Source organism: Aedes albopictus, chromosome 2, assembly GCF_035046485.1.
Source record: "Aedes albopictus strain Foshan chromosome 2, AalbF5, whole genome shotgun sequence".
In the NCBI taxonomy this organism is placed as follows: Eukaryota; Metazoa; Arthropoda; class Insecta; order Diptera; family Culicidae; genus Aedes; species Aedes albopictus.
This window is the reverse complement of record NC_085137.1, coordinates 275,234,614-275,306,702: the sequence shown is the minus strand read 5'-3', so window position 1 is coordinate 275,306,702 and position 72,089 is coordinate 275,234,614. Positions and strand designations below refer to the sequence as shown.

Here is a 72,089-nt window from a genome sequence, read left to right as displayed (position 1 = left end):
CATCCGATCCACGCGTTCCTGACTTCAGATGACGGCAGATGAGAAAACTTGAACTGCGGTAAATTGTACGACGCAGGACTGAAAAACGAAACCGGCTGGACGATTTCCTGTTCAACGTCTACCATTTTGCGTGTGAACATTTTTTTTTCGTAATATTTCTTGTATTTTGCAAAATTCTAAACCAATCAGCATTTTTTTTCGAAGATCCATTACAGCATTATTAACATTTCACATTTCCTACATTTACATTACAATCCTTTCTCATTACCAGTGAATTTAATCACATTTCGCATTCGCAATCTCTTCCATAAACAGTGAATTTAATCACATTCCCTGCCGTGTGCACCCCAACAGTGAATTTAATCACAACACATTCAAATTACATACTTTCTCTATTACCAGTGAATTTAATCACATATCGCACTCGTGCTCTCATTCATAAACAGTGAATTCAATCACATCGTACAAGCACATATCAACAGTGAATTCAATCACATCACATATTCAAATTACAAGCTGTTCTCCTCATTAGTGAATTTAATCACATTTCGCACTCGCAATCTCTATCAAAAACAGTGAATTCAATCACAATACACAAGCGCGTTTCAACAGTGAATTTAATCACATCACATTTTCACATTGCAATCCTTTCCTATTTCCAGTGAATTTAATCACATTACGCAATTTCAGCAATACTGGGCGCACTGATCGAACGAACTTGTGTGTCGGTGAATTTGGTCACATCCATTCATGCCAAAATTTGCCGTTCATTGAGTTGAATCACACTTCTACCTAACGCATTCATTTTCCTCGGTTCCACCACTAAAACATACTAAAAACAGCTATTAAATTCGACAACACGCGTACGCAAATGTTTTAGTGGTTTCTAGCGAAAATCCCAATAACTGATCACTCATACACGCTCACGCAATGCTCTGCAGAGCGATATTGAACCGTCGGTTGCTGCATGTGGTGATTTTTGCTGCTTACTTCAGTTCAGCTGGTAAACGGAATGACAAAAAAACGATACTAACAATTTCGAAATTGTGCGCTAAAATCATGTTCTATGCACTCTTTTGCTTCCCTCTCGAGCACCCGTTTTATCTCTGGCAGCGCTAGAAAAAAATAAAACAATCGAGCATGTGACGAGGCGAAGCAATTGAACATTCAATGGGCACGGGGCCTATAGAGATAAGTGACATTTCAACACACGAACACTAGCGCAAATTTTTCCTCACACAAAAGTGCACGCCGATTGAAAGGCTATTCAGATTGCATATGCAAATATTACCCAATCGAATTGGGTAAAACGGGTAAATAATGATAAAACTAACGTCCGGGGCAAGAGTGCAAATATTTTCCTCGCAGTTTCACAACTACATCCACAAAAAAGGCACGCATACATTTGAACGTGATTACCTCTATTGCAAATGCTGGAAGTTTAGAGGTTAGCTTTCTGCTGTCTCATTTCCTCCATTCTACGGAGCTGCACATCTGTGTGCAAACACCATTCAATTTCGCTGCGATTCATTCATACCACAGAGAACAGACATCCAAGTCCAGTTCTGAAACTGTGTAAGGAATTTAACGGTCATTTGAAATCGGCAACACAAGTGGCAATAGCGTGGCGCTGCAATCGGTTAATTTCCCATACTAATTTTATTCACCACTTGAAATGTTTCAATTCACCACTGACTGTGGCAATATGGTGTTTGGTGGCGTTAGTGTTGTCGCCGTGTATTGGTTTGCAACCTTACTCAAGTGAAGATTCAAATCCTTACACAAATTTCTGAATGAAATTTGTTCTAGCCTTGATGTCTGTTCTCTGTGTTCATACTAATACACGAATCTCATCATACTAGGATTCATGCATGTGTTTGTTATAAATGTGAGTAATATATTTTCATATTAGAATGCATGAACCTTAGAAGGTATATGCTGATCAGCTCATGTTTAACCACACTAGAGCACAAAACTTTTGCTATTTTCAATTGACGAAATACATCGTAATTTTCTGAACGAATTAGGAATTTACCTGTTCAGCAGCAACATTTTTGTGAAATGGAAATTTTACGTACATACCTTAGTAACGGGGACGACAGAAGCATGCATGCATGCGCAGCGCATTTCATGTCAGGCGTCCGGCAGACGATCATTCACACTGCTAGGCTGCTAGAGTCGATCTTCGCGCCCATACTTACACATCACCCATTATTGTGCGTTTAGCACTAAATTGATTTCCGAAAAAACTTCATTGACTTCCGCTGCCTTTCCTATGCGTTAACCCGTATCGGCCTGAGTCAGCGCATATGAACAAAAAATGTCGCCGTTCAGCGAATACACAACGGATTTGAATAATTTTTTGACAGCACACTCGTACATATGTCTTGTTTGTAAAAGTGGACAGAGAACGTCGGAATGGTCCCTATGGCCGGAGTTATTCCGGTGGGTCACTGGGTCAGATTCGTATAAAAAGGGCTGTTTTTCGGTACACAGAGTGTTTTCCACTATGATTCGCTATAAAACTCACTCTATTTTCACTAAAACTTATACCTCTGCAACCAAACATTGTTTCCACACAGTTTTTGACCGTTTAGGAACTACCGGATGTGGCCACCGGACATAATCTCCGGAGGAACCTGCCACATACTGTATACTGGGGTACACAACCATAACCCATTTTTTGCAGCTCTATTTATTGACTTTAGCGGTATAGTGTCTTAGAAGAATTTGTTCTATATACTAAACTCTTTATTTTGGGTTTTCACTTTTGGGATTAATCCACCTAAAAGTGCGACAGAAATTCACTTTTTTTCAAAAATGAAGATAGAGTATTGGAGTCTTCTGCAAAGTTGTAGAAAAATGTATTGTTGGAAAGTTTGCCGAACAAACTATTACCATAATTGCTTAATTATAAGAGATATGTGACGTTTTTTGTGAACGACCCCTCAAAATAGTTTTTTCGTTATATCTTTTTCTGTGGATTTTTGGTAATTTTCGTGTGTTCTACAAAGTTGTTCTTTGTTATGAAATACACCTCCTTCTGCTTTTTTATCACTGGAATAACGCTCCAGGTGGAACAGAGCCTGCATCTCAACATTAAGATTTTCTGAATGAGTTCTTGGAGAAATCCCTGGTGGAATCATGGAACGAATATTATAGAAACACCTGGAATGATAATAGGTCTGCTCCAGAATTTATTGAAGGAATTCCCCTTGCAATAACAACCACTAGCGTAGACAGCCTTTTCTTTTATTTCATTAATTCTTTTTGATAAATACTAAGAAAAGCGGGTTGAAGGAGAGGGCAAGTCCCTTGTCTTGGATATTTACAACTGAGATTCCTACAAAAGTGCTGCTGTGAATCCTCCAGATATTTCTTTAAAATTTCTTGCTGTGATTCCTTCAGAGATTTCCAGTAGCGGAATTCCTAAAGAGAGAAATCTGGAAAAATCATTGGAAATATCTATAGAAATCCTTGGAGAAATCACCGAATTGATTTGTATATGATAACGTAGACATACTTCTGGAGCAATCTCAGCAAGAATTTCAGCAGGAATTCCTTGAGACGTTATCCAAAGATTTCTTCATTTTCCCAAGAGTTTCTCTTGATATTTTCGGCGGATTTCTGCAAGAGTTCCTTCAGGAATTCCTCTAGGAAATCTTCTAGGATACCTACCGTGATTTCTGCATTAATCCATTGTGTGTTGTTCTCAAAGTTCTGTGCCATAGAACTAAGCCACACCTCGAATTTTCAAAAGCACAAATCTGAGGAACTAAATGACGGATCACCCTGAAAACTTGATCGATTGGTCACCACCACCAGCTGCCCAATCTATCAACTTTTCAGCGCGATAGGATATTTGGTTCTTTAGATTTGTGCTTTTGAAAATTCAAGGTGAGGCTTCGTTCTATATTCACCTTATCCTGAATAGGATACAGGAGAAAAAAGACGCGGCTCTCCGGCGACAGCAAGAGGGTTCCGTGCCGGAAGATCTTGTGTTAACTATATTGTCACGCTCCGTAGTATACTGGAGCAGGTTAACGAATTCCAAGAGTCCTTTTTTTTTTGTGTTCTTTCAGTACAAAAAAAGCTTTCGATCGTCTGAGCCACGAAAATCTGTGGTGCGCCTTGAGACGCAAAGGAGTTTCGAATAAAATCGTCAACCTTATGGAAGAGCAGTACGAGGCTTTTACATGCAGAGTCCTGCATAACGGAGCTTTGTCGGACCCCATCCGGGTAGTTTGGTACTTTCACCGCTACTGTTTCTCATCGTAATCGACGAGATCATGGTGAGGGCGATTGACTGTGTACCAAATCGTAGGCTAGTTTGGCAGTCCATTGCAATGGAGCATACTAGACCAACGACGCTCTAACATGCAGAATAAGCTCGACGACCAGACCGAACGCTCCTCTACGGCGGGTCTACCATCAACGTCAGCAAGACCAAATCGTTGGCTATCAACACGGATCAAAACGGCTACGACTGCTTTTCCGAATCTACGAAATATATGGAGATCCAATCAGATCAGTCAACGCATCAAAACCCGAATTTTCAATTCCAACGTGAAATCTTTGTTGTTGTACGCCAGCGAAACGTGGTGCGTGTCAGCAGAGACCGTACAAAAGCTACAGATTTTCATCAACCGATGTCTGCGCTTTATAATTCAGGCCTGGTGGCCTCACAACTGGATTTCGAGTACTGACGATGTCGTTGGAAACCGATATCAACAGAAATTCGAGAACGTAGGATATCGCGCCACCTGGGCGGTGGCTTCTATATTCGTCTGTTTTCCAGTATAACTCAGTCAATTTTGAACCAATTGACTTGAAATGTTTTACACGGGTAGATACTATACCTATCTCACCACATTCCATAAGTTGTGTCAATTGGTTCAAATTTGACTGAGTTATAGTGGAAAACAGACGAATATAGAAGCCACCGCCCAAGTGGCGCGATTCCCTAAATGAAGGAAGTCGACCACACACCACGAAAGAACGGAGACGAAATCTGCAAGCAAGCGTTGGATTGGAATCCGGCAGGACATCGTAGCAGAAACAGACCCAGAGGCCCGTGGCGACGAAACCTCAACAAGGAAATCAAAGAAGGCGAACCTGACCTGGGTCCAGGTCAAGGCTGAAGCCAGCAGCAGCCCAGGATGGAGATCTTTTACGTTGGCTCTATGTACCCCTAGAGGTGCTCAGGATACATGAGTGAGTGAGTGATTCCTGCAGAAGTTCCTTCTGTGATTGCTACAGGAATGTTTAAAAGGTACCTCAAATAATTTCTTCACAAACTCACCCAGGGTTTTTTTTGCCGAATTCCTCTAGTGATTTTTCTCTGAATTTCTCTTCGTATTCTGGAAATCCTCTTCAAATTTCTTTGAGAATTCCTGTTGAAAGTGTTCCTGAAATGGTACTGTGGTTTTTCCAGGATTTCGTGGTGGCAATCCTACAGTGTTGCTGGAATTCTTCAAGCAATTCCTGCTTGAAATACTTCAGGAGGATTCCAAAGAGCAAAAACTGCAGAAAGTGCTTGAGAATTCTCAGCAAGAATACTTGAAGAAATCCTGGTAGAAGTTCATGAATGAATCCGTGCAGGAATTTCTAAGGTTATTCCGAGAGAAATTATTGGAGGAATCCTTGGGAAAATCCCTAAAAGGATGACCGGAGCAATTTGCGGAGGAATGCTAGGAGAAATCCATGGAGAAATTCCAGAAATTTCCAGAAGAACCCATCAGTCATTTCTAGAGGCATTCCAAGAGGATTTCTCAAATAATTTGGAAAGCCTGCTGGGGTGTCTCTGAGAACTCTTCCTGGGATTCCTCAAGGGAATCTCTGGTAATTCTTCCAGAAAATTCTGCTATGAATTCTTTAGAGAATTTGTGAAAGATAACTCTAGGAATTTCTTTTTGTATTCCAGTCATTTTTGCTGAGATTCCTTCAGGAACTCCTACTGATTTTATTTCGAATTCTTGATAAAATTCATGCATTTTCAGCATCTCCAATTATTACTGTCGAGAATCTTCCAGGAATTCCTGGACGATTTCCTGCAGGTGGGAAACTCAGAAAAAATCCTGGAGGATTCTAGTCTGAAATTTATAGAAGAATCCCAGCAGCAGTCCAGTAGCAATCCCAGCTGTAGTTCCCAAAATAACCTGGAAAAGATTCCTAGTAGGAGTACTTAGTTTCTAAAGAAATCAATACTGGTATCGCTGGAGGAATCCCAGCAAGAATTTTTAGTGAAAATGACAGAAGAGTTCTTGGAAGTATCCTTGCAAAAACTGCAGGAGCAATCTGAAGAATAAATTATAAAGGAATCATTGGAACTACAGGCGGAATTTATGAAGGAATTTCGAAAGCAATTTCTGAAAGTATCTATAGAGAAATCATTATAAGAACTGTTGTAGGATTTTTTAGAAAAAAAAAATTGTGGGGGAATTTATGGAAAAATACTTGGACAAACCACTTGACAAATCACAGGAAGAATTCCTGGAAGAACTTCAAGTGGACTCACCGGTGGGTCACTGTCATTTATCATCACCAGTAAAAATTTCTAAAAGAATGTCAAGGTGATTTCCAATAGGAATTACGGGGAACATTCTTAGAGCATTTTCATAGTAATCCTCGTAGAAAACCTTGAAGGAATCACAGCAGTAAATTTCGAAGGAATCTCAGCTGTAAATAATAGCGTTGGCATGCTTCTCACTTTCCCATATAAGCACAAGACAGAGACAGATGGAAGATGGGGATTAGCCCTCTCCTTCATCCCGCTTTTCTTAGTATTTATCAAAAAGAATAAATGAAAAAAATAAAAGGCGACGCTAGTGGTTGTTATTGCAAGGAGAATTTCTTCAATAAATTCTGGAGGAGACCTCTTATCATCCCAGGTATTTCTATAATATTCGTTCCATGATTCCACCAGAAATTTCTCCAAGAACTCATTAAGAAAATCTGAGATGCAGGCTCTGTTCCACCTGGAGCGTTATTCCAGTGATAAAAAAAGCAGAAGGAGGTGTATTTCATAACAAAGAACAACTTTGTAGAACACACGAAAATTACCAAAAATCCACAGGAAAAGATATAACGAAAAAACTATTTTGAGGGGTCGTTCACAAAAAACGTCACATATCTCTTATAATTAAGCAATTATGGTAATAGTTTGTTCGGCAAACTTTCCAACAATACATTTTTCTACAACTTTGCAGAAGACTTCAATACTCTATCTTCATTTTTGAAAAAAAGTGAATTTCTGTCGCACTTTTAGGTGGATTAATCCCAAAAGTGAAAACCCAAAATAAAGAGTTTAGTATATAGAACAAATTCTTCTAAGACACTATACCGCTAAAGTCAATACATAGAGCTGCAAAAAATGGGTTATGGTTGTGTACCCCAGTATACAGTATGTGGCAGGTTCCTCCGGAGATTATGTCCGGTGGCCACATCCGGTAGTTCCTAAACGGTCAAAAACTGTGTGGAAACAATGTTTGGTAGCAGAGGTATAAGTTTTAGTGAAAATAGAGTGAGTTTTATAGCGAATCATAGTGGAAAACACTCTGTGTACCGAAAAACAGCCCTTTTTATACGAATCTGACCCAGTGACCCACCGGAATAACTCCGGCCATAGGGACCATTCCGACGTTCTCTGTCCACTTTTACAAACAAGACATATGTACGAGTGTGCTGTCAAAAAATTATTCAAATCCGTTGTGTATTCGCTGAACGGCGACATTTTTTGTTCATATGCGCTGACTCAGGCCGATACGGGTTAAGAAAATCAGCTTAGATTACGTTCCACAACCGGTTTCAGGTGTCCCGCCGGAATTGGTCATATGTAAAAATGAACCATGTAAATTTTCCGGAACCGGTTAAGAGTGTACCACTGGAAATGGACATGTATAAAAGTGGATCAAACCCATGCTTGCGGTATCAAATCGCTTTTTTGTCAGTAACCTGATGCGTGGATAATATGAAAACAGGCACAGTCCACAGAAGTTACCACCGGTAGTGTTTTTAAATTCGGGTAACCTAATTGACAGTTTTCATAAACTAGTGAACATAAGGTAGTGTTCCGGAATCATTTCCGGGGGTCTCATTAGCAATACAAAATAGACTGAGACTACATAAGAGGCTACCGGTGGTGTTGCAGAAGCAGCGTTGGGTGCTTCAGCGGAATTACGAAAGTGAACTAAATCAATGCAAGCGATGGATATCTGTAAGAGAACCAAAAACCTAAAACGATCTCATTAAATCACACAATTTTAGATTCCTGAGACGTAAATTTACAGTAGGATGGGTCAACGTTATATGGAAAAATTAAAATTTAAGCGCATCAGCCCGAACATTCTTTGAAATCTTTATTTGCGTCTAAAATTACTGCGCAAAATTTTGATGCGACTGGAGAGCGAGCTCTGTAATGTGGTTGATATTTGAATGTGATATAGCATTGGCAATTCAAATAACTACATTACAAATTCTACGTGAATTTTGTTACCAATGATAATAAAATATAGCATAAAGTGTGCAGATAAAACTTTGTCAAAGTGATCTGTGAAAAAATTTTAACCCTATTGTCATCTTGGTATGAATCAGCCTCCAGTGAAGGTGGTCAAGCAGTCAACTGAAAGTACTGATACTTTCAGCTCTGCCCATACGTTGAACATAATGTAGGAATAAGTGCCTCAATTCGATGATTAACTTGATAAAATTCTTGATTTTCTAAATAAAGCATTCTCATGATTCAGAATTACTTAGGTGGTACAGTCCCAGATCGCTGTTATGAGCATTTCCTCCATCTCGTCCGTTACCAAAGCTCAGAGATTTAGGGCTGATCACTGACTCTAATGCAAGATTGATTGCGTCGACGGAAAGATCATGAGTACATATTCGACGAGAAAGGCACTTTCACCACTAGGTGGATAAATCTGGGTTTTTACGATTCAGTATCCATGCTACCCGTCGGATGATAGCTCAGAGTGTCTTCTTTCAACTAGGGACGGTTTGGTGAAACTGTTATTTCGTTAAAAATTTATTTTATTCGTCAAATATTTTCTATGGTGAAATTCCTTGAAACCACTAAAATACAAAAATTCCTCAAAGTGCATATTTTTTACGATTCAGTATCCATGCTACCCGTCGGATGATAGCTCAGAGTGTCTTCTTTCAACTAGGGACGGTTTGGTGAAACTGCTATTTCGTTAAAAATTTATTTTATTCGTCAAATATTTTCTATGGTGAAATTCCTTGAAACCTCCAAAATGCAAAAATTCCTCAAAGTGCATATTTTTTACGATTCAGTATCCATGCTACCCGTCGGATGATAGCTCAGAGTGTCTTCTTTCAACTAGGGACGGTTTGGTGAAACTGTTATTTCGTTAAAAAATTATTTTATTCGTTAAATATTTTCTATGGTGAAATTCCTTGAAACCACTTAAATACAAAAATTCCTCAAAGTGCATATTTTTTACGATTCAGTATCCATGCTACCCGTCGGGTGATAGCTCAGAGTGTCTTCTTTCAACTAGGGACGGTTTGGTGAAACCACAAACTGTTATTTCGTTAAAAAAATATTTTATTCGTCAAATATTTTCTATGGTGAAATTCCTTTAAACCTCCAAAATGCAAAAATTCCTCAAAGTGCATATTTTTTACGATTCAGTATCCATGCTACCCGTTGTATGATAGCTTAGAGTGTCTTCTTTCAACTAGGGATGGTTTGGTGAAACTGTTATTTCGTTAAAAAATTATTTTATTCGTCAAATATTTTCTACGGTGAAATTCCTTGAAACCTCCAAAATGCAAAAATTCTTCAAAGTGCATATTTTTACGATTCAGTATCCTTGCTACCCGTCGGATGATAGCTTAGAGTGTCTTCTTTCAACAAGGGACGGTTTGGTGAAACTGTTATTTCGTTAAAAATTTATTTTATTCGTCAAATATTTTCTATGGTGAAATTCCTTGAAACCTCCAAAATACAAAAATTCTTCAAAGTGCATATTTTTTACAATTCAGTATCCTTGCTACCCGTCGGATGATAGCTCAGAGTGTCTTCTTTCAACTAGAGACGGTTTGGTGAAACTGTTATTAGGGGCTGTCCAGAAACCACGTGGTCATTTTTTTGGGACTTTACAACCCCCCCCCCCCCCGCGTGGTCATTTGTCCATACAAAATTTTTTATTGGTCCATACAAAATGGTCATTAGCCGAACCCCCCCCCCCCCTCATGACCACGTGGTTTATGGACAGCCCCTTATGCTTTTGGTTGAAATCCGAAGCAAACTGCGGAGCGAAAATTGATTTTTAACCTACTTAGAAATGTCTAACTCAACTTGGATTAGTGCATATTGTAGCTCTTAACACAGAGAACAGACATCCAAGTCCAGTTCTGAAACTGTGTAAGGAATTTAACGGTCATTTGAAATCGGCAACACAAGTGGCAATAGCGTGGCGCTGCAATCGGTTAATTTCCCATACTAATTTTATTCACCACTTGAAATGTTTCAATTCACCACTGACTGTGGCAATATGGTGTTTGGTGGCGTTAGTGTTGTCGCCGTGTATTGGTTTGCAACCTTACTCAAGTGAAGATTCAAATCCTTACACAAATTTCTGAATGAAATTTGTTCTAGCCTTGATGTCTGTTCTCTGTGCTCTTAATTAGTTTAATGATGCGCAACACAAAAAATAGATTCAAATTTACTTCGCAGCTGAAACTTCGCATGTGCTTCAAGCGACGACTTCGATTTGGTGCTGCGACGATAATATTTCGTTAAAAATTTATTTTATTCGTCAAATATTTTCTCTAGTGAAATTCCTTGAAACCTCAAAATCGCAAAATTTTCTCAAAATGCCTAAGCTGAGAAGCAGGGTTTGTCCCAGTTGGGATGTTACGCCAAGAAAAAGAATATGCAATCGTAACGGCGACTACTTGAGCGACTTGAGCAGCCCGCACAGCGCTATCAGTTTGACTTTCAGGACCCAGGAGGTGCTCTAAGTGAAGGTGAAAAAATAAAGGCTCAAATTTACCACTTTTCGTCACCTCAATTTTAGTGCCTAACTTCACAATTGCCGTTTTCGTAACGTTGTTTTCGATTAACCACCCGAGGCACAAAAAAATTGAAATATTTCACACATATTTTTAGTGCTTGGGCGAATTTCTTCTTGGATCCGCACGTAGATGTCGCTAAGGTAGAAAAAAATTTTAGTGCTTGGATTTTTTAGTGCCTGTCTTAACACAAGTTAGCTCTCGAACCGACAAATTAATTTGATATATCGATCGATATATCGATCTGTCAAAAACAAGTCTCCTCTGCACGGAGAGACGAAACTACCCAAAAGTGAGTTCTTTCCACCCAACTTCGGGGTTGCGTGCGTCAAGCCAATTTTGAGTTGATGGAATCAATGTTTTTGTTGGGTTGTTCCCGCTTGCTTCCATGTGAAAAAAAATACCTAATTTTAAGTTTTTTCCACTCAACCGAAATTTTGACTAGGTTGTATTCACTCAAATTTGAGTACTGTGCTAGAAACTCAATTTTGGCTTGACGCACGGAACTGCAAAAGTTGGGCTGTTTCTCTCTTCACTCTCTGACAACAGAAAGAGCGCATGAAAAGGGAGATGAAAAAGAACTCAAAATTGAGTTTAAAAGTACCTAATTTTGAGTTTTTCATGTCGTTTTCGTTTTTGTGGCGGTTCTACACCGCTTCGTGCTACACTTTTCACTACAAAAACGAACATTTTCGGTGCAGTTGCATTGGTGTGCGTGAATAAAAACCAAAATATTTACAACTTTGCAAACGTTGATTGGTGGACACGGTGTACACCTGCTACACTCTCGAATTTTTTAGTGCTGCACTATCTTGAGCGGTGCAGAAAAAGTGCTACACCGGTGCAGCACGAAAATCAAAAACGAACACTTTCGGTGCAAAAGTGCTACACCGGTGTAGCTCCACCGCAAAAACAAAAACGACATCAGTTTCTCCGTGTGGAGCAAACTTATTTCTGGAGCAACATTTGAAAAGGGCATACAAGCATTGGTAAACAATGACTTCACACGTCGCTCCTCAGCTTATTCACAAAAACTAAGACCGTTATCAGATAGAGCAAACATCGATCTTTCGGATAACGGTGTTCATTTGCGTGGGCGGGCTGCTGTTATGCCCTACGGAGCGTTTTAGAAAAAAGACACAAGACCTCTTGGGCCCTTTTCAAATGTTGCTCCAGATTATATGTCGAATTCGTTTATTTGCACCGCCTGCACCGCTTTGCCACCGGGTGTAGCAAACTTGCACCAAAACCGTTCGTTTATTCGCATGCAGGTACTGTTCTGTTTTGGCACCCGATTGGCACCGGTGAAAGAAAATGCTACACCAGTATGAGCGCGGTGTATCAGGTACAAAGCTAGTTTTATTAATACATGCATGCATATCGCTGAACTTGTATCGTGATTATGTTTTCGTACACTCAGAAATAAAAGTATACACGGAATTACTATTATTTATGCATTTTGTATCCGCATCTCTCTCACTCTCTTTTTGTTTTCATGCTATCTGCCGTTTGGCCTGGGTTGAAGAGAAGTGTTTCGTCAACCCAGGCGAAGCACCAGATAGCATTAAAACAGAAAGAGAGTGAGAGAGATGCGGATACAAAATGCATAAATAATAGTAATTCCGTGTATACTTTTATTTCTGAGTGTAGGAATGATGATTTTCTCTTCTTCTTCTTCTTCTTCTTCTTATTTCTGGCGAGCCGACACCGTTCGGCATCAGCTCTAGTTTAACGTCCGCCTATTTCTGGTACTAAGCCTAAACACGGACGGTCAGGGAGACATCCACACACACCTGACACCCTACATATCGAACCCATCAACACATGGGCCGGGACCTACGGCTTTACTTCCTATCCGAGGGAAGGCGTGATCAGATATTTTTGTCTCAGAAATACCGACGGCGTCGACTAGGATTGAACCTAGACCGACTGGGGTGAGAGGCAACCACGCTTACCACTACACCACCGACGCCGCTGATTTTCTCATCGGAATTTAGGTATTGTCGTCGCGGTTGAAACCCGAAGTTTCCCCACACCCGACAATCGAATTTTCTCAAAATCTATACGTGAAACCTAACGTCGGACGTAGTGCGCTGGACAGCGGACCTGGCCCTCTATCCAGCGCTCTGTGCCCGACGTACGTCCGACACACGGTTTAGGAGAAACATCGATTTCCGCGTGTCAAAAATTCCGATTTTCAACTGCACGAACAATCCAGTTATCCGCGAGCGGTTATGGCGGCGGCGGGCACAAATAACCGATTCGAATTTTGACGTTTCTTGGGGATCGCAAACGGTTGGCGCCACCAAACGGTGGGTGAAGGGGTGAGGAGGAGAATGAAACTGTTTTGACTTTCCCCCAAGAAACGTCAAAATCCGAACCGGTTTGATTTGCCCGCCGCCGCCATTACCGCTCGCGGATAAGTGGATACCCAGTGCCGAATATATCGACGAAAAATCAAACCGTCAAGCTTCGATCGTTTTGACGTGTGCCTTTGCGCCGTGTGAGAGAAAGAGACTGAATGTTGAAATTCATCATCCTCTCACTCATTTGAAGTTCGAACTCAGATTCGAAGAACGGCAACAAACGTCAAAACGACCCGAACTTCTCAGTGCAACAGGGATGCCAGGTGTGAAGACATATCTTCCAAATGAAGACATTTGAAGTTCTGTGAAGACATTTATTTTTGTGAAGACATATGGAAGACATTTCAAATTTTGTGAAGACTTTTGAAGACTTTTGTTAATCTAAACCATAATTTCAAATCTTGGAACAATTTCAGTTGAAATGCGTTTCAATTTTTGTAGATAAAATTTTAAACTTTTAAAACCTTAAACTTACAGACTCCTAATTTTTCGGTCTTCATATTGGCGGAAGTTTTAAAGCAGTTTTTAGTTAAAATCAAATTAGATGACCACCACTTCCTGGGAATTTTAGGAAATAGGTATGCTGAAATATTGAATAAATTTTTCATCAGCAATTGTTTATAGAAAATAAATTTTTCATCAACAAAATTCCTCTGGGAATTCAACTGGGTATCCTTTAATTTTTCAAAAATCTGCAAAAACAGAGGTTGCTTCTAGAATACTACCAAGGTTTTTTTTCGGAAATTCTGTCCAGAAGGATTTTTTCAGGATTCCATCAGGAACACCTTCTAAAGTTTCTCAGAAATTCTTCTAGGTGCTCCTCGGATATTTCACCTGGAGTACCTTAGGAATTCTTTCAGTTCCTTGGGAAATCTTCCAGGACGTAAAAACTTGAAGTATTTTAGGCAAAGTACGTTTAATTGGCAAATTGAGAGATAAATTTGTGAAAAAATTACCACTTGTTTTGGTGGGATTCGAACCCACGACTCCGTTATCGCTAGTCCGGCGCTTTAACCAACTAAGCTACAGAACAAGTTACAACTCTGTAGAATAGAAAGTCAAACTGGATTCGAAGCACCACCCTAAACCGGGTCCGTCTTTCACAACTTTATCTCTCTTTCGGCTCTTAGATGCCAATCTCCCGCACTCTCGCGGCCTACCAACAACAAGTGTGCGCGTATTGTTTTTTTAGAATGTTGATATTGAAGCTCGACTGACACATACTTCGTCACCAACCATATGATCGGTGTAAACTCAGTATGCGTTGAGCGCTCAACGCGGACGGACGCACGGCCGTCCAACTGCGCTAGAGAGAACGCAACTCATGTATGACAATGATTTTATTGCCCTTTTCCTTCGGTGCTTCGAATCCAGTTTGACTTTCTATTCTACAGAGTTGTAACTTGTTCTGTAGCTTAGTTGGTTAAAGCGCCGGACTAGCGATAACGGAGTCGTGGGTTCGAATCCCACCAAAACAAGTGGTAATTTTTTCACAAATTTATCTCTCAATTTGCCAATTAAACGTACTTTGCCTAAAATACTTCAAGTTTTTACGTCTATTTCAGACATACTAGCCGACTGGTATAGCCGGAAAAGGGCAATAAAATCATTGTCAATCTTCCAGGAGTTTGCCGATTTTTTTTTTTCAGGAGAGCCTTGGCAATTCTTGCAGGAGTTCCTCGGGAATTCATCCTGAAGTTCTTCGAGAATAAGGTGTTCTTCGGGAATTCCTCCAGCAGTTCCTCAGAAATTCCTCCAGGAGTTGCTCGGGAATTCATCCTGGAGTTCCAAGGGAATTTCTCCGAGAGTTGCTCGAGAATTCTTTCAGAAGTTCCTTGAGAATTCCTTTAGGTGTTCCTCGAGAATTATTTTAGGAGCTCCTCGGTAATACTTCCAGGAGTTCCTCGGGAATTCCTCCAGAAGTTCCTATAGAATGCCATTAGGTCTCCTCGAGAATTTCTTCAAGGAGTTCCTTGGGAATTCCTCTGGAGCTCCTTGGGAATACCTCTACATGTTCCTCGGGAATTCCTTTAAGGGTTCCTCAGTTAATTTCCAAGAGTTCCTCTGAAACTCTCCCAGAAGTTTCTCAGGAATTTTACCAGGAGTTTCTCAGGAATTCATCTAGGAATTACTCGAGAATTCCTCCAGGAGTACCTCGGGAATTTATTTTGGAGTTCCAAGGGAATTTCTCCGGAAGTTCCTCGAGAATTTCTTCAGAAGTTCCTCGAGAAATATTTGTTAGTTCTTCGGAAATTCCTCAGGCAGTTCCTCGGTAATTCCTCCAGGAGTTCCCCAAAAATTCTTCCACGAGTTTCTCGAGAAATCCTACATAAATTCCTCAGAAACTTCTCCAACTGTTCATCGGGAATCCTTCCAGGAGTTCCCAGAAAATTTCTCATGAGCGAATTTCCGTCAAACTCCTGGAAGATTTTTCGATGATCATCCGAAGGAGTTCTCGAGGATCTACCGGAGAAATTCTCGTGGAACTCCTGGAACTCCTGGAAAAAATACCGAGGAGCACCGGGAGAAATTTCCGATGAACTCCTAGAGTAATACCCCAGCAACTCCTGGAGGAATTTACGCGAATCTCCTAGAAGAACTCCCGATTGACTCCCGAGGTTCTGCTGCAGGAATTCCCGAAACTCCTGGAAGAATTCTCGATTCGATTCGATTTCGATTCGACTCGATCTCCTAAAGAAATTCCCGATGAAATCCAAGAGGAATTCCCGAGAAACTTCCGAGAAACTCCTGGAAGAATTGCCAAGAAATTCCTGGAGGAATTTCCGGGGAACTTCTGGAAAAAATGCCGAGGAGCTCTTGGAGAATTCTCGGGAAACTTCTGAAGGAATTCTTGAAATTCTTAAATAGAGGAAATCCCGAGGAACTTTTGGAGGAATTTCCAAGGATCTTCAGAAGGAATTCCGTAAGAATTCCCGAAGATTACCTGGACGAATTTCTGATGAATTCAGGAGGAATTCCCTACAAACTTTTCAAGGAATTCATGAAAGAACTGCCAATGAGATTCTGGAGGAATTCTCGATAAACTTCTGAAAAAAAATCTCGAGGGACTCTGACAGAAATTTCCAAGGAACTTCTGTAACAATTGCCGAGGATCTCCTGGATGAATTCTCGAGAAACTCCTGAAGGGTTTTTCGAAGATGTTATGGAGGAGTTCCCGAGGATCTCCTGGTAGAATTCCTTAAGAGCTCCTAGAGGAATACCCAATGAACTCCTCGAGAAGTTCCCAAACATCTCGTGGAGGAATTTCCTAAAAGCTCCTTGAGTAAGAACTCCCGAAGAACTCCTGGAGGAATTCCCGAGGAAGTCCTGGAGCAGGGTTGTTAACGTTGATCAACGATTAACGCCGTTTCGTTAATTCGTTAACGTTAATTGTAACGATTAACGAATTTTGCGTTGATTTTTCAAGCGCGTTGATCAACGTTAACGTTAACGCAGAGCGTTGATTTAACGTTATCGATTCCGTTACTTTTGCGTTAATTATGTAAATGAGTATTAGTGATAGATTTCCTTATAAAGGTTCTCTAATTCCTAAACTGCCGTCAGTCGAGCTGAAAAGGAAAAATCATGGGGATATTGCAAGATTATTTTCATAATTTCTTTCATTCTAAATTGACTTGATAGGATTAGTCAAATAATGCATTTATTTTGACCAAACCACATCTCCCGTGTTCCATTAGCTAACCCAAAATTATATGTGGCAACTCCTTAAGCGACTATTGGAACCTTGCCTAGTGCGCGAGGAGTTATTAGTCCACTAATATGGGCGCCTTTTGATGGATAACGAGTCGTTTCATGAACTTATAGCGCGCTTGGTCATTTATAAAGCATGTAAGACACCCTATGGGCCAATTTGAATGAGCTCAAAAATAAAATCAAATCGTGAATTCAATAGTTGAGGTCTAATTCTGCGTAAAATGTACAATGCACATGTACATCGTTCCGTGGAAAAAGCACTCGCGATTAAAGTCACCCCTAGAATAAAACAAATCTTGCAGAAAATTATTTCCCCTGATTTTCTCTAACGGATTAATAATGTAGAGGTTTTTCTATGGCAATTTTCGTTGAATGTACCTTGGAGGTTCAGCTGGAGATAAATTAAGCTTCGGATCTTGCATTTTGGTTTCGTTTGATGTCCTGAACCTTGAATACTTTTAAGCTACTTTTGTCTTGAGCTCTGGAAAATCTGGAAAATGGCTTGTAAGAAAAGCTTTCTTACCTGCTATAGCCCGGCAGGGCGGCTCGGAGCAGGGTACTTCCAATAAACTTTGGATTTCGGATGGGTGATAATAGGAAAAAGGAAGAAATATTTCAATTTTAAACTTCTATTCTACTTCTGACCTTATTTTCTCCTCCTCGCTACGTCACTGGTCACTGGCTCGTCGACACTCGTTGGGGCCCTTTCAGCACGGTGGTGGCGTTCGCTCCCGCACGGGATATGCGGAGCTTCCTCGTCCTTCTTCTTCTTCCACTTCTGCTTCTTCACCTTCCTCTTCTTCGGGTTGGGCTAATTCTCCGCCGAAGCGACGGTCCTTGGCTTTTAGCTAGGGGGAGGAGATAAACTCCTTTGTCGGACCCCCCCTAGCGACGCTGGTGGTATTCACCGTACTACCCACTCGCCGTGAATAGTACCGGCAGAAACCGCAGTTTCTTACCTTGGTTGGTACGCCCCTTTGTACCAACCAACTTCGTCCTTCTTGACTGTTAACTGTGGAGGCGAGATACTCAATTGGCTGAGCCTCCACAGTAAGGACGGTGGGTATTTTCTGGGTCCTTGGTGGTTAGCCGCGGGAAGCGAAAAGATCCTTGTTGATTAGCTTCCCAATAGCGGCGGCCCAATACCCGTTCACTGCACTGTTTTCGACCGCGGGACGGCGCTTTCCGGGGAACTTTCTGGCACCAGTCACTCCCGGCGACCTGGGGACAACCTTCCAGGTATCACTCACTCGAATTCCACGCCAACGGTGCTCACTGAATAGCGGAGTCGAAATTCGCGCCCGGGCTCTTTCACAGTACAAAACGATCTCCGTTTTTCAAAATGTCATCCTCCGTCCAGAATATCGCACACCACCTACCACCGTGATCGACTTGTTATGCTGTTATGTTGCGCCGCTTTCTTTGCAACGGGAGGAGAATGGGGCCTAACTTCATTTAAAAACCTATCTAAATCTAAACTATAATTTACTACCTAACATATTAAAATGGAAAAACCTAACACCAAATAAAATCAAACATGAAATAAACAAATTAAAATAAATTGCTCATCACGTCAGTGGTGGTGTATGTTGCCAATTCAAAACAAAAACATTACTCTGAGTATCAACATCGGACTATATACAAACTACTCAGAGTACACGCAGTGACGAAACTAGACAAACTGGGTTAATTGTAACACGCAGGTTACAGGCTTCAAATGAGACTGGCGTTTAGCATATACATACATGCCTGCTGGGATTGACAGTAACCTACGACTACACGTGGCCGTAGGTTTATCGGTTACAATGCAGTGCAATAATTGCCAGTGAAAGGTTGGTAGTTAGCTGGTAGGTATGTATGCCCGGATAAAAACTAACCATAGGGTCTATGGTGAAAACCATTTCTGCATCATACAGTGTACCAGCTACAATAAAGTGTATTGTGATGAAATGGTTCGCTATACTATACATTTACATTGAATTTTTATGTAACAATATATTATACTGTTTTTCTTACGTTTGAACCATTCACTTTTCCGAAACATTATTTTACCGTGAATTTTTTATTATTTCTGGTGTTCGATTTGAATAGGTCGTATGTTTGCTGTGATTCATATGCAGATTCGACCTATTCAAATCGAACACCAGAATTTATTCAGTTTAACATTTTTTCCGTGCTTTGTTTTGTTGATGTTTGTGACTTTTTTAATGCAAAGGAAAGCTTTCATAGGAAAGAGAAAAAAGTGAATAAGTTGAAACATCAATTGAAAATCAATAACATGTTTAAATCAGTGGTAAACCAAATGTCCTATCCTAAGAACTGCAGGTCCAAGCAGGGGTCCAAGAGATATGGCGGGCTAGGTGTGTAGAGTGCGATGAGAGAAATAAGAATGTAGGCCAACCCGGAATGATGCAGGTCAGATTACCGTAAATCAGTGGATGAGTTCATCATCAACACTATTATTTCTGTATTTGCATTTAGGGGAATTTCCTCCTCTTCTCTCATGTGAACTTGCCTTCGACCACAATCGAATCAAATGCGATTGACAAACTTTATCTTTGACGTAGAGCCATCTTTAACACATGAACTGGACTGAACACTGAAATGACTTTTAATATAGGTTCGTCTGCGGGTTCGCTTTTTAACCTAACTTATACTTGAATCGAATTTGACAGTTTTCTCATGAGTTGTTATGTATTTCCGTGTATTTCGAACTTTAGTCAAACTGGAGCCTCAATATTGCAATAACGGTTAAGCACGCTGTAATGATACTTATGTACCTCGTCACCCACTTCATGCAACTACATTAGTGGTCTAATAATACTTAGCGCGCTCGGCATAGTTCCATCATGCCGCTCAAAGTGTTGCGACAAATAATGCTTAGTTTGCGAAACCCAGTTATCTGGCTGGTGGGGCATGGGAGCCTAAGCTTCAACTGTTAATGCAATCAGAGACTACTCTGACCTCGACTCAGACTTGGACGTGGGCGATCCAATATATGAAGGGTTATCCAAAACGCTCTGGAGAATTTCCAAAGCGTATCTCATAATGCTAGTAAGCCTGAGATGCCATTAATAGAAGGAAAATGACAAGATAATATAACATTATTTGGTTTATGTAATGTAAACCAACACAACATAACAAAAGAGAACCATTCCAAAACCATTTAATTAAATGTATAACCGGTACTGAAACTACAGTTAAAAACAATATATTTACGGTACATTTTATTGTTTGAAACCATATGTGTACCATACAATTGTGGGGGTTGAGAACCTCTGGAAGATATTACTTCTCTTTGCGTTACCCTTCTAGCAACACATGCATGTTGCAACACACCTTTTAGAAAGGGCAGCCAACCGTTTAGCAACGACGCGATCAACAACGAGCATTTTCATCGTATCGTCTCCCTCTGCTTCGCTTCGATCACGCTCACACGGGTAGTGGTGATTTCCGAGAGGCAAGCACACGGCTCAGTCTTCGGTCGTCGGTCGAGAAGGTAAGTCCAACATGCGCTCTTGGGCGATTCTTTCATGCGGCACATTGACCATTCCACAATGGCTACCGTGACAGGTTTGTTTCTGGTGCAACAGGAACAAATAAATTTTATTTTGAAATGGAATTGACTGCTAGAGAGAATCGTCCAAGAAAATTTCGTGTTTGGACCGCGGGTGAACAATAAATTGTGGTTGGATCGCGCGGTTGATCTGAAAAATCATTCTTTGTTTGAACGTGTCCGTTTTGTGTTCGAAGCTCGTGCGTTTGCGATTGGAATCGGCAGTGAAGAAGAGTCGTCTTGCGGGGTGGCTTTAATAGTGACCATTGAAGTGAAAATTTACAGCTGCTTCGTCTTCAAGAAATTTCGATTTTTATATGTGCTCGGCATTCATATTCGTGGTGCGATTTGGTGAGAAAAGTGTACCAGTGAAACACATCATATGGCTAAGGGTATAGCCAATAATGGGGGAAATATTGGAATAAAAACGTGAAAGAAGCACTGCACCATTTCATAAAGTGAAAAAAATGCTCTGATACGGAATTGTCCAAGAATAATCGCGAAAAGATCTGTGCAATTACGAAACACGTGTTCATTACAAAAAAAATCATTGCGCCATTTTTTTTTATTGAGTAATGTGAAAAAAATTTACTTCCAGCATAAATTAATTATCGAACGTGTGATAGTGTATAAGCGAAGCTGTAAAGCGACTTTGCTGATAGCCGTGAAGACATCAAGGTAAGAAAAAAGTTTTTCTACTTTTGGGGCAAAATATTCTGAGATTTTTCTTATATATTAAAATTTGTCCCGGCATCGACCAGATACCACAGGGGAAGTGGTGCGCTTGATCGCACACATTGATGCAGACAGTTTAATGTGTATGTGTTACCCGCATGTAAAACAATACTAAGCACATAGAACACGGCATGAAATCGTTAAATCTAATTCTTAATAAAAACAAACGATTTTTATGAGCACAACAATTGCAGGTTGGTCTTGTGAATAGCAAATCTTGTAAGATCAACCTGAAACTTTTGTGAAACGTAGTGACCATGGGAAAACTAGAGTTTGCTCAAATGTCTGTCTTCATTTCGATCAAATGCATTTTGTACAGAGGATTATTTTTTTTCAGATTTTAATCCGCTACATATTAGCTCATTGTTGTATCAGTTATGGTAACTGAGGTTCTTATACAGCTTCTCGTATCTTATTATAATTAAGTTTGACCTTTCATTATTTAAGAACTGCTTACACATACAATCGTGATGATTTAAAACTTGAATAATAACAGTAAGTTTTTAGAAAAAAATATAAACTTTATCGATGCTCTCAAAGCTTTTACTACGAGTGTATTGAATGAAAAGGAATTGCGTGTTTTCTATTTTGATCAAATTTGTGTTATGATATTTTTTGTTGAGAATTTTAGACTGTTGTTTAAGGACAAACGTCTTGGAATCCCGCTTCAAAAGTGCATCAGAACTTTAAACGCACAAATCTCAAGAAGCAAGTTCCAAATAACAGCGCATTTGATTATTCTGTTCTTGCTCACTTGTAATAAGCTTAAAATAAGAAGATCAGGTGCGCTGGTTTTGTTTACGAAGAGATTTGTGCGCTCGAAATCGTGAGTAGGTGCCAAAGTCGGCCATTGTGGCGGCCATTTTGGGATTCTAACAAGTCTGTCCTTAAATGTTGGTGGTTCGGTACGACTACTGTTGAACGAAATGGTTTGGTGTAACTAACAAAAACAATGGTTCGGTACGGCCATTGCTACTGAGAGAGGTGGTTCGGTACTACTTGAATCGAATGGATTAATGATATTAACATAGATGTTTTGTAAGGAAAATAGCTCGATTAGAGTATTGTTGTAAAGTGGTTCGGTACGACTACAAATAAATGGAATGGTTTAATGTAACCAACAGAACATGGTTCGGTACGATCATGATCATTGAGAAAAGTGGTTCGGTACGACTACTTGAATTGAATGAATTTACGGTGTTACCCAGATGTTTTGTAAGGAAAATGGTTCGGTACGACCATCGTTGTGAAGTGGTTCGGTACGACTACTGTTAAATGGAAATGTTTGATGTGACAAACAAAACATGGTTCGGTACGACCATGATTACTGAGAGAAGTGGTTCGGTACGACTACTTGAATAGAACGGGGTGTTAGCACAGATGTTTTATAAGGATATGGTTCGGTACGACCATTGTTGTAAGTAATCACTGTGCTATATGTTTAACTATATGATTTGGTGTAGGTTTTGTATTATCACAATAAACATCACGAAACTATTAATCAAAAAAACTGAGAAGAACGTCTACTGAAATTTCTATTAAATGGTTTGGCACGTATATGTTGTACTGAAATGATTTTACAATTATTGCATTAAGAAACTAGTGCAACGCTATCAATGGTTAGCATGGTTTTTGATATCCATGGATTCAAATTACGTTGGTTTTAAATTACTTAAATCATTTGCTACCTCCAAACAACGTAATGGGTCGACATGATTTATTTCTTATATGCAGGTTTGAAAAGCAAGCCTTGTTTTTACTTCCATAGCACTGTTTTTTCATAAAAAAAAGCAAGTGCACTGCTAATATTCGTTTTTCTTTATTCTGGAATTTACAGAATCCAGAATGCCAGGTGGCAAATATGTGCGTGCCATTCCCGCTCTTGCTTCCGACGGCTCTGATTTTGAAGAGGAAGAGTCTGTCGTGTCGGACGATGACAGAGAAGAGCTGGAGGAAGCCTGTTCCGATAATTCAGTTGAGCCGTTGGAAGAAAATGACTGTGTTGTTCAAAGAGTTCGGAAAGTCACTAGGAAGCGTGTTGATCGGCGCTTGGTTGAAAGGCTGGAGCGCATGGAAAAAGCGCTTTTCTCTACACCAGAGCGACAGCTTGTTGCACCCATTGTTCCTCCATGGATTGCTCCACAGGACAGATCACTACAGAACTCAGGCAGTCAGGAAGTTCGTACTCCGTCGAAGCCAGATTACATTGGAGGGATTCGCTGGGATATTCGCCCTTTTCCGCAAGCCATACCTACTAGTAAACTGTGGACAGAATGGAGTCGCTTCAAATCTAATTTTGAAATCGCAACAGATTTGAACAACGTCAGCGAAACTAGTCGAGGCAAGCTATTGTATCTTCTCATGGGCGAACAGCTACAAGGCTTAATCACCGCGGCTAAGCTCTGTCCTAGTTTCGACGACCCGCAATGCTACTCTATCCTAACTCGGAATATTGGAACCTATCTGCGATCTTTGGTTGACACTACGGCGGAGCATGAAGAGTTCACCCGGCTCAAACAGGAATCCAACGAGTCTGTCGTAACGTTTTATGCAAGAGTGGTAGAAAAAGCCTGTATGTGTGGTTATGGCGAAGATGAAAATCGTTTCATCCGGTCTCAGATACTTCAAGGAATGAGTAACCGCGACGTCGCTAATGCGGCGAGAACATATAATCACGACACCCAAACTGTAATTCAAGCTGCCACTCGAGCCGAGGCATTCAACATCAATGCCGGTCCTTCCAAAGTGGAGGGTATAATGGAAGTTGCCAATACTTCGAGCAACCGTCAGTTTGGCCAGAAACGATTTGCATCACGTGGATGGGAAACTCGCGATCGAGGAGGAGCAAGTGGCCCACCGAACAGGCGCCGGGAGCTACAAAATAGGTTCGTTGGAAAACGAAATCGATGCTTCAGGTGCGACCGTCCAAAGCACAATGGCAAACCGTGTCCAGCCTTGTACAAATCCTGCAATACGTGCAACGAACGTGGGCATTTTTCAGCCACATGCCGCAAGAAACGGGTGGTGAACCAGCTGGATATCTCGAAGGAAGATGACGAACCGCTCAAAAATGAACAGGTATAATCTGATCTTTTATTTTGTTCTGTTTTTAATAAAAATGGCAATCGCTGTGAAATGGGTTTGAACTGCAAAAACTGATGGTTGTTCTTCTTGTATGTCCTTATTTTGTTTGCAGTTGGTTAATTCTCTAACGCTTTCTGATGTGCTGGTCAACTGTTACGTGGGTTCATCGAAACCTGTATCGTTCCTCATAGACTCGGGTGCGGATGCAAATGTGATAGGGGGTAAGGACTGGGAGAGCCTCGAAAAGCAAGTTAGAATCGGCACAGTAAAACTAGAGTTTGTTGATAGTTCAGCTCACCCTGATGTCAAAGCATACGCCGCAGATCAACCAATGTCGGTATCGAAGATTTTTTGGGCACTGGTAGAGGTCGAAGGTCTCGACAAGCCCGTTGTCCGCGCTAAATTCCTGGTGATTCCGAAAGGACGTAGGTCGCTACTGGGACGTGAAACTGCTGCTGATTTGAAGTTATTGCTAGTTGGACAGGCGGTCAACAGTTCTGAACAAGAACAAGAAGGTGATGTTGAAATTTTCCCGAAAGTTCCAGGAGTAAAGGTCAACTTCAGTATCGACCGATCTATTCCTCCAGTTCGTAATGCTTATTTCAACGTTCCAGCGGCATTCAGGGAAGCGGCTAGAGCAAGGCTGGAGGAAATGGAATCTAAAGGTATCATAGAAAGGGTCATGACAGCTCCACAATGGATCAGTGGAATGTCCGCTGTTCCGAAAGGCAAGGGGGACTTTAGACTTGTGGTGAATATGCGGGCCCCTAATAAGGCTATAAAAAGGGAATATTTCCGGCTGCCGTTGATGAACGAGATGAAGGCAAAATTACATGGAGCGCGGTACTTCACCAAGCTGGACCTAACTAGCGCATATTATCACCTGGAGCTAGGGCGTGAATCCAGAGAATTGACCACATTCCTCGCTGAATCTGGGATGTACCGGTTCACAAGGTTAATGTTCGGGGTCAATTGTGCCCCCGAAATTTTCCAGCGCGAAATGACCCGTATTTTGGAGGGCATTGACAACGTTATTGTGTTCATTGATGATATATTGATATTCGCGGACACCCTGGAAAACCTGAGGAAAACAGTTGCTCAAGTGCTCAAAGCACTTAGGAAGAATAATCTCACGTTGAATGAAGCAAAATGCGAGTTCGACCGGGAGCGGGTCAAATTTCTGGGCCATGAACTGGATAAAGATGGCTTCCACGTCGATGAGGTAAAGGTTAACAGTATCCAAAATTTCCGTGAACCATCAACGGTATCTGAGTTGCGGAGTTTTTTGGGCTTGGCATCGTACGTAAGTCCGTTCATTCAGAATTTCGCTGACTTGACTAGTCCGTTGTGGAAGGTGGCCAGTTCTCGTACTTGGCAATGGGGACTTGAACAAACTGAAGCGTTCGAGAAGACTAAGAGCAAGATAATCCATTCAACGGTTGCTTTAGGATATTTTTCTGAAAATGACAAGACCGTACTGTATACAGATGCATCCCCGGTGGCGCTGGGAGCGGTGCTGACCCAGGAGAATCAAAACGGATCTCGGAGAATTATCAGCTTTGCTTCAAAAGCCCTGACCGCGACGGAGAAAAAGTATGCGCAAAATCAGAAGGAAGCTTTGGGCGAGGGGCGATTCACTCATGTATTTTCGATGCAGCCCTGTGTATTGAAAATCGAATTGGTGTATTTTTGGTGCATTAATTTGTATTTTTTGTATTATTGCATTTTTCTGCACTTTTTTGAATAAAATGGAATTGATATGTATTGATGCAATAATTGAGCATTTTTCGAACGAATGTGTATTTAAAATCGATTTTCACATTTTGCATTTGGGGCTTGACATATGCTGCATTTTATCAAAATCTCAAACATTATTTATTGACAAAACTGACAACCATTCCTGACCGAAGATTCGAGAAAACAAAGAAGTAGGAAAAGTTTATTTTGAGCAGCGATTTTGAGATTCCTCCGGTACTGAGGACTTACTAGAGAAGTTCTTTTTGGGATTCCTGCATTTTTTCTCAGATACCTCCTGGGACTTTTTCTGAAACTCCTCCAGGAGTTTCTCTTGTGATGCCCCTGTCAGCTCCTCCTGGAATGTCTTCGGTAGTTCCTTCGCGGATTCGTCCAAAAGTTGATTGTGCGATTCATACAGAAATACTTTCTGTATTCTCCACGTATTCTTTAAGGGATTCCTCCAAGAGTTCCTGCTCAGACATCTCCAGAAGCGCATTCTGGGACTCCTCCAGAATTCCTCTCTTGAAATTCCTTCAAGAGATCCCTTCTGGGAACGAGTCTGGGATGTCTTATAGGATTTATGCGCAAATTTCTCTTGATTCTTTCCCGAGTTTTTTTTTCTAGCATAAACCGCAGAAGGATTTCATGGATTAATCCCACGAGGCATCTGTAAAACAACTTATGGAGGAACTTCCGGAAGGATCTCCTAGAGGAATTTGAAAAGGGATTCCTAAAGAATCTGAAAGATGGAGTGGAATCGAAGAAGGAATTCATGGAGAAATTTTAGAGGAAATTACTGAAAGAATTTCTGGGGATACACCTCACATAATTCTGATTGAGTGCCTCGCGAATTCTTGAAGCAACACCGTTGTAATTATCTTGAGGAATAGGCGAATAGGCACCGGAAAGAATTCCATCAGCAGTTTCAGTGGAGGATAACCTTGAATGCACAACTGGAAATCCCGGTGTGACTATCTCAACGAATGTGAATGAAATGAAAATAAAAAAAAACAATTACGTAAGGGATTCTTGGGGCATTCTTTGTAAAAAATCTTCTTGAAGGAATTACAAAGGGAATTACCACAAAAAAATACTGTTAAAGGAATCTTTCGGAGAAATTTATTTAGTAGAAATTCCCTCCAAGAAGAAAGACATTCACACCAAAAGAAAAAGAATTGGAGAAATCTTCGGAGGAATTTCCCTAGGAATTAACCTGGAATTAATCCTCGATGGAATTTCACAGGGAATAATATGCGTTGGATTTGCTTTGGAGCAATCTCGGGAGAAAACTATCATTATCCTTTGCTTTGGATAAAATATCCGAATACTCTCTGCACGCATTCCTCTTCCTTCCTTCCATCATTCTCCGGAGTGATTCCTGTCGTATGTAATCCGGGAAACTAGCAAACTCTACCTCCAGCATCACGATCGGCAATCTTCGCATAAGCTCAACACAATTGCTTTTTTTTGCTACTTTTATTCTACCAAGATTTAATCTTGAAATTGTCAAAACTGCAATTTGCAAAACTGCAAACCCCGTGACAAAACCTTCCTGGTGGAATTTGTTGAAGGATTGTGCTCAGGAATGTTCCGGAAGTTTGGATCCTTCCCCGCTTCAGGAATCGTCAGGCGTCCAGTCCCGGTGTTTGAAAACATCAACATCTGCTGAATTTTCCATGTCATTTCACAATAACAACGTATTTTTCCCGAATTCGTGTATTGAACAATGCATTCTACCGTATTTGTGCATTTTAATCGAATTTGAACTATTATTGTATTTTCCGTGCACTGGAGCATTTTTGCATTTTTATTTTGAATTGGTGTATTTTTTCGAATGTGGCGTATTTTTATTTCATTTTTGAATTGGTCGTGTATTGATGCATTTTTGTGTATTTTTTTCATTCGTGTATTTTCAAATCAGTAACGCAGTACAGTGAATCGCCCCTCGGCTTTGGGTGCTGTCTGGGCGGTTGAATATTTTGCATACTTTTTGCTCGGTAGGCATTTCACCCTCCGAACAGATGCCAGAGGTGTGAGCTTCATCCTCAACAGAACTCGGGAGGATCCGAAGAGAGTACTGACAAGAGCAGATGGGTGGGCTCTACGGCTAAGCCCCTATGACTACGACGTGGAGTTCATTCGTGGTAGAGAGAACATTGCTGATCCTTCTTCACGCCTTTCTGGAGGAACGCCTGAACCATTCAATGAGGATACGAGTCCGTGGGAAATCGCTAGCCTTGAAGCAAACAGCATACAATTTCTAACTGAGGATGAAATTCGTGAGGCTACAAAACAAGACCAGGAGCTGATCAAACTAACAAACGCATTGCAGTCTGGTGACTGGCCAAAAGATCTTCGTCGATTCCAGTCAATGCGAGAAGATATTTGCGTCAAGGATGGTGTCATTTTGAAGGATGGTCGTGCAGTAATACCCAAATCTCTCCAGGAAAAAGCACTGAACATAGCCCATGAAGGACATCCCCTAGCCGCCAAACTAAAGACTATTTTGCGAGAACGTGTGTGGTGGCCAGGAATGGCGCAGGATGCCGAAAAGTGGGTCAGGACATGCCAGTCATGCGCAATCAATGGTCGGCCAGAGAAAACCACTCCGATGGTGCGTACCGTCATCCCCAAGACTGCGTGGGAAACTATCGCTATTGATTTTAATGGACCTTATGCCAAATTCGGAGGTATACATATCCTGGTGATTGTTGATTACCGTTCACGTTATCTCATTGCTCGTCCTGTAAAGTCGACCAGCTTCGAGCAAACAAAGAAAGTGCTCGACGAAGTCTTCGACATAGAAGGTTTTCCGGAGTGTATAAAAAGTGACAACGGTCCTCCATTCAATGGAGATGATTATGGTCGGTTCTGTCACGAAAGAGGGATCAAAACTGTTTTCTCGACACCACACTTCCCGCAGCAGAATGGCATGGTTGAGAATTATATGAAGATAATCAACAAGTCCATGTCCGTAGCTGCCTCCTCTGGGGGGAACTATAATGAAGAACTCCAATCGGCAGTTCGAGCGCACAATGCAGCTTCTCATACCGTTACAAAAATGCCACCTGAAGTAATTATGCATGGAAGGAAGATCAAGCGAGGCCTGCCGTTAATAGACCGAAAATTGCTTGATTATGACAACAGTGGCATTGATGAGAGAGACCGAGCAATGAAAATTCAAGCTAAACATCGTGAAGATGCCCGCCGTGGAGCCCGGAAGTGCCAGTTGAAGCCTGGTGATACGGTGATAGTAGAGCGACAAACGAGAGCAAAAGGCGACTCTAGGTTTGGGACACAGCGTTATACGGTCATGGAAGAAAGAAATGGGAATTTGGTGCTTGGAGACGACGAAGGGCGTACGATAAAGCGACACGTGTCCCAGACAAAGAAGGTTGTGGAATGGCGCGAGCAATCATTTGGACATCCGGAGGCTGAAGATGCTATCCCAACACAACGAGCCACCAGGAATAGGAAAATTCCCAAACATCTACAAGACTTCATCTGCATGGCAGATGTCAACGAGAATTAAAATGTGCAAGAGATGAATTTGGTTTCTGAATAAACATAATCGATCTAAAATAACATTCAAATAAATTTATGCAAATAAACTTTGGTAATATTGATTGTTTAACTTTTTTTTCTTTCTTTTTTTTTGTAAGAAGAGGGGTGATGTGGGGGTTGAGAACCTCTGGAAGATATTACTTCTCTTTGCGTTACCCTTCTAGCAACACATGCATGTTGCAACACACCTTTTAGAAAGGGCAGCCAACCGGTTAGCAACGACGCGATCAACAACGAGCATTTTCATCGTATCGTCTCCCTCTGCTTCGCTTCGATCACGCTCACACGGGTAGTGGTGATTTCCGAGAGGCAAGCACACGGCTCAGTCTTCGGTCGTCGGTCGAGAAGGTAAGTCCAACATGCGCTCTTGGGCGATTCTTTCATGCGGCACATTGACCATTCCACAACAATGTACGGTTTATTAAAACCCACGTATCAGTATTTATAACAATTCATTTACAATATAATGTATGGTTTTGCAAAAAAATATATATGGAGAAAAATATTTTTTTATATTGTTACGATACTTAACCACCCGTATAGTATATTGTAAAAATCTTATTTACAATTTACTGTATGGTACTGTACATTACATTTTATTGTTTTTGTATTTTTATTTTTACAGTAGTGTCTATTGTAAAAATATGGTTTTAAATAGTACTGTTACAATACAACGTTCGGTTTTTCTACTGTATTTTTATTCGGGTGGTAGCCTGATCGTTGCTGTCCTGCTGATCTTCTGATACCAGTAGGATATCCATATCGACCAAAAAAAGGGTACAGTTAAAGAAATCCCATCAGCTTTCAAAAACGTCGGGAATCGAAAGACCCATTGCGAATCTTACTAAAGCTCGTGATCTCGGCATCTGGCCCAAAAACTGTTTTGCTCACCACAGAATTTAGAAACAGAATCTCACTCTCTCTTCCTTGCCCTTGTGGTAACTTCTCGGCGAAGTTTGCATATCAGATTCATTTAGAACATGGATGGAACTTCTCTACTCATGACCATTTTGAATTCGTGTATCGTGGAAAATACTTTAATATGCCAAAAAAGCCAAGTAAAGTACAATTACGAAAAAAATCTGGACCGACGGGGAATCGTATCTGCTGAACACCCGCTCGTTTACCGCTTCGGCTATGCGGGCCCCTGAACAATATATACAGTAGCATTAATCACACGGTAATTAACGATTAATTTAACGGCTTCCGTTGACGTTTATTCAACGCAACCCGTTAACGTTAACGTTGATTGCCAAGAAAATCAACGCACCGGCGTTGACGTTGATTTGAATTAAAATTAACGTTAACGGCGTTAATCGTTGATTAACGTTTACAACCCTGTCCTGGAGGCATTGCCGAGAAACTGTAGAATTTTCCGAGGAACTCCTGGGGTAACTTGTATAAGAATACCTGGGAGAATTCTCGGGAAGCTCAACTCCTGAAGACATTCTCGGGAAACTTATGAAAGAATTCCGGTAGAACTCCTAGAGGAGTTCTCGAGGAACTTCTGGCAGAATTCCTGAGGATCTTCTGGAGGAATCCGTGAGGATCTTCTGGAGGAACTGCCGAGGATCTGCAGGTGGATTTGCTGAGGAACTTCTTCAGGAATTCGCGAGGAACTCCTGGGGGAATTCTTGAGGACCACTTGGGGGAATTTCCGAGGAAATAAATCCGAGGAACTTGTTTAGGAATTTTCGGGAAAACTTCTTAGAGTTGACATAGAAATTCTGGAGGGAACCATGCATTATTGCTGGATGACCTCACGGTATATTCCTTCATATAAAGCTAATTGAGAACATGGTATAAATTTTGCCAATATGGAGTGTGAAGACATGTGAAGACATTTTAGCGTGCTTTGTGAAGACATTTAAAAATTTCACCTGGCAACCCTGCAGTGCAACGCAAAAAAAAACAAGCATTCGCCTTGACGGAACTCTTTGAGAGAATTGCTCTGTGCGTGAAAACATTTTTTTTTAACATGGGAAAGGATAGGAGCTGCATTTTCAAATGCTTCTAAAATATTTTAGGGACTTCAGATTGAAAAAAGAGTTAATGTTTTGCAATATACTTTCAATTAGCTACACTATAACTGGTTTTAGACAAAATGTTTTTAAATCACAATATTATGTCTATAATATAGCGTATCAAAATCTCATTCGATAACATTAAGAACGTTTTGCTTAAAAAAATTTCTATAAAGAATTAGAAGCATTTGAAAATGCAGCTCCTATCCTTTCCCATGTTATTGTCTATCCGGTTGGAATCAAGACCGACATTCAATCAAAAATTGCCATTTTCTTGGTCCACAAGTGTCGCAACTGTTTCGCATCTAGTGCGCTGTGTTGCTGACAACAACGGGAAGGATGCGCACTACATTTGACATGATTAAAAAACGTCGCGAGTTGGGTCGCGTCGCGACTTGATTGTGCGAAGTCCGGTTTAGTGGCGGCCCGACAATAATAAAAATTGTTTTCACGCACAGCGCAATTCTCTCAGAGAGCCTCCGTCAAGGCGAATGCATGGACGGGACGGAAACAAACATCCATGGACGGATTCCGTTCCGCTGGTTCTGGGCTGAGTTCCCGAGGTGAGTTTGCACTATAATATGTATTTATTACTTTGTTACAATTTGATTTGTTTTCTTTAGGTGAAAGATTTCCCCCACCGTGCCCGTGCGAGTGCGACAGCATCCTGAAGTGATGCATTGATGAATTCTATAAACAGTTCCGCCGCGGAATCAAACGGTGCCATTATTAGTTTAAAGGTGCGCTTACCGCATTACAAAATCTCATCGTGACTGACTAAGCAGCCGCCCGGGATCACTTCTACATCTTCTAGCTGGTGCTTTCCGGCATCTGGACCAGTTTTCTCAGCAGATCGCAACGGGTTTGACAAACCGCGGAAGAATCCTGCAATGCCTTTTATCAAATTGATGCTGGAGGGCGTCAACTAATGGAAAAAAAATCGACCGGATGATGATCCGGCGCACCGCCTCAGTAGCCCTCGTTGCTCACGTCCTCGATCAGCTGAGGGGAAGGCCGACTCCAGGACAAGAACGAGAAGTTGTGTAAGAGTATTTTTCAATCAATTTGTATTAAAAAAAATAATAAATTTCTTTTCTCTTTGCAGTAGCAGTAGAAGAGAAAAACGAACGGAAAAGCACGTGAATGTAATTCAGGAACTGCGAACGGAACTTCAACTGCAGTTCCGAAGCAACGATCAACCGAGCCGATTGGTCTTCGGGCTCAGACAAGAAATCAGAGTTAAAATTAACTTACTACAAGAACTTAAACACTACAAAACTTAATAAAAACAATAAATTATTTAAACAAAAATCATTTTAAAACATCCACCGATCCAAAGATTGGTGCCTAAAGACGAATTTCGTCAAAAACATCTAAAATAATCGGGTTAAAACCGCACATTCAAATCGGCTGGTCGTCAGCCGAACTGACAGAACACGTTACGACAAGACTTGGCAGTATAGTCTTTCAGTAGACTGGCCAACCTTGAGGAAAAAGAAGAAGAACTTCAACTGGAGTCGTCGAACAAGCAGCGCGGTTAGAACCTCAAAGCGGCTCGTATATATACTGAGCACCTCTGGGGATGCATAGGGCCACTGGGTTGAGCACTAGCACTCTGGGCCTTCTTTGGATTGGTCCTTCTGGATCTTTTCTGGATAGGTCCTAAAATCCATCTTGAAACTTTCTCCTGAGAATCCTTTAGGAGATTCCTTGAGGAATTCATCCAGGAATTCTTTCTGAATATTATTGTGACAATCTTTCTGAGGATTCCTCCGGGATTTTGTTCTTGAGATTCTTCCAGGAATTACGTGTGGCGATTCCTCCTGGATGTTTTTCTGTGGATTCCTTTAATTATATCTAGGAATTGTTCCAAAAAATTGCATCTGAGGATTCCTGATTCCTCCAGATATTGCATCAGAAGATTCCTCCAGCAATACAATCCAGGGATTCTTCCAGAAAATTCTAAATAAGGATACATCCAGGAACTCCATCTAAGTAATCCTCCAGGAATTCAATCCAAGGGTTATTACAAAAAATCGATCTTTGGATTCTTCCAGAGATTCTATAAGAAGGTTGCTCCAGAAATTTGAATCGAGGATTCTTTCAGGAGCCCATTTTTGGATTCCTCCAGGAATCCCATCGGAAGATTCTTCCGGAAATTAGATTTTTCCAGGAATTCCATTTGGGGATTCTTCCATTAACTCATTCCGTGGATTCTTCTACAAATTCAATCTGGCGATTCTTCTAGAAATTTGATTTGGGAATCCTTCAAGGAACTCTATCTTAGAGTATCTTCAGAAATTCCATCCAGGAATCCACCAGGAGTTTCTGAGTTCCATGTAAATTTCTGAGAATCTTGACGGATTTTCAGAAATTATTTAAATATTTTTCGTGAAGCTTTTGATTTTTTGAAATTATAGAGATAATATTTTATGTATTTCTAAGACTGTGACTGTATTTCTAACCCAGATGACTTGGAATTTCTGAAAATCTTAATGGATCATTTAAACATTTTTCGTTTCTGAGAATCTTAACGGATTTTCTGGTATCATTTAATTTTTTTCGTGATTCTGATTTCCAAAAATTATAGAGAATATTTTATATATTTCTAAGACTTTAACTCTAACGGCTGGGAATTTCTGAAAATCTTAACGAATTTTCAGAAAACCCATTAAATATTTTTTGTGAAGCTTTTGATTTCTTAAAGTGATAGTGACTATTTTCTATATTTTTAAGACTACAATCCAGAAGGCTGGAAGTTTATGAGAATCTTAATGGATTTTCAGAAATTATTTAAATATTTTTCGTGAAGCTTCTGATTTCTAAAACTTATAGAGAATATTTTCTATATTTTTTTTTCTTTTTTTTCCAAGACTACAGATGGTTGGGAATTTCTGAGAATCCTTAGGGATTTTTAGAAATTATTAAAACATTTTCTCAGATGCTACTGACTTCCATAAATGATTGAGAATATTTTCTGAAATTTGTAGAATGCATCCTAGTTGACTATAAATTATTTAAATATTTTCTGAGATGCTACTGACTTCCATATATGATTGAGATAATTTTCTTAAATTTGTGGAATACACTCCAGATGACTGTGAATTTCTGAGAATCCTTAGGGATTGTTAGAAATTATTCAGGGATTTTTAGGAATTATTCATCCCAGATGACTGGAAAATTCTGAAAATCCTTAGGGATTTTCAGGAATTATTTAAATATTTTTCGGGATGCTACTGACTTCTATAAATTATTTAGGTTATTTTCTAACATTTGCAAAATACATGCCAGATAACTGGGAATATGTATCTTAAAATCCTTAGGGACTTTTAGGAACTATTAAAATATTTCCCGGGATGCTTTAGACTCTAATAAATATTTGAGAATATTTTTATTTTAATTTGTAGGATGCACTGGGAATTTCTGAGAATTTTTAGAGAGTTTTAGAATATTTAGAATATTTTCTAAAATTCGAAGGATGCATGTCAGATGACTGGGAGTTTCTGAGAATCCTTAGGGATTTTTAGGTATTATTCAAATATTGTCCGGGATGCAAGTGACTGCCATAAATAATTAAGAATATTTTCTAAAACTCGTAGAATACACCCAAGATGTTTGAAAATATCTGAGAATCCTTAGGGATTTTGGATTTTTAGGAATTATTCAAATATTATCTGAGATGCTAATGACTTCCATAAATGATTGTGAATATTTTCTAAAATCGTTGGTTGCATCCTAGATGATTTTAAGTTTCTGAGGCTTCTCAGGGATTGCATAACGTGGCAACCCATACAAAAAAAAATTAAGTTCCCATACAAAAAGTGTAACATAGGGGGGGGGGGGGGGGAGAAGGGGTGGGGGGTTGAAAATGGTCGATTTTTGCGTGACATAATTTGTGCATGTTCCCCTAGAAGAATTCCCGAGGAACTTTTGGAAGAAATCCCGAGAAACATCTGGAAGAATTCTCGAGGAGCTTTTGACAGAATTCCCGATGAAATTTTGAAAGAATTCCCGAGGAACTTCTGGAAGAATTTACGAGAAACTTCTGGAAGAATTCCCAAAGAACTTCTGGAAGAATTACTTAGGAACTTCTCTCGAGGAACTCCTGAAAGAAATCCCGAGATACTTGTAGAAGAATTCCCGAGGAACTTTTGTAAGAATTCTCAAGGAACTTTTGTAAGAATTCTCGAGGAACTTCTGCGAGAATTTCCGAGGAACTTCTAGAAGAATTTCAAAGCAACTTTCGGAAGAATTTCCGATGAACTTCTGGAACAATTCACGGGGAACTTCTGGAAGAAAAGAATTTCCCAAGAACTTTTAAAGTTCCCGGGGAAGAATTTCCGAGTAACTTTTGATGTAATTCCCGAGGAACTCCTGGAAGAATTCCCAAGGAACTTCTGGCAGAATTACCGAAGGACTTCTTGAAGAATTCCCGGGAATTTCTGGAAGAACTCCCGAAAAAAATCTGGAAGAACTCCCGAGGAACTTCTGGAAGAATTTCAGAGCAACTTCTGGAAGAAATTCCAAGGAACTTCTGGAACAATTCACGAGGAACTTCTGGAAAAAATTCCCGAGAAACTTCTGGAAGAATTCCCGAGGAACTTCCCGAAGAATTTCCGAGAAACTTCTGGAAGAATTCCCGAGGAACTTCTGAAAGAACTCCCGAGGATCTTCTGGAAGAACTCACGAGGAACTTCTGGAAAAAAATCCCGAGAAACTTCTGGAAGAATTTCAGAGCAACTTCTGGAAGAATTTCCGATGAACTTATGGAACAATTCACGGGGAACTTCTGGAAGAATTCCAGAGGAACTCCTGGAAGAATTCCCGAGAAACTTATTGAAGAACTCCCGAGGAAATTTTGGAAACTTCTGGAAGAATTCCCGAGGAACTTCTGAAAAAATCCTGAGGAACCTCTGGAAGAATTTCTCAAGAACTTCTAAAATTCTCGATGAACTCCTGGAAGAATTTCCGAGGAACTTTTGAAATAATTCCCGAGGAACTCCTGAAAGAATTACCGAGGAACTTCTGGAAGAATTTCCAAGGAACTTCTAGATAAATTTCCGAGGAGCTTCTGGAAAAAATCCTGAGGAACCTCTCGAAGAACTGCCGGTGAACTTCTGGAAGAATTCCCGAAGAACTTCTGGAAGAGTTCACGAGGAACTTGTGGAAGAACTTCCGAGTTACTTCTGGAAGAACTCTCGAGGATCACCTGGAAGAACTATCGAGGAACTCCTGAAAGAATTTCCGAGGAACTTTTGAAATATTTTCCGAGGATCTCCTGGATGAATTCCCGAGGAACTTCTGGAAGAACTCTCGAGGAACACCTGGAAGAATTTTAGAGGAACTTTTCTAAGAATTCCCGAGGAATTTCGGAAACTTCTGGAACAATTCCCGAGGAACTCCTGTAACAATTCCTGGGGAATTTCTGGAAGAATTCCCGAGGAACCTCTGGAAGAATTCTCGAAGAACTTCAGGAAGAGTTCCGCAAGAACTTCTAAAATTCTCAAGGAACTGCTGGAAGAATTTCCGAGGAACTTCTGGAAGAATTTCCAAGGAACTTTTGACTGAATTCCTGAAGAACTTTAGGAGGAATTTTCGAGGAACTTCTGTGAGAATTCCCGAGGAACTACTGGAAGAGTTCCCGAGGAACTTCTGGAAGCATTTCCGAGGAACTTCTGGAACAATTCCCGAGGAACTCATGTAAGAATTCCTGGGGAACTTCGGGAAGAATTCCCGAGGAACTTCTGGAAGAATTACTCAGGAAATTCTGGAAGAAATCCCAGAAACATCTGGAAGAACTCTCGAGGAACTCCAAGAAGATTTTCAGAGGAACTTCTAACAGAATTCCCAAGAAACTTGTGGATGAACTGTAGAGGAACTCCTGGAAGAATTTCCGAGGATTTTTGTAAATAATCTTCGAGGAACTCCTGGAAGAATTCCCGAGATACTTGTGGAAGAATTTCCGAGGAACTTGTGGAATAATTCCCGAGGAACTTATGGAAGAATTCCTCAAGAACTTTTAAAATTCCCGAGGAACTCCTGGAAGACTTCCGAGGAATTTCTGGAAAAACTCGACGAACTCCTGGAAGAATTATCGAAGAACTTTTGGAAGAATTTCCCAAGAACTTCTAAAAATCTCCTGGAACTCCAGGAAGAATTCCCGAGGAACTTTTGAAATATTTTCCGAGGATGAATCCCGAAGAACTTCTGGAAGAATTTCCAAGGAACTTTTGACAGAATATCTGAAGAACTTTAGGAGGAATTTTCGAGGAACTTCTGTAAGAATTCCTGAGGAACTTCTGGAAGAGTTCCCGAGGAATTTCTGGAAGAATTCCCGAGGAACTTCTGGAATAATAACCGAGGATCGTCTGGAAGAACTCTCGAGGAACAGCTGGAGGAATTTTCGAGGAACTTTTGAAAGAATTCCCAAGGCACTTCTGGAAGAGTTCCCGAGGAACTTCTGGAAGAACTCCCGAGGAACTTCTTGAAGAATTTCCGAGGAACTGCTGGAAGAATTCCCGAGGAATTTCTGGAAGAATTTCTGAGGAACTTGAGGAAGAATTTTAGAGGAGCTTCTGGAACAACTCCCGATGAACTTCTGGAAGATCTCTTGAGGAACCTCTGGAAGAATTCCCATGAAACTTTTGGAAGAATTCCCGAGGAACTTCTGGGAAATTTCGCGAGGAACTTCTGGAAGATGTCCGAGGAACTCTAAGAGAAATAACGAAGAAACTCCTGGGAAAGGTCCTGGATAACTTCTGAAGGAATTTCAGGGTAATACTTCGTGGAAATCCGGAGAAACTTTTGTAGGAATTCCCGAGGAACTCCTGGAGATCTGGCCGAGGAACTCCTGAAGATTTTCCGGAGGACTAACTTCTCGAAGAATTTCCGAGAAACTTTGGAAGAATTCCCGAGGAACTTCTGAAAGAACTCCCGAGGAACTTCTGGAAGAACTCACGAGGAACTTCTGGAAAAAATCCCGAAAAACTTCTGGAAGAATTTCAGAGCAACTTCTGGAAGAATTCCCGAGGAACTTCTGGAACAATTCACGGGGAACTTCTGTAAGAATTCCAGAGGAACTCCTGGGAGAATTCCCGAGAAACTTATTGAAGAACTCCCGAGAGACTTTTGGAAGAATTCACGAGGAACTTCTGGAAGAATTCCCGAGGAACTTCTGAAAAAATCCAGAGGAACCTCTGGAAGAATTTCTCAAGAACTTCTAAAATTCCCGAGGAACTCCTGGAAGAATTTCCGAGGAACTTTTGAAATACTTCCCGAGGAACTCCTGGAAGAATTACCGAGTAACTTCTGGAAGAATTTCCAAGGAAATTCTAGATAAATTTCCGAGGAACTTCTGTAAAAAATCCTGAGGAACCTCTGGAAGAACTGCCGGTGAACTTCTGGAAGAATTCCCGAAGAACTTCTGGAAGAGTTTACGAGGAACTTGCGGAAGAACTCCCGAGTTACTTCTGGAAGAACTCTCGAGGAACCTCTGGAAGAACTATCGAGGAACTCCTGGAAGAATTTCCGAGGAACTTTTGAAATAATTCCCGAGGAACTCCTGGAAGAATTTCCGAGGAACTTTTGAAATATTTTCCGAGGAACTCCTGGATGAATTCCCGAGGAACTTCTGGGAAGAACTCTCGAGGAACCTCTGGAAGAACTATCGAGGAATTCCTGGAAGAACTTCCGAGGAACTTTTGAAATAATTCCCGAGGAACTCCTGGAAGAATTTCCGAGGAACTTTTGAAATATTTTCCGAGGAACTCCTGGATGAATTCCCGAGGAACTTCTGGAAGAACTCTCGAGGAACACCTGGAAGAATTTTCGAGGAACTTCTTTAAGAATTCCCGAAGAATTTCTGGAAGAGTTATCGAGGAACTTCAGGAAGCATTTCCGAGAAACTTCTGGAACAATTCCCGAGGAACTCCTGTAACAATTCCTGGGGAAATTACTCAGGAAATTCTGCAAGAAATCCCAGAAACTTCTGGAAGAACTCTCGTTGAACTCCTAGACGAATTTCCGAGGAACTTCAGGAAGAATTCTAAAAAAACTTCTGGATGAACTCTCGAGGAACTTTTGGAAGAATGCCCGAGGAACCTCTGGAAGAATTCTTGAAGAACTTCAGGAAGAATTCCGCAAGAACTTCTAAAATTCCCAAGGAACTCCTGGAAGAATTTTTGAGGAACTTCTGGAAGAATTTGCAAGGAAATTTTGACAGAATTCCTGAAGAACTTTAGGAGGAATTTTCGAGGAACTTCTGTAAGAATTCCCGAGGAACTACTGGAAAGTTCCCGAGGAACTTTTGGAAGAATTCCCGTAGAACTTCTGGAATAATAACCGAGGATCGTCTGGAAGCACTCTCGAGGAACACTTGGAAGAATTTTCGAGGAACTTCTGTAAGAATTCCCGAGGAACTTTTGGAAGAGTTCCCGAGGAACTTCTGGAAGCATTTCCGAGGAACTTCTGGAACAATTCCCGAGGAACTCATGTTAGAATTCCTGGGGAACTTCGGGAAGAATTCCCGAGGAACTTCTGGAAGAATTACTCAGGAAATTCTGGAAGAAATCCCAGAAACTTCTGGAAGATATCTCGAGGAACTCCTAGAAGAATTTCTGAGGAACTTCTAAAAGAATTCCCAAGAAACTTGTTGATGAACTCTAGAGGAACTCCTGAAAGAATTTCCGATGATTTTTGTAAACAGTCTTCGAGCATCTCCTGGAAGAATTCTCGAGATACTTGTGGAAGAATTTCCGAGGAACTTGTGGAAGAATTCCCGAGGAACTTATGGAAGAATTCTCGTGGAAATCCTGAAAGAATTTCCGAGGAACTTCTGGAAGAATTCCCCAAGAACTTCTAAAATTCCCGAGGAACTCCTGGAAGACTTCCCGAGAAATTTCTAGAAAAACTCTCGAGGAACTCCTGGAAGAATTTCCGAGGAAATTTTGGAAGAATTCCCGAAGAACTTCTGGAAGAATACCCGAGGAAGTTCTGAAAGAATTGCTGAGGAACTTCTGGTAGAATTCCTTATGAACTTCTGAAAGTATTCTCGAAGAGCTTCTGGAAGAATTCCCGAGGAACTTCTGGAAGAATTATCGAAGAACTTCTGGAAGAATTTCCCAAGAACTTCTGGAAGAATTTCCCAAGAACTTCTTAAATTCCCGAGGAACTTTTGAACTATTTTCCGAGGAACTCCTGAAATTGAAGAATTTTCAAGGAACTTTTGGCAGAATTTCTGAAGAACTTTAGGAGGAATTTTCGAGGAACTTTTGGCAGAATTCCTCGAGGAACTTCTGGAAGCGTTGCCGAGGAATTTCTGGAAGAATTCCCGAGGAACTTCTGGAAAAATTACCGAGGATCGTCTGGAAGAACTCTCGAGGAACACCTGGAAGAATTTTCAAGGAACTTCTGAAAGAATTCCTGAGGCACTTCTGGAAGAGTTCCCGAGGAACTTCTGGAAGCTTTCTTGAGGGACTTCTGAAACAATTCCCGAGGAACTTCTGTAGAATTCCTGGGGAACTTCCTGAAGAATTCCCGAGGAACTTCTGGAAGAATTACTCAGGAAATTCTAGAAGAAATCCTTGAAACTTTTGAAGAACTGAGCTTGAGCTTGAGCTTGATTGACCGCCCGTGGATGCTACTCCAGTATCGCCAGTCCAGTTACACTCACACAAGGACCAATGCCGGGAACTAGCAGGCATCTTCAGTGTGTGAGCGTTGGTGATCTTCTATTTTTAGGCGACAATGGTGCCTGCCACGTCAGGTTGCAGATCAATGTGGGGAAGGGGTAAGGAAGTGATGATTGCAATCGTTTATATCCACATCTGGCCGAATATACCTCTGCGCCAGCACAAATTCATGCGGATGTTGGAGTGTTGGTGGGAATTGATTGGCAGAAGGTTCACACATTGGTGTGTGGATACCAGGGGAAGGTGATAGAATTGTGAGTTTTTTATTATTTTGAAGATGTGCGGCACAGTTCGCTTCATTGCATAACTTGTAGGCGTTTTCTAATAGGATTGTGACACCACAGAGAACAGACATCAAGGCTAGAACAAATTTCATTCAGAAATTTGTGTAAGGATTTGAATCTTCACTTGAGTAAGGTTGCAAACCAATACACGGCGACAACACTAACGCCACCAAACACCATATTGCCACAGTCAGTGGTGAATTGAAACATTTCAAGTGGTGAATAAAATTAGTATGGGAAATTAACCGATTGCAGCGCCACGCTATTGCCACTTGTGTTGCCGATTTCAAATGACCGTTAAATTCCTTACACAGTTTCAGAACTGGACTTGGATGTCTGTTCTCTGTGGTGACACTGTGCTGTGAAAGTTTGGAAGGAAGGGAAACGGCTTTTTCAACCCGTTTCTGTTCTAGCGACGGCTATGAACATGCTTATATACATGAGTTGTATATGTAGAGAGCAGAGAGAAAGTATATAGAAAGATACAAAGTAGGAGGAAAGGGACGGGCCAGGGATTGAACCCAAGACCTTCTGCATATAAATCAGAAGCGGTAGCCACTAGACCACCAAGCCCGTCTATCCTTGAAACTTTTGAATAACTCTCGAGGAACTCCTAGAAGATTTTCCGAGAAACTTCTGGAAGAATTCCCAAGAAACTACTGGATGAACTCTCGAGGAACTCCTGGAAGAATTTCCGAGGATTTTTGTAAATAATCTTCGAGAAACTCCTGGAAGAATTCCCGAGCTGCTTGTGGAAGAATTTCCGAAGAACTTGTGGAAGAATTCCCGAGGAACTTATGGGAGAATTCTCGAGGAATTCCTGGATGAATTCCCAATGAACTTCTAAAATTCCCGAGGAACTTCTGGAAGAATTCCCGAAGAATTTCTGGAAGAACTTTCAAGGAACTCCTGGAAAAATTTCCGAGGAACTTTTGGAAGGTTTCCCGAAGAACTTCTGGAAGAATACCCGAGGAACTGCTAGAAAAAATCCTGAGGAACTTCTGGAAGACTTCCCGAGGAACTTCTGGAAGACTTCCCGAGGAACTTCTGGAAGAATTCCCGAGGAACTTCTGGAAGAATTCCCGAGGAACTTCTGGAAGAATTCCCGAGAAACTTCTGGAAGAATTCCCGAAGAACTTCTGGAAGAATTCCCGAGGAACTTCTGGAAGAATTCCCGAGGAAATTCTGGAAGAATTCTCGAGGAACTTCTGGAAGGATTCCCGAGGAACTTTTGGAAGAATTCCCGAGGAACTTCTGGAAGAACTCCCAAGGAACTTTTGGAAAAATTTCCGAGGAACTTTTGGAAGAATTCCCGAAGAACTTCTGGAATACACGAGGAGCTTCTGGAAGAATTTCCGAGGAACTTCTGGAAGAATTCCCGAGGAACTTCTGGAAGAATTCCCGAGGAACTTCTGGTAGAATTCCCGAGGAACTTCTGGAAGAATTCTCGGAGAACTTCTGGAAGAATTTCCGACGAACTTCTGAAAGAATTCCCGAGGTACTTCTGGAAGAATGCCCGAGGAACTTCTGGAAGAATTCCCGAGGTACTATTGGAAGAATTCTCGAGAAGCTTCTGGAAAAAGTCCCGAGAAACTTCTAGAAGAATTCCCGAGGAACTTCTGGAAGAACTCTCGTGGAACTCCTGGAAGAATTTTCGAGGAACTTTTGAAATAATTCCTGAGGAACTTCTGGAAGAATTCCCTAGGAACTTCTATAAGGATTCCCGAAGAACTTCTAGAGTTCCCAAAGAATTTCTGGAGTAATAACCGAGGATCGTCTGGAAGAATTTCCGAGGAACTTCTGGACAAATTCCTGAGTAACTTTTGAAATAATTCCCGAGGAACTCCGGGAAGAATTCCCGAGGAACATCTGGAAGAATTCCCAAGGAACTTCCGGAAGAACTCTCGAGGAACTTCTTGATGAATTCCCGAGGAACTGCTGGAAGAATTCCCGAGGAATTTCTGGAAGAATTTCCGAGGAACTTGTGGAAGAATTCTCGAGGAGCATCTGGAAGAACTCCCGATGAACTTCTGGAAGATCTCTTGAGGAACTTCTGGAAGAATCCCCAAGAAACTTTTGGAAGAATTTCCGAGGAACTTCTGGGAAATTTCCCGAGGAACTTCTGGAAGATTTCCGAGGAACTCTAGGAGAAACCTACAAGAAACTCCTGGGAAAGGTCCTAGATAACTTCTGAAGGAATTCCAGGCTGATACTTTGTGGAAATCCGGAGAAACTCTTGTAGGAATTTCCGAGGAACTCCTGGAGATCTGCCCGAGGAACTCCGGAAGATTGTTCATAAAAATAGCCGTGAACATTTTTTTTGAATAACCAACTCTTCTCTCGGGATCCTCACGTTATTTATATTTATCTAAAGATGTTAAGTTATTTTTATTCACACAATTAATTATAAATAAATAAATAAAATATCGTTTCTTGTATTTTTAATCTGTGAGCACCAACATTTCAAAAGCTCGTAATCGTTGTTGTAAACAAGAGTAATCACGCTCTTGTTTACAAAAACAGTTACGAGCTTTTGAAATGTTGGTGCTGAAATCACAAAATCAATACAAAAAAGAAGAAGAAACCCCGTAAAAACGAGCTTGACAGGGCTCGACGTTCTAGCTTGACATTAGGCTTACGTCAGTCTGATTCGTCGAGCTCCAGCTCGCATGTTCGAAGCCCGACAGCTTGACGCAAACGGTGCAGAATCGTTTGACATCAGACTGACCGTCAGTCTTACATCAGTCTGATGTCAAGCTCTGTAAGACTGACCGTAAGACTTACGTCAAGCTTACGAAATGCACTGGGTATGTGAAAGATGTAGAGCTGCAAGAACTACAACTTATCATAAAGGGCAAACGTGGCATATATAGCGCTAGGATGACGCAAAAAGAAATTTCTCGTTGCAGTTGTGTTCTAGATGCTACAGGGAGATGATCAAAGGCAAGCAACTTATTTGCACTAAAGCTGAAGCACATCGAAACGTGTTGAACATCATTCAGACTTCTCATAATTTTGCTGCGATTGCTGAATATTTGCGGGTAAAACCCAGAGACCAGGCTGATCAGATGAAGCTCTCAAATATTCATGAACTGCCATCCAGATGGTAACCGTCGTCAACGAGTGGCCAAAAAGTAAACCAATTTTGTTCACCGATGATTTGTTTTTGAAAACGAAAAGGGTCCATAAAGCCACAGCTGTAAAGGCGTGGGTATCTAGTGTTCGCTACCGACAAGTACGCTCCGGTCGCAAATGTGCCCCACTTTCCCCTATCACGCAAGAGAAGATGGAAAACGTCAAACGCGGGAGCACCATCATCAGCAGCAAGTTGCTCACCCGCCGCCAGCACCACCATCATCGCCACTCATCGATGTAAACACGCGCTCGTGAGTGAACGCGCGCGTGCCGCCACCGCCACCGTCGGGAACTCAGCGTCATCATCATCATCGCCGTCATCGCGCGCGGAGAGAGCCGACCGCGTGTGTTGCAGTGACACCAGATTTCCGGATTGTTCTGGAGTTTTCGAATTCTTGTCGTGCAACATTTTTGAGCGCTATATAAGCAGACGCGTTCCAGCGTACTGCGAAACAGTTTTTTCTGACCCGGCAAACGGTCAAGTGTTAAGTGTACTTATAAGCGTTGGCGTGGCTTAGACAACGCCAAGTGAAGTTAATAAAGTGGTTTAAGTTAAAACCAGTGCGTTTTCTTTCCGAGGAAAGAAATTCCCCGTTTGAGGCACTGCGGAGCCCCAAACATTTTGGTCCGTCCGAACCGGATTCAGTGCCCGTGGAGTGGAACCGGCCTACAGTCCCCGGTTCACCATCGACTCCTGCTGGTCATCGAGGCGACCAGTCGAGGAATCCCTGCCGGTCTGTGGACGATCGGCACCAACGGTGTCTTCTTTGCCGCCGGCAAAGACACCATCCCATCGGAGGACATCTACCGATCGACGAGTCGGTCGGTATCACCGAAGCTTTCTGCTGGTCGAGGAGCGATCAGTGGAAACGAGACCCTTCCACTGAAGGATTTTCTGCCGGTCAGCGAGGAGATCGGCACAAGTGCGTCGTTCCTCTGGTCAACAAGGAGACCAGCCGAGGATCCCCGTCGGTCAGAGGAGATCGGCACTGTCGGTGACAACCTGCGAGGACACCGAAGAGGAGAACTTCGACCAACCGTCGGTCGTAACCCCCCACCCAAACGAAGTACGTGTGACGAAGAGAAATGTCGCCTCTGAATCACACACCGAAGTTGGAGAGTAAGAAAAAGGGCAAGAAGGAGGAAGAGATGGATGACGTCAAGACCCTCATCTATCACCGTGGCCAAATCAAGAGGAAGGTCACAATGATCAACCAAACCCTGGAGGAAGCAGAGGACGATCCGACGAAGATTACGCCTTCACTTCTGAAGGTCTTCGCGAAGAGGCTGGAGCTGCACTACCAGGAGTACGAAGCAGCTCATCGAGAAGTGCTGGATGCTACACCGCCGTCCAAATTCGAGGAACAGGGCGAAATGCAGATGGCTTTCGACATGCTGCATATCGAAGCGACGGATCGACTCGAGCGGCTCTCCACGAAGCTGACTGCCGGTGGTGCCCCTGCAATGGCAACCGGCAACCCACAGGTCATCATCCAGCAACAACCGTTGCGAGCTCCGATTCCCAGCTTCGATGGGAAAGTGGAGAATTGGCCGAAGTTCCGAGCAATGTTTGAGGACATCGTCGTGCGCAGCAATGAATCTGACGCCATGAAGCTGCACCATCTGGACAAGGCCCTGATAAGCGAAGCGTCCGGATGGATTACTGCAAAGATGATCCAGGAGAATAACTTCCAGCAGACCTGGAAGCAGCTTCAAGACCAGTTCGAAAATCCTCGGGTGATCGTTGACACCCATCTGGCGGGTCTCTTGGAGCTGAAGCCGATTTCGAAGAGGAACCACAAGGACCTGCTGGAGCTGGTCAAGGCGGTCAACCGGCACATCGGAGGACTAGAGTACCAAGGCGTAAAGGTCGACGCGATGTCTGGTCTGTTGCTGACAAAGATCGTCACGGCCCGACTGGATGACCAGACACTTCAGCTGTGGGAGAGGACTCAGGAGCACGGTAAGCTGCCTGACTTCGACAAGACGATGAAATTCCTGCAGAACGAGTGTCAGGTGTTGGAGCGATTCCAGAACCGTCAACACCAAGCATCTCCAACGATGGAAGGAAGCTTCAGGCCATCCAACACGAAGTATACAAGCCAGAAAGTACACGCTGCAACCCCGACGAGCAAGCCGCAGCGTTGTCTTCTGTGTAACGAGGATCATCGCCACTTCGAGTGCCCTTTGTTCAACAAGTGGACAACAACGCAACGTACAGAGAAGGTAAAGGAGTTGAATCTATGCTTTAACTGCCTAAGTCCAGGACATCGATCCGCCAAGTGCCCATCCAGGAAGACTTGTGCGGAGTGCCAGCGAAAGCACCACACGCTTCTGCATGAGATCCCAAGGCCATCACCAGAGAAGCTCGCTCAACCGGTACAGCAGGCAAGCACAGCTCCAGTGAACCAACCGGCGTCGCCATCGACCTTCTCGATCATCGTCAAACACGGCTGTTCCGAACAACCAACCGTTGGAACAGAAGACGGTGATGCTCATGACAGCTCTGGTGAATTTGCGAGACCTCTGCAACAGGAAGGTACCCTGTCGTGTGCTTCTTGATTCTGGATCGCAGATGAGCTTCATTTCACGGAGTATGGCAGATCGTCTGGCGGTACACCGGGCTCCAACGCTTGTACCAATTACGGGAGTAGGTGCAGCCAGGACTTGCGCTCATGAGAAGTTGACAGTGGCAGTCGAATCCAGGTACACTGACTTCTCAACGATGGTCGAATGCTTGGTGATTCCCAAGGTGACAGGAGCCATCCCCACAACCCAACTGGATATCTCGAAGTGGCCGATTCCGACATCCGTGTTTCTGGCTGATCCCGAGTTCAATACGCCTGGCCAAATCGATATGCTGCTTGGCGTATCCCATTTCCTCCGACTGCTCAAATTGGGAAGAATCCAGCTGCGAGAGGACTTGCCCGACCTCCAGGAGACGCAATTTGGATGGGTGGTCGCTGGTGACGTCGAGGAAGAACAGAACGATCAGCAGTGCTATGTATCCTCAGCCAGCACACTCTCCGAGACCATGAAAAGGTTTTGGGAAGTCGAAGAAGTCAACGATGCTGATCAACCTACGGACCAGGAGGAATGCGAAAAGAAGTTTCTGGATACCCACTATCGAGACGTGGACGGCAGATATGTTGTGTCGCTGCCTTTCCGAGAATATCCTCCCCAGCTGAAGGACAACCGAGAGTTAGCCCTGCGTCGCTTCTTTTCCCTTGAAAGGCGGATGAAGAAGGATCCTGCTCTCAAACTCCAGTACAGCAAGTTCATCGACGACTATGAAGCCCTGGGACACTGCCGAAAGATCATCGAGGATTGCGATGCACCGAGTCAACCCCGGTACTACATGCCCCATCATGCGGTACTGCGTCCATCGAGCTCCAGTACAAAGCTTCGTGTGGTGTTCGATGCATCAGCCAAGGCTTCGCCATCTGACGTTGCTCTCAATCAAGCTCTTCTGGTGGGAGCAACAGTGCAGAACGACATCTTCGTGATCCTCGATCGCTTCCGGAAGCACTTCGTTGTGTTCACGGCTGATATTTCGAAGATGTATCGGCAGATTAAGGTAGTTCCAGCCCATTCGTGCTTCCAAAGGATCTTCTGGCGAGATGATCCTGCGCAACCTCTTCGGGTACTGGAGTTGACAACGGTGACGTATGGAACAGCGTGCGCTTCATTCCTCGCGACAAGGTGTTTGTTGCAGCTGAGTATCGACGAGGCCGACTCCTTTCCCATCGCTGCGAACATCATCCGAGAAGATTGCTACGTCGACGACATCTTATCTGGAGCTGATACCGTAGCCGAAGCCATCGAATGCCAGACCCAGCTTATTGGAATGCTGAAATCCGCTGGGTTCCCTGTCCATAAGTGGAGCTCCAACTCTCCGAAGCTACTTGAATGCATCCCTGAATCAGATCGTGAGGAGTTGCTGAATCTGACAGACGGCTGCGAAGGAGTCATGAAAACTCTAGGTTTGACCTGGAGTCCGCAGCGGGATGAGTTTGCATTCGTCGCTAACCATCTTGCTAACGAATCCAAACCACCGACCAAGCGATCTGTCCTTTCCGAAATCAGCAAGCTGTTTGATCCGATTGGTCTTCTATCCCCGGTAATCATTATCGCCAAACTCATCATGCAGAGGATTTGGCTAGCAGGAGTTCCGTGGGATGCGAAACTGGAGGGCGACTTGTTACAAGAATGGTTGCAATTTCGAACTTCTCTTCACAAGTAAGTAGCATCAGAATTCCTCGGTGTGTCGTAACACCGAACTACATCGCTGTTGAGGTGCATGGCTTCTCGGATGCATCGAAACTGGCATATGGAGCAGCGGTGTATCTGCGCAGCATTTTCCCTGACGGATCCGCAAGTCTAAGCTTGCTGTGCAGCAAATCGAAGGTGGCTCCTACAAAGCAAGTCACCATTCCCCGTATGGAGCTGCTGGGAGCGTTTCTCCTGGCTCGACTGGTTTCCAAGGTCCTCGGATCGCTCGACTTGAAGGTGGACAATACCATTCTCTGGACGGACAGCCAGATAGTCCTCGCTTGGCTGAAGAAACCACTGACATCCCTTCAAGTGTTCGTTCGGAATCGTATCGGGAAAATACAGGAGCTCGCCGGCCCGCTGAGTGCGCAATGGAAGTACATCTCAACGAAAGAAAATCCGGCAGACATCGTGTCACGAGGACAACTACCAGAAGCATTGCGTACCAACGATCTGTGGTGGACGGGACCCAAGTTTCTGCAGAGTGTAGAGTACGAGGCGGAGATCCCAGCAGATCTGCCTGACGATGTCATCCCGGAGATTAGAGCAACACCGATCATCGCAGCGTTGGCCATCAACCAAGATGAACTGCCTGTGTTTTCGAAGTACAGCTCATTTCGGAAACTACAGCGCGTGACTGCTCTAGTTCAGCGATTTATTCGGAACTGCCGAATAAAGAACGCCTCACAGCGCGTTACCAGTCATCGTCCAACGATTCCAGAGTTACGAGAGTCTCTGGAACTCATCGTGAAGGTTATCCAGCATGAGACGCTAGCGGATGAAATTCATCGCATGGACGCCAACGAGCCGTGCAAGCGGATCTACGCGCTGCATCCCATCTACTGCAACGGAGTTCTACGAGTCGGAGGGAGACTTCAGCATTCGAAGCTTCCATTCGCCAGCAAACATCAGTTCGTGTTACCAAAGCATCCGATCACCGATCTCATCATCAAGGCCTACCACGAGGAGCTAATGCACATCGGTCCCTCTGGTCTACTGGCGGCCCTTCGTTTGAAGTTTTGGCTGCTAGACGGACGATCATCCGTACGGAAGATTACGAGATCCTGCGTCCACTGTTTTCGTTCCAGACCAAAGGGTTCCAGCCAACTAATGGGAAGCCTGCCGTCCTGCCGAGTGACCCAAGCACATCCATTCGAAAGGACTGGCGTAGACTACGCAGGCCCGGTACTGGTCAAGGAGGGCCGGTACAAACCACGACTTGTGAAGGCCTACATTGCCGTATTTGTTTGCATGGCAACAAAGGCGGTTCATCTGGAGTTGGTCTCCGACATGACCAGCGAGGCCTTCTTAGCAGCATTCCACCGGTTTACCAGTCGGCGTGGCTTGAGCAAGGAAGTATATTCCGATAATGGGCATCTGAAGCGAACTTTGAGAGATGCCAAGCTGACTTTTGAGGAATACGCTACGGTATTAACGCAGGTGGAGGCGATCCTCAATTCTCGACCTCTTTTCTCCATGTCTGCCGACCCGTCCGATCCAGAAGTGATAACTCCTGGTCACTTTCTCGTTGGACGTCCTCTCATCGCCACCCCAGAGCCTACCTACGACGATGTACCATTGAATCGATTGTCCCGATGGCAATATTTGCAGCATCTTCGCGAGCAATTTTGGAGACAGTGGAGAAAGGATTACCTACTGAGTCTGCAACCTCGAACGAAGAACCAACAAACGAGTCCGAATATTCGTCCTGGAATGATCGTTTTGGTTGAGGAGAAAGATCTGCCATCTCAAAGCTGGAGACTTGGTAGAATAACCAACGTGTACCCTGGATCGGACAATCTTGTGCGAGCTGTCGACGTGAGGATTGGCGGAACAACATACCGACGAGCCATTTCCAAACTCTCCATTCTGCCGATCGAAGACAACTGCAATCCACATTGCAGTGCTTCAGATGACTTCCAGCCCGGGGGTGCATGTTCGCTACCGACAAGTACGCTCCGGTCGCAAATGTGCCCCACTTTCCCCTATCACGCAAGAGAAGATGGAAAACGTCAAACGCGGGAGCACCATCATCAGCAGCAAGTTGCTCACCCGCCGCCAGCACCACCATCATCGCCACTCATCGATGTAAACACGCGCTCGTGAGTGAACGCGCGCGTGCCGCCACCGCCACCGTCGGGAACTCAGCGTCATCATCATCATCGCCGTCATCGCGCGCGGAGAGAGCCGACCGCGTGTGTTGCAGTGACACCAGATTTCCGGATTGTTCTGGAGTTTTCGAATTCTTGTCGTGCAACATTTTTGAGCGCTATATAAGCAGACGCGTTCCAGCGTACTGCGAAACAGTTTTTTCTGACCCGGCAAACGGTCAAGTGTTAAGTGTACTTATAAGCGTTGGCGTGGCTTAGACAACGCCAAGTGAAGTTAATAAAGTGGTTTAAGTTAAAACCAGTGCGTTTTCTTTCCGAGGAAAGAAATTCCCCGTTTGAGGCACTGCGGAGCCCCAAACATCTAGCATAACCATACTGAGGATGAAGGGTTCGATTCCCGGTCAGTCCAGGAGATTTTCGTGAAGATAATTTCCTCGACTTCCCTGAGCATACAGTATTTTCGTGCAAGCCACACGCTATACAGATGTAAAATAGTAATTGGCAAAAGAAGTTTTTAAAAGAAAAACTGTGGAAGTGCTTGTACACTCAGCCAAATAACCTTAAGATTTCCATAAGGTCCAACTTATGAAACGGCCTTTAAATAATTCATAATGATTCGAGACACTAAAGACGTATACGTATCTTTCATATGATGCAAACACATAATTGGAATTCAAAGGAACAGCATTTAACTCGATTTTTACTCACTGTTCTAGTACTTTCACCAAACTGCAAACTGGGCTTCGTGGCCGTGCGGTTAGCGGCGTCAGTCGTCTAGGCGTTTCGTAAGCCTCGGAGTGCGGGTTCGATTCCCGCTCCAGTCGGGGAAAACTTTTCGTCGAACGGAAAATTCTCCATTGGGCCACTGGGTGTTATGTGTGTTGTCCGTTGTCTCGTGTATGTAATGTTCAGTCTGTGCAGCCTCTGGCTGAAGACGGTGTAGTGTCTTTTTTTTTTTAACACAAAACTGCCAATTGCTTGATTTCCCATTCACATGGGACTATTATGCTTTTATGTGTAGAATAATAAACAGAATATAAAATATAAATCGTCGGAAAGTCATACTTGCAATGGAAAAACAGTGTTTTATCATTAATAAAAAAATTTAAAAATATAATATTTTTCAAAAAAAAAATTGTTCTAGACCCGCCGATAGAACTTTCTCATTTAAGTCTCAAATGAAAGGGGGGACCCTTAGCTTTCGTTTGGTGGGTGTCTTAGCGATACCGATTTTTTTAAATTATTATTGTCCACCAGACACACCGTGGCGGAAGAAGCAGTATACCCGGTGTCTGTAGTTGTCGGGCAGGTCGTGCCCAAGTATTGCCCTGCGCACATGAGCCGTAGTGTCAAACCGTCACATCTTGAAAACGAACCTAATAGACGATTTGAAAAAACGATGTAGTCTCTCCTTCAGCGCACCAGATAGACCAGGATAGTAGACAATGTCGCCGTAGGTGAAACCCGGCATTACCACTGCTTGCACCACCTTGAGTCGCACCTGGGGTGACAATACTGGCGTAAAACGACGGAAAGTACGTAGGATGTTGTACGCTTTCATGGTAGTTTCGGTGACCTGCTCCGTCCATCGTAGATTGTTGTCCATAACCAGCCCAAGATTGACAACTTTGTCACTTATCTCGATGGTTTGTCCACAGAAACTGACATCGACAGCAGGAGTGACACGCCCTGTCCTGCTGAACACAATGGCCTGGGTTTTCTTCGAATTCGGGAATAGATTGTTTTCGGAAGCCCAGCGCTCGATCGAAATCAAGTCCTCGTTGACACAGTGTACTAATCTGTCTACATCTTCAATTGGTCCGGAGATGTATATCTGTAAGTCGTCTGCGTATATGTGGTACTTACACTTCAGCTTGGAGGGAAGACTGTTGATGAACAGGCTGAAAAGCAGCGCACTAAGGCATGATCCTTGTGGAGTGCCGTCTATCAGAGTCATTTCAGTGGAAATTGCTTCTCCGACTTTGACCGCTTGCCTGCGGTCGCTCAGGAAGGACTCGATCAGATGAACAGCAGATGGGTCAAATCCAAATTCCGTTTGAAGCTTCTGTAGAAGCTTCGCATGTTTGACGCAGTTGAATGCTAAGGAGAAATCCACGAGTACCATGACAGTACAGCTGTTGCCATCGAAGTTGCTGTATATGTCATGCACAACCTTCACTAGCGCGGTCCCCAAGCAACACGGCTTGTTGCTAACCCAGTAACAGCAACCTTAGTGCAATTTATTCACTGTCCGTATTATGGACGACAGAACACAATTGCTTCTTCTTTGAAACCCAAAAAGCGCAGATTCTGAATTCTTATGCAACATAAACGAGGAGGAATGATAAAAAAAGTTGTCCAGACTCGAACCATGGACACCAGGAGTATTATCTACTCACCTTACATACTACACCAAAAGCTCTGTGAGAGAATCGATGCTCAACACATCATAAAAGCTACTGAAGTTACTTGTTACTTTATTGCACCTTCTTTGTCACAAGTTAGAGAACTGTCAAAATGAAAAGACGCTCAAGTTTTCTGTAACGCATATGGAACCTAATCTGAACAAACAAACCAGAGTTAGATGTTTCATGCATGTTACATAACACATTTAATGTAAGCTGACTGTATTATCACTTGCGAGCAATACGTAAGCTCCGCCTCCACAGATCGATGTCAAACACGTGGTAATTTGTGATTTCTATGAAACAAAGCCGCAACTTTACGGATTTCGGAGTTTAAATGCAATTCAATTGACAAGATGGAAGTTTCGTGTGCTTCTAGTGCAACTCATTTAGACCAAAGCATAGCAAGCCACAATCTGCATGATGTTGCAGGTGCTGCTTGGGTCGTTGTACTGTGGTTGCTCCTATAGCCTGACTGATGTTTATCGAGAAGAGGGGGATCTGCTGTTTGAAGAAGCTCGGTGATCTGGTGGAGAAGGATCTTCTCCAGCACTTTCGAGACCGCTGGGAGAACGCTTATCGGCCTGAAGTCCTTGGGTTCACTCGGATTGGTTGCCTTCGGTATAGGTGTAACGATTGCTTTCTTCCATCCAGCTGGAAAAGTGCGCGTATCTATGATGGCGTTATATAGATTTACCAGGAGAGGAAGAACGAATGGGCACTGTTGAGTGTGCAACCGACCACGCGTTGCCCTTAGCAACCTAACTAGATATAAGTTGTATTATATTAGATCGTAGTAGGCTAAGAAATTTCAAATAAAATTCTTTCCCTTTTGTCGACGTTCTCACCCAGTAAAGACGTGTTCACGTGTAGCTCTGCCTATTTTATTAGGTTATGAGCCCAGCGCGGAAGTAAAATCTAGTTCGTTCCGAAAAGTAGTGCACGCGGTCGCGGAAATGGGTGAAGAAAAGTTGTGGCTGTTCGACGGAACCAATTTCGGAAACTGGAAATTCCGAATTGAGGTTCTGATGGAGGACAAAAATTTGCTCGACTGTCTGGAGAACGCCATCGAGGACGAGGAGTACGCGGAGGATCTCCCGGAGGACACAGCTGCTGTTAGAGCGGAGAAGAAGAAGAAACTCGACGAGCGCATGGCCAGAGACCGGAAGTGCAAAAATTTGCTCATCCACCGAATAGCAGAGGACCAACTGGATTACGTCAAGGACAAACGGACGGCGAAAGATGCGTGGGACGCCTTGAAAAACGCATTCGAGCGCGTCGGAATCGCCGGGAAGCTGTTCCTGAAGAAGCAATTCCAGGAGTTGCGGCTAAAAGAAGGCGAAAATGTGAAGGCATACCTGCTGCAGTTCGAGAAAGTGCTCCGAGAAATGAAGGCCGCCGGAGTGAAAATCGACGAGGAGGACGTCGTATGCCAGCTTTTGCTTTCGTTGCCGAAATCGTACGATGCGCTAATCACGGCGCTGGAAACCATCCAACCGGACCAGTTGACTCTGGAGTACGTTAAGAAACGGCTGATGGATGAGTCGGCAAAACGTGCGAACCAAACGTGCCACGCGGATGATCACACAGGTGAGTCGGCCTTTGCGGGGAAGAAAAGCGGGTTCAAATGCTTCGAGTGTGGCCGCTTCGGGCACAAGCGTGCGGATTGCCCCGATTTCCGTCCGGCAAGTGGCAAGGGACACGAGAAAAGCACCAAGCCGACAGCGAAAACGAACCGAAAATTCAAAAGCAGCGGTGCGCACACCACGCGTGAAAATGAAATTTCGTTCGTTGCAACCACGGGCGACGGTGCACTTTCGGCGCCTACTGCGATATCGAGCGAGCGCATCGAGTGGTTTTTGGATTCGGGTGCGACGGACCACATGGTCCGCGATAAGCTGCTGTTCGAAGAAATGCATCCACTCAAGCGAAAGGTGTCCATTTCGGTGGCCAAGTCAGGACAAGTCATCGTGGCGGAATCTGCCGGCACAATCCGTGTCGATATGGTGATCGATGGCAGAAGGCATCCGTCGGTGGTGAAAAACGTTTTGTACGTGCCCGAGTTGCAGTGCAATTAGTTCTCTGTGCGTAGGCTCGAAGACATCGGGATGACGGTGAAGATTGCTGGAGGAAAAGTGGCCATCCAGAAGGACGGGCACACTGTGTGCGTTGGCCAACGGACAGGTCAACTATACGCCCTCGACATCTACCGTCGTGGTGATGAGGATTCAGCGAGCGCGAGTGCCATGACAACGAACAATGACAGTTTTGAGCTGTGGCCCCGAGGAGCTGGAATGATCGATTCCATTCGTTCGTGACAAACCTAGGGTTCAAGCGGTCGAATGTAGACAGTTGCCTGTACCATTTGAAGTCGAACGGATCCGTCGTCTACCTGCTATTGTACGTGGACGACATCGTCATTGTTTCGGATCGGATGGAGCTGGTGGACCGGATCAAACACCAACTATCACACCAGTTTGAGATGTCCGATATGGGGGAGTTAAAACTCTTCCTTGGTTTGAAAGTGGATCGAGATTTGAGCGGAGGAAGCATGAAAATAAGCCAGCCCAAATATATCGCTGACCTCCTACAGAGATTCGGCATGGTCGACTGCAAGCCGGTAGCGACCCCGATGGAACCGAACCTGAAATTGGAAAAGAAGAAGCAAGAAGAAGGATTAACTACGAAGCCGTACAGGGAGCTCATCGGATGTTTGACGTACCTGGCACTGGCATCAAGACCGGACATCAGTGCTGCGGTGAGTTTCTTCAGCAAGTTCCAGGCCGCACCAACCGATCTCCACTGGTGCCAGCTGAAGCGCATACTGCGATACCTGAAGGGGACCATGCATCTTGGTCTGGTTTACAACCAACGTGGAGAAGATCAGCCGCTTATTGGATACGCCGATGCCGACTGGGGCAACGACCAAGAAGACCGCCGATCAATATCCGGCAACGTCTTCCAAGTTTATGGAGCTACTGTTTCGTGGATGACTCGAAAGCAAGCAACAGTATCACTTTCATCAACGGAGGCCGAGTACATCTCTCTGAGTCAAGCTGCCTGTGACGCGATTTGGCTAAAGAATCTGCTTGACGAACTTGGAGTTGCTCTACATCACCCGATCCCGTTGTTCGAAGACAACCAATCATGTACCCGCATCGCTGAGGAGCCAAGAGACCATAAGCGGATGAAGCATATCGACATTCGGTACAACTTTATCCGAGAGAAGATCCAGGACGGCGTTTTCAAGATCGTCTATAAGCCAACATCCGAGCAAGTTGCGGACATCTTCACCAAAGGACTAGGACGAGGATCGTTCGAACGGTTGCGGAAAAAGCTGGGGCTGTTCGGTTGAGCGGAGGTGTTGAGTGTGCAACCGACCACGCGTTGCCCTTAGCAACCTAACTAGATATAAGTTGTATTATATTAGATCGTAGTAGGCTAAGAAATTTCAAATAAAATTCTTTCCCTTTTGTCGACGTTCTCACCCAGTAAAGACGTGTTCACGTGTAGCTCTGCCTATTTTATTAGGCACAGCATTTTGATGAATATTATGGGGATGTTATCCGATCCAGTCGCATTGGTTGTTATTTCGTAGATTCTTTTCGAGACTTCAGCTGCATCAGTCCGCCTGAATTTGAACCGCCGAACGGCAGTGTTGCTCTGATGTATGTTGCTATCGTGACTGTACGGAGGTGGGGCTCGGGATTGTCGTGGTGGCTGAAGTTGCGTGTGGCCATCAGCAAAAAATAGGTTCAGGCACTGAACATCTATTTGGCATTCTGGTGCATTACGTTTGGAGTTGTTGTGTATGCCATCTTTTCGAAGATTGTTCCAGAGTTTCTTTGCAGGTAGGTCGGAAGAAAAATGTCTGTCTGCGTACCGTTTTTTCGAGGATGTTATCAGGGACCGCACTCTATAGCGTTTTGTGCAGTAATCTCTCCACTGAGGATCGCCGCGGGTTCTGTTGGGGTTTCTCGAATAAAGTTTGAAAGCCAAGTCCTTGAGGTGAACTGCTTGTTCGATATCTCTTGTAATCCAGGGGGTACGCTGGTCGCGTACACGAAGGTCTCTTCTGGTGCATGTTGATCAAGAAGAAGTTGCAGTTCTGTAGTTAATAGTGCCGTTTTCCTATCGATGTTGGTACACTCCAGTATTGGTAGCTTATCTCTCGCCTCGAAGTCCGCTTGTAGGCGGAGTTGGTCCACTCTACGGAAGTTTCTGAAGGTCTGTCTCTGCGGAGTTGGTTTTCTTACACGCAAGTCTGCGATTAGAAAAACCGAGAGAAAAACGACTTCGTGATCAAAGCAAGAGTTTGCTGACGACGTCGATGCCTTAATAATCGTGCCTGGAGAGTCTGTCACGAGTAAGTCAATTGTAGTAGAGGAGGTTTCAGTAATGCGGGTTGGGGGTGTTCGTAGGACAGTTAGGTTGAAGGTGTCATGGAGCCTTTTTAGACCTGTTTGATTTCCGGTTGCATGTGCAGAAGACACGTTAATGTTGTAGTCTCCGACAATGTAGATCCTGTCGAAGTTGAAATCTAGTAGGTCCAGTAGTAGTTGCTCGTATTTCTGCAGTAGAAGTTGGTTATTGGAGGATGGATTATACAACACTACCACCCCAACATTGTAGTTGTTGATTTTTGCTCTTACAGCCAGGTACTCTACACGCTGGGTAATCGCAGTAGCAGGATCAAAAGTTGATTTGATGATTGGAGTGGCCTTGATGTGTTTCGCTATGTAGAGGCCAACGCCGCCGCAGGTTTTTGCTCCACGTCCTCTTCCACAGGGAAGCGAGTGTCGGATAAAGTTATATCCGGGGATCTTGATAGGGCCGACCGGAGCACTCGCCTTAAGCTTGGTCTCGCTAATGCCGAAAAAATGATACTGTTTTTTATCCAGGATAAGCTTTACTTCGTCGATATGTCGTTCGATTCCACGCACGTTCAGATGTCCTATCCGAAGATGATTACCGTTGCTTGTCATGGTTGCGCCAACGTCTTAAGCACGTCGCAGGGGCTGGATAAATTGGAGCTGTCGACGGAAACAGCGTCGAAAAAGATTGAAGACTCGTCCGCGGCAGTATGTTCTCGTGCTTCCTTCGATGTTAGTTGCAGGAGTTGTGTGGTGTCGGTGATAGCAGTGTATCTTTTCTGATGAGGCAGTCGAACTGAAACAGAATCGTTTCGGACATACAGGGGATAGACAAAATGATCGAGATAGGCAAAATTTTCACTTTTCAAAAAGTTTTCAACTAGCTGTATCTTTTCGAAAAGTGCATCAAATATTCTCAAATTTTTACTGTAAGTTCATCAACTAGATGTGTATCAGTGGTCCAAAATTAGAAAAGATTTGGTAATTCTCCACAAAGTTATAAAGATTCTTGAAAAATGTATAATCATCCGATAGCCAACTTTGAGCTGTAATATCTCCGGATTCAGTGAACCGAATGCAATGAAATTTTGACCATTTATGACTTATATAATGAGCTATAAAAACCCATTGACTTAACTTAATATTTTTACAACAGAAGAAAATCATAACGATTAGATTATTTTTCTAATAAAACACCTGTTGCGTGTACACACGCGCAGTGGACTGTATAGGATGGATGGAATGGGGCTGGCTATTGGCCGGTTGGCCTCACCGGATGCGCTCGTCCCCGCAGAGATCGAGCCGATGGGAGCAGGAGTGGTTTGAAGCTCCTTCCCGGGGGTGCCCGCAGGCGAATGGTATCCAACTCTCAAGTGGACTATTTCAGCCTCGGTCGGCTGAGAGCACACTCCAACTGGTGACTAGAAGCTCTGGGCTCTGACACCAGAAACCAGGATTGGTTCGGATAAGGTGGATGAAACTAGAGGAATAATTTCTCTTAACTTAATTCTATTTATTGCGATCGTTAGCCGGATCGATTTACACTGACTCTGCTTTGCGCAACACGCGCATATTTATACTGTTCCCAATGCGCTCTAAAATACGGTGGAACGTTCTAGATGCGCATGTGATGATGATGGTTGACGATGACGATGATGATCGACGGATGCGCACACCGGGCGTCCTCTCTTTCTCTCTCGCTGTGTCGGCTTCGTCGGGTCACTCATCTCTCGTGTAGGTTCTCACTCGCTCGGTGCGCTCACTCGCTGCTCGCGTACGGGGGTCGCCTCAGAGAGAAACTGCTTGTTGTGGTTGGCTCGGACGGAGTGCTCGCTATCAGTATGCGCCGGCTGACTGCTAACTTCTGCTGGTTAATGGGAGCTGGGACTCGACGGGTGCAATGTGATGTTGATGGTGCGTTTTCAGTCTTCAGTTCGCTTTGCGGACTGAACATTCTCCCCCCGGAAAGAGTTATGGGCACAAGGTTTGGCTCAGAAGATGCGAGGTTGTCAAGTTCTGGTAGGGGTGCTAATTTGTGTATGGATCTCTGGTATCTTCCCGACTTTGTTTTTAAGCCTGCAACACTAAACAAACCGTCCGCTCCAGGGTACACTATATCTAAACGACCTAGCGACACAATCAATCCAGGTCTGACATCAACTCGTTCACGCAGTGTTTGGACGTATTGCCAACGGGACAAACGATTGGACGAAATATCGTTATATGACCGTTCGGGAGCAGTCAAAGAAGGGCGAACAATAATCAAGTAAGCGGGAGTTAGTGCTTCTTTATCGGGAGGGTCATTTGAGTGGGTGAAAGGCGACAAAGAGTTCAGGATTACTTCTTTTTGGCACAAGAAAGCAAACTGCTCCAAACTGTTGAGGGATGCGGACTGGTAAATCCCTTCAAGACCAAATTTCGGGGAATTCGGGGAACGGTAACAATCGACACAACTTCCTTTTACCTGGCGAACAGTGGATTTTTTGTTCAGCAACCAAAACTGTTGCTGCATGATGGAATCCACACTGGGAAGGCCCACGTGCATAGTCTCGTGATGAACTGAATGTATCAAGTTACGCGTAACAGGGCCACTGTCATGAAAATTGAGTTTATGTTCAGTCTGGAAGGGCAGTTGAGGATAAAGAATTCTTTCTCCTACTCGTAACAAGTATTTATAGAGAAAAGAATGCAGGCTGCTTCGTCGATGGTTATTGTCACCTGCCTTGACCTTTTCCATCACGCGAGAAAGTTCCTTCTGCTGCATGGCATCAACAATCTTTTTCGTCCCTTCTCGAAGTTCAGGAATCGTAGGAATGGGAGCAAACACATAATCGAGTGTTTTCTTACGAGAATTTGACAAGAAATGCAGATAGTCAGACAGAACACACTGAGTTTTACGGAACGATTCAAACTTCGTCAAAACAGGGAATTCCAGTCTTTCTTCGTCGCTTGGAATAACTGGACAGTTGGTTTTGAATAACACTGTGTGAAGAAATTGCGGATCTTTAAACCACGTTCTCTCATGTATACCAAATATTTCACTTTGGGGAATCGGGTAATCGTGATGGCTATGATGCCATTCCTTTATGTCGGGTGGATCATTGGGCAAACAAGTAGGATTTGACGACAGATCAGCACTGTCTCTCAACGGTAACTGAGCGTAACAACAAATGATTTCACTTCGAGGAAAAGTTGATAAGGAATATTGACCACACTTGTCCCTGTCAGCAGCTGGTACTAGCTCAGAAGCAACACTCTCAGTTTCCCAGAATTTTTGCTGTAGCTGATTTACCGGATCCACGCTTACAGCAAATGATCGTAAATCGATTGTTTCATTCGGATGATTACAGTAGCTTCCTCCTACCAGCCAACCAAAATGAGAATCGTGAAGTCCAGGGAGATTGTCAGACAACTTTAAATGACCAGATTTCACAATGTCATGGAAATGATCCATTCCAATAAGCATATCGATGGTGTTTGCTTTATGGAAACTGGGATCCGCAAGCTCGATACCAGGGGGAATGTTCCAAGAGTCAACGTTGATTGTGAAGGAAGGAAGAAGACCAGTGATCTTGGGCGACACCAGACAAGACAGTGATAACGTAAAGTTATTGCATCTGGAGCTAACTTGGACGGTACATAGTTGCTTAGCGGTTGATTTAGCACTTCCAATACCAGTTATAGGAATACTCACCTCGCTAGTTGGAATCTTCAACACATTGGCCAAACCCTGCGTAATAAAGCTCACCTGTGAACCACAATCAAGGAGAGCTCTACACGGATGCGGCTGCAGATCCTCATCCATTACGTTGACCACAGCGGTGAGCAGGAACACTTGACTTGTCGACTGAACTGGAACCGGTGAATGAACGGCATTCGTCAACGCGCCACTGTCCGGAGGCTTGCTCGATGGAACTGGAGTCGGCACTGGAGCTGCAGGGGCTTGAGCTGAAACTAGACTTGGTTGTTGCGTGGGCTGCTTCACTTCGCTGATATCCCTTGATGGCTGAGTCCTCTCGTCCTGGTGTAGTAGTGAATGATGTCTTCGGTTGCATTTCAAGCAGGATTTCTTCGACGTACAATCTGTTACACGGTGGCCTCGCCGAAGACAATTGTAGCAGCAGTTGTTCTCCTTAACCTTGGCGATTCTCTGATCAACTGACAGTCCGTTGAACACCGAGCACTTGAACGAAAAATGATCCTCGGTGCAGAATTCACAGCGTTGAACTTGTGGGGCTGAGGTCGTAGCGGTATTTATCTTCGATGGTAGATGACTCGATGGTGTCGGCTTGGCTGATAGTCGACGTTTGGGTTCAATACTTTCGCTGGACGACTGACATCTTTCCAACACAGAAACGCGCTCCTTTAGAAAGTCGATGGTTTCGTCGTACACGGGTAGTTCGCCTTTCCTGACAGTTGATTCCCACAACTTTTTGGTTTCATCGTCCAGAGCTCGAGCGATCAGGAACAACAGCATGTACTCGGCAATATCTGCGAAATCTTGCCCGAGGAACTTGAGATTCTCCACGTGTCCATCGAAGGATTCCACCAACGTCCTTAACTCACTGAAGGAATCTGTGGTGAGCTTCTTCACCCCCAGCAGGCTTGCCAAATGTCGGTCAATCATCCTGTCGGAAAAGCGCTCATCGAGTAGTTGCCTGGCTCGTGCGTAGTTGCCGTCGGTTATTGTTTTGGCATCAATGAGACCGGCGGCGTCCCCAATCAGAGCCTTTTCGAGGTGGTAGAGTTTGATGCGGTCTGGCTCGCTGCTCTTATCGACCACATCACGAAACATAACCTTGAACTTCTCCCAGTTCTCATACCTTCCGTCGAATGTAGGTAGAGCACGCGGGAGGGGAGCTTGAATGAATACCGGTTGCTGATTCGGATTAGGCGATATCTGTTCTGCTTTGGCTGCGGCGAACTTGTCCATCCAACTTTCGAGAACCATGGACACTTCTTCGTACATGTCCGTAAACCTGACGTAGCACTCGTCTTGCTCCTCACGTTTGTCTGATGGGGACAGGGCGATGATTTCTTGGTGGAATTTGGCAAACTCGGCATGGGAACTTTCGACGCTGCGCTGATACACCTTTACCTGGGCTGGGGTCAGTTCCACGTTGTCTGCATCGGATTTCTCCAGAATGGTCTGGATTCTGCTTACATTACGTTGTGCTGCTCCACGGTTGTGTAGCAGCGCCCCCAGATCACCGTCCTCAGCTAGATCTGGAACCTTCTTCGTCGGTGTTCTCTTGGGTGGCATCTTGTTCACTTTTGCACGAATCGAAATTACTCAACACTACGCGGTATCAGTTCACAGGTACCGACGCGTCTGTCGCAACGGAAGGAAGAAACAACACACGAACTCCGGAGCGACGAATACGAAACAACACGCGACGGTAGAATCGAACAAATATCACACACTGTCTCTTAACAGGATACACACGGGAACCGACGCGTTTGCCGCAACAGATTTCGTTTCCGAGGCGACGAATTCAAACTCTACGCGACGGGCTATCACACCACGTTGTCCAAGCCACGTGGACGCTTCTAGAATTTCACACTTCAGGTACACTCACGGTAACCGACGCGTATGCCGCAACGGATGTCGTTTTCGAGGCGACGGAAAAAAACTCGACGCGACGGGGAAATCACTTCTCGAATCACACGATCCCGCGCTGTCCAAGCCACGCGGGACGCTTATCAAACCACACACTTGTTCGGATGCACTCACGGTAACCGACGCGTTTGCCGCAACGGAAGGCGTTTCCGAGACGACGGATTCACACTCTACGCGACGGGGGAACACTCCACGTTGTCCAAGCCACGTGGAACGCTTCTGGAATAGTACACTCTTCACGGGATACACACACGGTAACCGACGCGTCTGCCGCAACGGATAGCGTTTCCGAGGCGACGGAAACAAACGCGACGGCGACAACACTTCTAGAATCACACGCTTCCGCGTTGTCCGAGCCACGCAGAACGCTCACACTTCACGCTGTTGAAGCCGCGTGAACGCTTTTGGAACTGCACACCACCGCGTTGTCTGAGCCACGCGGAACGCTCTTGAACTGCCGGATCGTATATCCGGTTCGAAGGACCAATAAATGTTGCGTGTACACACGCGCAGTGGACTGTATAGGATGGATGGAATGGGGCTGGCTATTGGCCGGTTGGCCTCACCGGATGCGCTCGTCCCCGCAGAGATCGAGCCGATGGGAGCAGGAGTGGTTTGAAGCTCCTTCCCGGGGGTGCCCGCAGGCGAATGGTATCCAACTCTCAAGTGGACTATTTCAGCCTCGGTCGGCTGAGAGCACACTCCAACTGGTGACTAGAAGCTCTGGGCTCTGACACCAGAAACCAGGATTGGTTCGGATAAGGTGGATGAAACTAGAGGAATAATTTCTCTTAACTTAATTCTATTTATTGCGATCGTTAGCCGGATCGATTTACACTGACTCTGCTTTGCGCAACACGCGCATATTTATACTGTTCCCAATGCGCTCTAAAATACGGTGGAACGTTCTAGATGCGCATGTGATGATGATGGTTGACGATGACGATGATGATCGACGGATGCGCACACCGGGCGTCCTCTCTTTCTCTCTCGCTGTGTCGGCTTCGTCGGGTCACTCATCTCTCGTGTAGGTTCTCACTCGCTCGGTGCGCTCACTCGCTGCTCGCGTACGGGGGTCGCCTCAGAGAGAAACTGCTTGTTGTGGTTGGCTCGGACGGAGTGCTCGCTATCAGTATGCGCCGGCTGACTGCTAACTTCTGCTGGTTGATGGGAGCTGGGACTCGACGGGTGCAATGTGATGTTGATGGTGCGTTTTCAGTCTTCAGTTCGCTTTGCGGACTGAACAACACCAAATTATCTAAAATATCAACATCGTTTCAAAATTCAAGATGCAAATAATAGTCATTTAATTTCCCTCTAATTGACTTATATATAAATGTGTTTTGAAGGAAAGTAACAACATAGCCACCAATAAATTGAAAAAGTAATAAAATGCATATTAAAAATAGACCAATTTACTAAAAAATCGTGAAAAAATTAAAATCGCTGTAATTTTGTCCCTTGTTAAAAATTTCAAGTTAAGTCAAATGTTTTCCAGAGTTCATTATATAAGTCATAAATGGTCAAAATTTCATTTCAATCGGTTCATTGAATCCGGAGATATAACAGCTCAAAGTTGGCTATCGGATGATTTTACCTTTTTCAAGAATATTCATAACTTCGTGGAGAATGACCCGATCTTTTCCAAATTTGAACCACTGATGCACAACTAGTTGATGCACTCACAGTAAAATTTTGAGAATATTTGATGCACTTTTCGAAAAGTTACAGCAAGTTGAACATTTTTTGGAAAGTGAAAATTTTGCTTGTCCCGATCATTTTGTCTATCCCCTGTATACCGATTCCACCAGCTGTCTTTGTTTGAGGCGTAATGCAAGGTTTCTGATCCGAAAAGATTGAACTGAAAGCACTTCGTTCAAAGTGAATCTGTACTCCAAATCAAGTCCAGTCTGTAGCGTAGATAGTTTGGCCCGTTTGTGGTTGTCGAAGTAAGTCTTGAGCAGCCTGTCCTTGACGTCCCTGTTGCTGAAAACGACAATGATGGTTGGCGAAATAGAACGATCACTCCACTTAGAAGGCTTTGCTGGGATCCTGAAGCAGTCGACAATGTGCGATTCTGAATCGCTAATTCCGAGAAAATTTAGGACCGCTCGAACAAGATCTTTAACGTTTTCCCCAGCACGGTAGGGGATCTTGTTAATGGCGATTCTGTTTTGATTCACAGTTTGTAGGCAGGTGTTCGCTAATTTAGCACCAGATTGGATAACATCGAGCTTTGTCTCGAGGGACTCGACCAGTTCTCTTTGTACCGAATGACGTTCGCGAATTTGATCGGAAGATTGGAGCTGATTTCGCAGGTTATCAGTTTGTTTTTTCCAAGCCTTTCGACTAGCTTCGAGTTCTGTTTGCAGCTTTGTCAGTTTTTCTGACAGTTCACTAATGGTATCGTTTACTTTAGCGATATCGTTGCTGGTCGCGGAGGGGGAGGTTACCAATTGCTTTTGGATGAGGGTTCCGAGTATGGTACACTTTTCGCAAAAATACCAGTAGTTGACGATTTCTTCGAGAGGTAGATTACTTGCACGTATACAAATGGTGTGGAACCACTTGCAACAGCTGTCGCAGCAGATCCAGCTGACGGGCTGATTCTTCTTTTTTCCTTTTCTTCCTTTGGTTGGTTCTTCCTGCCCGCAACTTGAACAGATGTCTTTCGCCATGTACAGTTCACGGAAAGTTTTGGAGGTTAGGGACGCGACGCGAAGTTTTCGAAAGAAAAACTATAGTTTAACAGATTCCGCCCACACAAAAGTTCCCACAAACGTGTTTTACGTGATCGCGATAACACTAGACGACCGCGGCAGTTGAAATTATTGATTTTACTGAAACTTTTACAGCTTTTTGGAAAGAAAATACACACGGTTAGATAGAAAAATGCTAAAATGCATATAATTCACACTAAAACCATATTCGATCTGCCCACCCCTTGGAATGCATATGTTGAATTTATTCAAGCAATATATTGATGATGTATGCATTGAAATGCATATATCAGAAATATTCGAGGTTGAATGCATATTTGATTTTGTTTTTGTTTTTTCTCGATTATCAGAACAAAAATAGAGGAAACATAGATAACTTAAGCTCGGAATAAACAAAACGAGAAATTATCCTTTTATTTCCATCTCCTTATTAAAATACAATTCAATATTAAAGTAGAATTCACTTAGCACTTATTTTTATTAATCGACGAAGCCGGTGATATGCAGAGCCCATCGATTGGATGCACCGGATATTCCGTGTAAGGTTCCTCCACAGTTTCTTGTTGTTCTCACTTCTCTGGAATAATTCAGCAACGGCATCTGGAACGGCATCCGTAAGCATGTCCGGAAGTCTGCTGCGCTCGCTGCTACGGAAATAAAGCATTTTAATTTCTACTAGAAAAATGTTCAACTTATACTTACCAAAATTTAACAAATCGCGTTCGGTGATAGTCCACGGTCTTCCTATAGTGTTGAGGGCGGATCATGTAGTACACCGTCCACAAATTGAACTTTTGCGCACACTTTATGAACAAATCGCGAACAAGGAGAACAATTTTGAACGACGCGATGGCGGCAGCTGTCGGTTGGCCGATTAAAATTTCAATTAAGTCCAAAGTGTAACTATAATGACTTGATATTCTTCAAAACTGTAATAAATGCAAGATATCCCAAGTAATGCATAATAAAAATGATGCTATGCATAAATTTTATGCATTGCAACGGTTAAAGCAGCTAAATGATATTTTTTATTATATAATAAGCTAAAAGGCATATTCGGTTTTCTCCGTGCAGAGCTCGTGAAAAAACGTTGTTGCCGAGCGCAGTGCTGCCAGATGCCAGGGGCAACGGAAATTGTTAATTTTTTTATTGACCGTCCAGTTCCAAACTGTTCACGACCGTTCGAAACAGTCGGCGTTTCAAACGGTCGGTGACGGATTTGACAGCAGAAATGAGCGAGAAAGATTTCGCGCGCAAACGCGTTTTCAAAAACATCCAATTGGTGGAACAAGGACAGCTAACCGGTCGTCCTGATCAGCTGTTGCCGGCAGCCAAGCCGCCAGCTTTTTGGCGCGGAAGTCGGGGGGTGTTCAGATGCAATGTTTATCACTCAACAAATGTATGAAAATAGTTTTTTTTCGCAATAAACGTTTTAAATGTTTTAAAGTGAGGTTGATTAAATGCAATTTATATTATTTCCAAGATAATTTCCAATGTTTGTTATTCTGAAGACCTATACGTTTGAAATAATGATGTGCTTGAACAAAGTTGCTGACTAATTGGTTTCTGTAGAATACATCGAGAATCCCCTCGATATTCGACGACTGTTCTGAACAGTTTCACAAACAGTCGGGATAATCCAACTTTGAACTGAATACACAATATGTCTTTACTTATGAGATTTTCAGCCCGAGGCTGGTTCATCTCAGAATTGTTAAATTCTAAAAAGTTGCTTTAAATTGAAAAGTTATGATATTACAAGAATTTGAAGAAGATAAATAATGTAGGAGTGTTAAAACATTGGATAACAATTTTCAAGTAACATTTATCATTACAAGTTTATCATGTACAAGAAAATTACTGAAAACTTTTAAAATTGTTCAATTGTATATCGAAAGTAAAAAATAAAAATAAATAAAAATAATTGATGATATCCTTTATTGTTTTCATTGACGCGCTCACGCGCTCTTACTAATACCATCATAAGCTGTCAACAAATTGCACCGAAACCGTTCGTTTTTCCGGTGTCAATTGCTACACCGGTGCAGTGCACCGTCGGGAATAAACGAATTCGACATTAGACAGCTCAAAAATTGAGGGGAAAAAATTTGAGAACTGTCAAGTTTAAGTGCGAACTATTGAGTGTGTAACATTATCTTATTACCCAAACCCAATTGATTCACTATGAGAGTGTAAAGAGAAGAAACGTCAAAATAAATTTTCATTCTGTTGTTGTTCTATTCGAAACCACTCGTGTTTGCGTTTTACTCTGCGATTGAAAGAATTCAATAGGTTATGTGTCCAGTTTTGCGCGATTGAATTTTTCGTCGGTTTTTCGGCGGTTTTCGTTCTCCGGGAATAGTTCGCGAAAAGAAAACTTCGTGTCGTGCGTGATGGAGGAGGAAACGAGAAGTTTCCGCATCAAACCGTTCGATGGAGTCGGTTTCAATAATTGGAGTTTCCGCATGCGGGCTTACCTCCAGCAACTAGAAGTGCTGCATTGCGTGGAGAGAAGCGCGGAAGAAGAAGATTTTTGGAACACTCCCACAACGGCGACGGCAGAGGTGAAAGCGGCGGATGAGATACGGAGAGCGGCGCGAGTGAGACAAGACAACAAATGTCGGTCTGTGCTGATACAGTCGGTTGCGGACAGTCACCTTGAGTACGTCAAGGACAAGGTGTCGCCGAAACAGATCTGGGACGGTCTGCACGATATCTTCGAGCGGAAAAGCATAACAAACAGATTTCTGCTGAAGCGGCAGCTGCTCTCTATGCGGTACAACGAAGGTGACAAGCTACAGGATCATTTCTTGCGATTTGATCAGCTGGTGCGAGAGATAAAGGGAGCCGGAGCACGAATGGACGAAGAGGACGTAATTTGCCATCTGATGTTAACGATGCCGGAATCGTTTGACGCCGTCACCACGGCGATGGAGGCAATTTCGGAAAGGTTGACGATGGATCTGGTGCGCCGGAAGTATCTCGATGTTGAGGCCAAACGGAGAGGACAGCGGCTGGAAGGCGAAGCGGCGGAGAGTTCTGCTTTTATCGGGAAATCCAAAGGCAAACTGAAGTGCTTCGGCTGCAGGGAGTTTGGGCACAAACGCGCCCAGTGTCCGAAATTCAGCGAGAAGAAAAACAGTGTGCCAAAGTCAGCGAAGAAAAGTGACATCCAAAAGGCGAATGTGGGAGCAAGAACGGTATCATTTGTTGCTGCTAAGACCCACCAAGAGGTGGCCGCGACGAGTGAAGTGTCTGCGACGCGATGGTTTTTGGACAGTGGGGCGTCCGATCACATGTCCAATGACAAGACATTGTTTTCGAGCATGGAAAAGTTAGATCGTCCGATCGAGATTCTGAATGCGAAGAACGGTGTGAGCTTGCTTCCCGAATAAAAAATACAGTAGAAAAACCGAACGTTGTATTGTAACAGTACTATTTAAAACCATATTTTTACAATAGACACTACTGTAAAAATAAAAATACAAAAACAATAAAATGTAATGTACAGTACCATACAGTAAATTGTAAATAAGATTTTTACAATATACTATACGGGTGGTTAAGTATCGTAACAATATAAAAAAATATTTTTCTCCATATATATTTTTTTGCAAAACCATACATTATATTGTAAATGAATTGTTATAAATACTGATACGTGGGTTTTAATAAACCGTACATTGTATGGTACACATATGGTTTCAAACAATAAAATGTACCGTAAATATATTGTTTTTAACTGTAGTTTCAGTACCGGTTATACATTTAATTAAATGGTTTTGGAATGGTTCTCTTTTGTTATGTTGTGTTGGTTTACATTACATAAACCAAATAATGTTATATTATCTTGTCATTTTCCTTCTATTAATGGCATCTCAGGCTTACTAGCATTATGAGATACGCTTTGGAAATTCTCCAGAGCGTTTTGGATAACCCTTCATATATTGGATCGCCCACGTCCAAGTCTGAGTCGAGGTCAGAGTAGTCTCTGATTGCATTAACAGTTGAAGCTTAGGCTCCCATGCCCCACCAGCCAGATAACTGGGTTTCGCAAACTAAGCATTATTTGTGGCAACACTTTGAGCGGCATGATGGAACTATGCCGAGCGCGCTAAGTATTATTAGACCACTAATGTAGTTGCATGAAGTGGGTGACGAGGTACATAAGTATCATTACAGCGTGCTTAACCGTTATTGCAATATTGAGGCTCCAGTTTGACTAAAGTTCGAAATACACGGAAATACATAACAACTCATGAGAAAACTGTCAAGTTCGATTCAAGTATAAGTTAGGTTAAAAAGCGAACCCGCAGACGAACCTATATTAAAAGTCATTTCAGTGTTCAGTCCAGTTCATGTGTTAAAGATGGCTCTACGTCAAAGATAAAGTTTGTCAATCGCATTTGATTCGATTGTGGTCGAAGGCAAGTTCACATGAGAGAAGAGGAGGAAATTCCCCTAAATGCAAATACAGAAATAATAGTGTTGATGATGAACTCATCCACTGATTTACGGTAATCTGACCTGCATCATTCCGGGTTGGCCTACATTCTTATTTCTCTCATCGCACTCTACACACCTAGCCCGCCATATCTCTTGGACCCCTGCTTGGACCTGCAGTTCTTAGGATAGGACATTTGGTTTACCACTGATTTAAACATGTTATTGATTTTCAATTGATGTTTCAACTTATTCACTTTTTTCTCTTTCCTATGAAAGCTTTCCTTTGCATTAAAAAAGTCACAAACATCAACAAAACAAAGCACGGAAAAAATGTTAAACTGAATAAATTCTGGTGTTCGATTTTAATAGGTCGAATCTGCATATGAATCACAGCAAACATACGACCTATTCAAATCGAACACCAGAAAAATAAAAAATTCACGGTAAAATAATGTTTCGGAAAAGTGAATGGTTCAAACGTAAGAAAAACAGTATAATATATTGTTACATAAAAATTCAATGTAAATGTATAGTATAGCGAACCATTTCATCACAATACACTTTATTGTAGCTGGTACACTGTATGATGCAGAAATGGTTTTCACCATAGACCCTATGGTTAGTTTTTATCCGGGTTGCTGGCTATAGGGGTCGTGTTACTACTAGTGCTTTAGTGGGTGGCGAAAAGATCCAAATCACTATGGAAGACGTTTTGTACATTCCGGATCTGTCACTGAACTTGCTCTCGTTGCGTCGGCTGGAAAATTACGGGAAAAAGGTTGTGTTTTTCGGCGGAAAAGTGAGTGTCGAAGACGAAGAGGGGGTAGTGGCCACCGGAAGGCAACTTGGACGTCTGTACTGTATGGATTTTGTGTGTGAAAAAGAGAAGCCTGATGATCAAGCACTAGTGAGTGGGCGGGTTTGCAAGAGCTTGGAAGTGTGACACTATCGATTCGGGCATCTCGGCAATGAGAATCTCATGAAGCTTGTGCGGAACGAAATGGTCGAAGGAATGCCGGTTGAAATCGCGCGCGGTAAAGCTGAGAAGTTCGTGTGTGAACCGTGCATTAGTGCGAAGCAGACGCGTGAACCGCGTCCAGAGATGTTGGAGGGGATCATTGGAGGACTTTTTCCGCGTCATGATCCTAGTCCTTGGCCTCCTTTCGTAGGACAGCCGGGGACTGGGGCTGGCGATGAGGAAAGGGTCACCG

At 43.2% G+C, this 72,089-nt stretch overlaps 3 protein-coding genes and 1 long non-coding RNA gene across 4 annotated transcripts in view; 3 read left to right on the top strand and 1 right to left on the bottom strand.

The window, feature by feature from the left end:
- The window catches only part of LOC134288099 (uncharacterized protein K02A2.6-like), a 4,546-nt gene extending 4,406 nt beyond the window's left edge, over positions 1-140 (bottom strand). The window contains exon 1 of the mRNA XM_062851826.1: positions 1-140. This exon is cut by the window's left edge and continues 703 nt beyond it. Coding sequence (XP_062707810.1) covers positions 1-140 — 140 coding nt within the window.
- Positions 141-23,259: 23,119 nt separating this feature from the next.
- On the top strand, positions 23,260-29,767 carry LOC134286574 (uncharacterized protein K02A2.6-like). Its single transcript, XM_062848205.1, has 3 exons — positions 23,260-24,492; positions 24,611-26,091; positions 28,237-29,767. Exons 1-3 carry the CDS (start codon positions 23,260-23,262, stop codon positions 29,765-29,767), a joined length of 4,245 nt encoding a protein of 1,414 aa, XP_062704189.1.
- A 2,528-nt stretch (positions 29,768-32,295) lies between these two features.
- LOC109425228 (uncharacterized) lies at positions 32,296-33,306 on the top strand. Its single transcript, XR_002133743.3, has 3 exons — positions 32,296-32,386; positions 32,447-32,866; positions 32,929-33,306. It is a non-coding gene; the product is annotated as an uncharacterized LOC109425228 (long non-coding RNA).
- Positions 33,307-47,656: 14,350 nt separating this feature from the next.
- On the top strand, positions 47,657-52,612 carry LOC134286572 (uncharacterized). Its single transcript, XM_062848204.1, has 3 exons — positions 47,657-49,124; positions 49,172-51,154; positions 52,572-52,612. Exons 1-3 carry the CDS (start codon positions 47,657-47,659, stop codon positions 52,610-52,612), a joined length of 3,492 nt encoding a protein of 1,163 aa, XP_062704188.1.
- The last annotated feature ends 19,477 nt before the right edge of the window (positions 52,613-72,089 follow it).

What these genes read in the sequence shown, in the direction of transcription:
- LOC134286572 (XM_062848204.1), top strand. Translation starts at nt 47,657, where the DNA reads ATGGTCGAATGCTTGGTGATTCCCAAGGTGACAGGAGCCATCCCCACA. An exon ending in GTGGGATGCGAAACTGGAGG is followed by an intron (nt 49,125 to 49,171) that starts GCGACTTGTTAC and finishes TCTCTTCACAAG; the next exon opens with TAAGTAGCATCAGAATTCCT. An exon ending in TGCATGTTCGCTACCGACAA is followed by an intron (nt 51,155 to 52,571) that starts GTACGCTCCGGT and finishes ATTGTCCACCAG; the next exon opens with ACACACCGTGGCGGAAGAAG.
- LOC134286574 (XM_062848205.1), top strand. Translation starts at nt 23,260, where the DNA reads ATGCCAGGTGGCAAATATGTGCGTGCCATTCCCGCTCTTGCTTCCGAC. An exon ending in AACCGCTCAAAAATGAACAG is followed by an intron (nt 24,493 to 24,610) that starts GTATAATCTGAT and finishes TTTTGTTTGCAG; the next exon opens with TTGGTTAATTCTCTAACGCT. An exon ending in CTGACCGCGACGGAGAAAAA is followed by an intron (nt 26,092 to 28,236) that starts GTATGCGCAAAA and finishes TTTGCTCGGTAG; the next exon opens with GCATTTCACCCTCCGAACAG.